This window comes from Empidonax traillii, unplaced genomic scaffold, assembly GCF_003031625.1.
Source record: "Empidonax traillii isolate 1590-97213 ecotype Southwest subspecies unplaced genomic scaffold, ASM303162v1 scaffold86:size2944007, whole genome shotgun sequence".
Lineage (NCBI taxonomy): Eukaryota > Metazoa > Chordata > Aves > Passeriformes > Tyrannidae > Empidonax > Empidonax traillii.
The window spans coordinates 1,642,460-1,714,548 of NW_020955279.1; the positions used below are offsets into that span (position 1 = coordinate 1,642,460).

Genomic DNA, 72,089 nt, shown 5'->3' on the forward strand with positions numbered 1-72,089 from the left:
CTTTAAAGTTAAGCCCATTTACCTTCCCTTATGACACTTAGTTGTGTAACACAGCCTTGTTGTTTCATGTTCTTCCACTTGCAAACTGCTACAGCCCCTCCATCCCTTCCAAAGGGCTGCTCTCTTGTTCCCCTTCCCATTAGGTATTTGGGTAGTCAGTTAAGCCTTGCTTAGAACCCCTTGTCCCAATTGAATTTCTTTGATTTATCCAGTTAATTCCATATTCTAATCTTGTGTTCCCATGTCTTTTCTTCCCATGTTCTGCAGTTTTAATAAGCACATTCTGCACTGCTCCATCCCACATTAACCCCAGCTGGGAGCAGACACTGGATACCCTAATCCAGCAGGAACACTGACGGCACCTCTGAGCACAGCTCACCATGGAAGCAGAGTTTGGAAATCTCCTTCTAGTCGTCATGTGGGTCATGATCAACACCACATCCTCCCAGTCTGATTTAAAACTTCATATTAAAAGCCAAGATATTGGTTATTTTCTCTCCAAGACCATTACCTCTGAGAAAATTAGCCTCTGCCAACTCATTCTCCACAAACATGAACAAATGAGGCTCATTCTCTACAAACCTACTCTGGCCCCTGTGCTCTTCTACTTCTCTTCTGTGATATCTGCTGAAAAATGAGCTGCTGACATTATACATGCCTGGATAAATGCAATTACCATTAGGTTTTTTGGTATCCCATATTTTAACAATTAAAAATATGCAGAGACCATACTCCCTCTTATTCTTTAAGTTTCTTAGATGAGCAGGAATGAGGGGGATAGAGATGATCAGGTCTTCTCACCCAGAGCTTGTTAACAAGCTGATTTACCTACACCTCAGTCATTCACTAACATTCAGGATAATCACAATTTTCTGTCCACAGCTGTTCTCCAATTCTGACCACTTGGCACAGTCAAATGTGCTATTTTTGAAATTCTCTTTGCTGTTAAATTGAGATGAAGCTATGAAAGCAGTGTCTGACATGGATGCTGTCACAAAACAGAAAAAAATCATTTTTCTGCCACAAAATGCTTGTGGCATTGTGAGATTCCTCTTGAATCTCCTACTCTGCTTCCCTAAAACTCCCAATAAGTGGCTGTGTGGCTTTGGATATCAAGGAAACTACTGTCCTTCCTTCTAGTGCCCTAATGGCTCCTCAAGAGCTGTTTGTAATACCACCAGTGATGACAAAAAGCACAGCACCACAAATTCATCGGGACTTTTTTATTTTAAACGTTTACAGAGATGGAAATAAATACAGGAAAGAGAAGATAGAGAGGGTGCTTTTAAAAGAAATCACTCATGTCTTTTCATCAGGCTTCAAACAGGAAAAATTGTATCCAAGAGCTGCTTAAAACTGGCCACCATTCCAAAGGGCAAAGATTAGGTTAACAATAATGTAAATAACTAAAGATAAGCATTGCCACAAACAAGGGTGACACAGCAGTGAACACACAGCTGTAAGAGACAAAATGGAACCACACTACCACAGGAGAGTCTCACATATTTACAACATACCTATCATACAAAATCATTCAGAAGGATTTAGGGAGTGGTTTCTTCTCTGTCCAACTGTAAGATATAAAAGATACATCAGAGGGATTTGTTGGGTTTGTTCCTCTCCCCAGTAATGGTTTCCGCTTTTGTCAAAGTTTAGAAAATCCTCTGTATTGCAAGAATCTTTCATCCAACCTGAACTTCTCCACATTTCCATCCTTATCATCGTCATCATCATCATCACTGTCATCCACTGGGGCAGTTGGTCAGAGGACAAGAGTTTGTGGAGTTCTTTACAGTCTTTTATCGATGGTCTGACCTGTAGGTTGGAAAAGTGTCCGTGCGATGAAGCTTCACTGGGCTGGAAACATCTTCACCAAGTCAGATGCAAAAAAAGAGAACAACCCTCAGTAAGACACAGGCACCTCAGTCATGTTTTACACAGGACTATGGAAACTTCACATCACAGAATTTTAATTAAACCTATCCCCTGCTTCATCTGCTGCTCCATCTCAGAAACATCTGCACTCAGATTTTCCTTACCGTTTCCTTCAGAACAGAAACTTGTACAAAGCAAATTAAGTTTTCTAAAGCTCTGAACTTGCATTTTAAATGCAATATTAATTTAATTTAAATAATATTGGGAGCACCAATGTTGGCTGCTCAACTGACTTATTCCACAAAGAGTTTTACCCCCTTCTCATGACAACAGCCTCTCCTAAGGCTCCATTTTTCCCAGTTTCACAAGCAAGTTATTTTTCTAAATATAAACCAAGTGGTTTGTGCCCATACAGTCTGTCTTGTGTCAGCTCTGAATTACTGTTTTAATAAAGGGCTTCACAGCAAGGCACAGCAAGCCCAGTGCACTGCCTGTGTCACAGAGTGGAGCAGCCCTGTCCCCGTGTGCCACAGGCTGCCACCAGCAGCTCATCTTCCCATGCCCTAATTTATTGAACAAATCTGAACAGGCACGTAAATCCTGCTTTTTTATTCATCCCTCCTCTGGTTAACTGGGGCTTTCCACGTGCTGCCTGCCCCCTCTAGTGTTGGAAAAAAGGAACAAGGAAAAGTATCCCCTTTTAGGCTTTTTTTTTTTTTTTTTTAAAGTTTTTTTTTTTTTTTTAGTATTTTTTCCTGCAAAATCAGAGGAGCAGACTAGAATATGGCTACATGGGTCAGGGCTGCCAGTGCCTGTAATTTTTAATCACAGCTGATGCTATTCTGTGTCCTGGAGGTGCTAAACTCCACTGGTTATATTAAAAACAAATGAAAAAAAATCTACCATCCATTATTCCTTGAGAAGCTCCTATTATATGAGAGGAGGGGGAGAAAAAAAATGGTTTCGGGCTTTTAATCCTGAAAACACACAGAACTACACAATGCTGACTTTGGTCTGAGCACCAGCAGCTCCTACTCCAGGTGCCTCTGGGGACACCAGCACAAAGCATCACTTACACACACAAGGTGCTGTGATTTCCACTCTCTCAGGAGACGGAAGTTCAGATTCTAAACGCTCTCTGAAACACTTGGAGGGCAGAAATGCTTCCCTGACAGCCTTCCTGCCTGCAGGGACAGTGGGGTCCCTCCCACCCCATCCAGGCACTCAGGAACCACTAGATGTCCCTTGGTGACCACAGAGGGACCAGTGGGAGCATCCCTCCCTCTCTGCAGACCTGAGAGGTGCTCAGGCATGAGGGGACTGAGCTGTGCTGCCCCTTGGATTGGCAGCAAGAAGATTTGGAGAAGACACCTGCCCACCCTTGGGCCACACTGCAGTGCACGGTGGCAGCACTGCAGCTGCTCAAGAAACAGTTTTCTAAAATGACTTATCACGGCCATTTCCTTTTACTTTCCCTAACCCAGTTGTTTTTGAGGATGTTATTGCTTTGTTTGAATGTTAGCAAGTACAAAAAATGAACAAGGAAGGCTGCATCACTCTTAGCACAAGGCAGCCACCCAAAGGGGAGGGGAGCCAAATGGGTTTAAGTCTGGCAAAAAATCAGGTGCTGCTAAGGGTTTGGCAGCAGAAAGGACTGGGCACATTTGGTAACTGGCCATCCTGTAGAAATGGCCAGAAAAACCTGTCAAATGGGAAGTAAGAAGAGGAGAACCTCCTGATGAGAACCCCTGTGCCAAGCTGTCCATCCCAACAAGGTTGAGTTTTCTGTATATGTAAAACTCTCACATCAGCCTGGCTGTTGGTACCACAGATATTCCACCTGCGACATTTCTCTGTTTGAGGGGAAAAGGGGAGCACTTGCAGGGGGTCAGGGTGGGGGGCACAGTGTGACTTCTCACAGCACAGAGCCTCGTGCCCCAGCTCAGAGCAGCATCACAGAGCCCCTGAACACAGTCCCTTGGGTTTACACCCCTCTGTCTGCCCTGTCCTGTCCTGCCCAGGCTTCAGCAGAGCCTTCCCGACCTAAAGCTGAGTGAAGGTGCCTCCTCTCCCTCAGCCCCACAGAGGTGGCTCAGCCTGGACATCACCCTCCAGTGGGATGGACAGACAGGGCAGTGCCCCAGCAGTGCCAGGAGCTGTGCCCTGACCCCCCCTTACCTTGCAGGCCGTAGAGCTGCCCCGTGCTGTGCTGCCGGGTGATGTGGTGCCAGTAGGCGCTGCGGGGCAGGGGCACCATGGCACTGAGGGATACAGCACGCTCGCTCAGCTTCAGCTGCAGCTGCAAAGGGACACGAAGGACACGGTCTGAGACGGCACAACCTCTGCCTGCAAGAAGTTCTAACACAACAACCAGCACAGCCTCTCCCTCCCTCCCTCTGCCCCCTGCACAGCAGCAAGGACTAACTGGGTTAGTCTCCACAGCAGCCAGGGCTAACTGGTTAGTCTCTGACACACCATGGGTTAGGAGGCCACGCTGCTGTTTCACACCACAGCTCACCTTGGTGCTCCCCTGGTCCTGGGCAAGCCCTGCTTCCCCCGAGGGGAGTCCTAACCCAAGCAGCTGAAATAGAAACCAGGGATCAGCAGAAGGCAGGACAGTGCTGGTGTGTTCCCCCTTTGGCAGCACAGCCAGCAGAGGGTCTTCCCAGCTACACAAGCAACTTCCCAAAGCTAACTACAGCCCCAGCACACGGAGAACCTGACTGGATATATTCCATGTGTGAGGATAAGTTTGTTTTGAGGCATTTTCTATTCATCTCCCCTCTCCTACAGCCGAGAAACTTGCCAGCTGGATGGCACAGGAGTCCAACAGGACATGGATAACTGCACCCTTCATCTAGATTACTCAAACGAACGGCACATCCAAGTGTGCTCAGGAGGGCACCTGGGCTGCAGTGCATTGCTGGGAGCCCCATCCCACACTTACCCCTCCATACATGGCCTTCAGCTACATTTTCTTACATAATCACAGCCCCTTGCTATTTATACTGGATTTAACACAAAAATACATGAGAACTTTAAGGCATTTTTTCTTATGTGAATTCAGTAAGATGTATGTGCAAGCTGATAAAAATATTTGGATTTTATCAGAAGCTTCAGAATAAACCTGAGATAAGCTTAGTTAAAGCCTGAGGCTAATAAAGCCAAGGTTGTGGGTTCAATCCCTTTGTGGGCCATTCATTTAAGAGTTGGACTTGATGATCCTTGTGGGCCCCTTCCAACTAAGAATAATCTGTGAACTCTCTGAGGATACAGGTGAAATTCTCCTCCCAAAGCTCAGGAAAACACCATTTGAACATTCCAAGGCTGAACTAGACTTTTCTAGTTTATGAAGACAGTTTTTTACTATCCTCATAAGTAAGTTTTACATTTTAGTTTTACAAAACCAGAGGTGACAGAACCCTTTAGAAGAAAATCTACATATTTTGGAGCACAAGCAAAGAGGCAAAACAAGGACAGAAAAGGGGTGAGGGCTGGGTGTATCCAAAGAGATTCACTTCTTAATTATTCAGAGGTGCCTTCTACCTTCAACCTCCTCTCCATGCAGTGGGCACCTGTGATAAGAAGGTAAAACTAAACCAAATCAAGCCCAGCTCAAATCCTGCTCTGAAAACACCCCCCTCCACATCAGCTGGATGTGAGTCACTGCACCAGGACCCACCTACACCGTGTTTATCACAGTTCCTTTGCAGTGTCACCACACACACACACACCTTGGCACCATGGAAACAAACAAGCAGGGATCTTGTACAGGGAATACCAATCAGGGATGGCATTTCTCAGCTGTAGATATCTCTTGTGGAGGTTTCATTTACTGGACAGCCAGCTAAGGCAGTTTGAGCAATAGTTCAGCCGTCAGCAGCAGTGCAAAAACCAACAGGCTGGCTTGGGGAAAAAAAAAAAAAACAACAGAGACACAGCCAGAGCAAGACTAAATAATGACACAGAGAAGGGCCTGAACTCAATCAGCAGGAGAAGAAATTAAAAACTCCAGAGCTGAAGATAAGAATTAGTATGTTCTGTGCTGAATACACAGCATCTCATCAAACCACCTCGGCCTGCAAGCACGGGCGGCTTTAATGGTGATTGATTCCATTCCCACAATTAACCTACTGCATCTCTGTGGCAACACAACGAGGAGGGATAAGTTGCTAATGCCCTGGCTCTGTGCCACAGGAGCACCCAGAGCTGGGAGCAGGCCCCACAGCCAGCATTGACATGCTGGAGCACGTCTGGGCACAGGTTGGAGCCAGGCGGGATGTGTGGCTCCACACATCATTAACACAACTAATAAACTGATAACCAGAGGGCACCAAATCTCCACCCTCACCCACTTCTGCTCAGAGGAGGAGGAGAATGAAGCTGAGCAGGTATCAGGATCCCTAGAGAGACTCAAACACAGCACCCCTGCACATAAAACAGGCAGCAGGTGATGCTCGGTCATGCTTAAACCCACACCACAAAGATGGGAGGAGCTGAGAGGGACAACCCAAAGCCACCCCACAGCTCTGGATGCTACAAGAGACCCATGGAGGAAGGGGATGGAGCACTCCCAGGCACTGTCAGGAGCAGCTGAGGAGCTGCTGCGCTACCTCTTGACTTCTTGTCACCTGGATGGTGACACCAGCTCTGGGCCAAACACAGGGTGTTGGGTCTTAGAAGTCCTGGGGCTCATGGAGGAAAGATTAAAGCATTTTCTTTCTTGGATCCCACCTTAACAAATCGGCAAAATTGCATTAAAAATTGCCAAAATTAAGAAAAAATACTGAAAAAAAAAACACCCACAAAAAATCCACAAAACAAACAAACAAAGAAAAAAACTAATAAAAAGCCCCTGCACACCAGTGTTCTCTCAGGTTAGCCATGAATGTGGCTCCACAAGGAAAGAAAAGAAAGATGATTTAAGATTTGTTAGGTTTGGTTGGTTTCCTCAGGCTGGACAATCTAATTTTCAAAGATTTTGCAGGACAACTTATACTTGAGGCAAATCTTCCTCTTGAGACCCCTCCCCCTCCCCCTTGGAGAAGATTGCACTCACTGTGGTTTTGCTGGGAAGAAAATCCCCCCAGATCGATCAAAATCAATTTGAACAATAATTGTTTAAGAAACATTTCCAAGTTCATTATAGGAAAACAATAAACCGCTCAAGTAATAGAAACAACTTCAGGGATTAAGAGGCATCAACATATTGCTGCTGTTTTGGCTTCTCTCTGTCTTGCACTAATGATAAATACTCTAGAAGTTAATTCTGAGTTAATTCTGAACGTCTGTGGAAGTGGCCAGAGCTAACAGAGGCTCCAGCCTGGTCAGGGGCACATCAGATGGAACAAGTGCAAAGTGCCCCCTTCAAGAGGGAAGAAGAGTCAGGGAAGGCTGCAGGAAACTGGCTGAAAAAACCTTTCCATAAAGCACAGATCTTTAGCTGCCAAGACTGTGAGGTTCACAGTTATTGTTCTCAGTGAGGTGTCAGGTTGTAACGTCTTTTTTTAAGCAACCTGAAGAGAGAGCAGTGAAATCACACCACTGCTCCCATCAGTTTTCATGGCAACCAAATCCTCAAGAAAATATAACCCGAAGACGTATTTTCTTTCCATTGTCTGGCAAGGCAAAAGTGAAAGGAAAGAAACACTTGGGATGGGATGGGTTACCAAATGACCAGAATGGCTTCATGCATCACTAAGCAAAGCCAGCTTTTCTTCTCTTTTAAAAGACAAAAAGGAGAGATCTGTGGATGAACCGATAAGGAAAACAAGCGACCCCCAGTTGTGGAGGGGTCCCCGACTGGTGAGCACGTGCTCAGACCTGGGCACGAAGCAGCAGCACGTGTGAGGGTGAGGTTCTATCCCAGGAGCTGCTTTGCACCCACTTCCCATCTCAGGACCCAGAGCCAGCTCCAGTCACGCTCTGAAGCACATACTGGATGTGAGGGAGTGACTGCCAGGGAGGTGACAGACACATCAGAGCCCACGTTCTCAGCAGAACTTGGCAGCTTTATTTCACTCTGTCAGCATGGGATATTCAACTCTCTTCTTTCCTTTTTCTTGCACAGGCTGCAGGAACCCTCAGGTAGCTTAATAAAACCTTCCCCTCAGCCTTGGATAATCACTCCAGTGATGTGGCAGTGGTCAGGATTCCAGGAGCAAACAGAAGACACTCAGTATAGACTTCATTTCTCACCACCACATCTCCTACTTTCTTCTTTTACTTACCCCTTCTGTAAATAACAACTCAAGCTTCACTAATACAAAGAATCCACACAGAGTAAGTAATTCTTGGAGAGAGAAACGATACAGAAAGCTGAGGATGAATTACAAGCTTCTGAAATGAACTCCTCATTGAGGTGTTCAAAGGCAGAAGAAAAACACAGGGGAAATCAATCAATTTGAATAAAGAGGTACTTGAGAAATATTTTGTAATCAGCAAAATAAGCCACAGGAATTCTACACTGATATAACAGTCCTCTGCCTAAACTTCTAAATCTGAATCCCAGATTTAGAATCTTGAACCCCAGAGGAGCCACCAAGCCTTAGTGAGTATTTTGGAACCAGGCAATATTCCTATGGCAGAGTTGGGAAATTCATATTGAGGGGCACATGGACTCCTCTGAAACAACTGTGTTCTGCTACTAAATTACAAGACTTTCAGTTCATCAGGAATATGTTGTTATTCCCTACTTAGCACTCTAGGGTCTATAAAATTAGATTTAGGGACTGTGGTCGTTCATTGAAAATGCTTTGAGAGGTTGTGCAGCTGCTGCCTATTGAAATCTACAGCATCTCTGCATCTGTGGAGCCTATTGGCATTTCTAAGACGGAAACTTTACAGTGCAGCATCAGACATCATCTAATAAAGATGCTATTTCGTAAATGCAAAGCCAACAAACATGAAATTGCCTGTAAACCTGTTCACTGTTGCTTCAGAACTGATCCCTGCTGTTTGAAAATGAAGATGTGCTCTCAGCAGGTGACTCGATCACTTCTGATCCTGGTGGATACAAATGTTAGTTATGCTGACCTAGCCTAGGTTAATTTTAATCTGCTTAATTTAGTCACTGTTGAGCACTTATATCATCTAACAATCTGTCTCAGTTTTGGATAATTTTGAACTAGAACTCCTTCCGTTAATTAGAACTAAAAGGTTCTTGGTTTTCAACAAAAGCCTAACCCAGCAAAGATGGTGGAAGAACAAAACAACACCAGGTACTTAAGACACTTTGTTCCCTTCTCCACCCCTTCAACATCCACTCTCATCTTTCCTAAAATTTTCACAGTAATAATGGCATTTTCTGTTTTATCCCAGCTGGTTCATCCACTTAATACTGGGATAACTCATTACTACAACTTATCCCTGAAACTAAGACAGTAGAATTACTGAAAGGATTAGACATGGATAACAGCAGTGCTTATGTTTACAGCAAGAGAAAGAAGAAAGGACTTGTTGCAGATTACTACAGCTTGGAATAGAGATGTTGTTTATAGCCAAGTTCTTTCACAGTTCTGGGCATTCTATACATTCCAGAAAACCTGTTATCTTCAGGCTGCTAATTTTGCTGCCAGAGTCACCCTGTGAGTCCTGGAGTGCAGAGACCAATTGAGAAACGAGATAAACAAAACATTCCTTCTCACTCTACAGGTTTCATAAGCAAACAAAAATTTAAATTAGAAGTTAATAAGATCCTGAAACACATTAGGTGCAAGTCATAAAACTGCCTCTCTTAGACATAAAGCTTTTGGAGATCTCTCACTATCTGTTTTGTTAGTTTTACATCTTCCACTTCTATATTTCCTACCAGTCATGTGTGTCATAAACCAAGTTTTACATACAAAAAGCACTTGTGGAAAACAGACATTGACTGAGAGATCAGGCAAACATCTAACCCTCCCCCATGGTTTAACGTGGACCATATGACTATTACCAAATCTTCTGTGTAGACACCAATTAGCAAATGGAAAACTGAGCAGGAGCCACAACATTTTGCAAATAGACTGATGAGAAATGCTTCCAATCAAACTCATGATGCTGATTCATCAAAGGAAACTAATGAGAATGTGCACTTATCTCTGTATCAATTCACACTTATTGACAGCTTTGCAAACACAAAGATCGAGGACTGTTAAGTTTCCCTCTTGTTTTGATTCTTGAAAAGGAACTGCAGTTATACATATTACCCTGAAGTTTAAAATCGAGCAGAATTTAATAAGAGCAACAATCAGAATCTGTAAATCAAAACTTAAAATCCCACTGAAGTCACATATGGGTGGTTGGATATTCCAGCCTGGAATACCAGGCCTAACAAGCAGCCGTACCATGGAATTTTTCACACTCTGCAGCAAACGCTCGTGTTGTTCTGCTATGGCCAAAGCAGCTGAGTGAACCTTCTGATAGATTGCTTCCCCATCCCTGGTCTGAAAGATGAACAGTCCTTCTCCTGTGTCACACATCCTGCCAAAGCAAGAGCAGAAAGGATCCAGGTGTGAGATGGAAGTTTACAGGTCACCATGAACAAGCAAAACTTTCCTGTGCTGCTCTAGAAGTGTCACTGCAGAGGCAGTGAGAAACAAAGCTGGCTGAAACAGAGAACACAGTTATTTGAAAGTCTTTGCCCTTGGTTCTTAGCAGCTCTGGTCCAATCTCAGACCATATTTGTGTTGTCCCAGCCAGGGACTCAGCTCAGCACTGCTGATCTATCACAAGCTCTGGAGAGTTCACACACCAGACCCAGATTTTTTATATTTAGACTCCATCTAGAATCTGTGCCAGGTAGGATTAATTTGTCTTTCCCCTTCAGACTTTTAACACTGCCAGTAATGAGTTTTGCACAGTTTTATCTTCCACTTGAAACAATAAATACAAATCCTCTGTGTCCCAATTGAATTGTCCTGATGCATTATCAGCTAAATGAAAATGTATTCCTTCTCCTCCCCAAGAGGGCTAAATCCTGCATAATATGGAGGATGGAAATCCAAATGCCTTTTCCCTGCCCAGATAAGTTAATTGTATGATCTGTTTCTCTTTAACTGTTGTAATTATTTAATGTGCTTATCTAAAATAAAGCATCTTATCCCCTGACAATTATTTGATAGTTTAGCTCAATAACCCCAGTGCTCCAACTCCAGCCAAAGTCTTCAGCTCATTACAACAAAGCTGCAGGAGCAATACAGAGCGTGTCTAAAACAAGGAAGTGCATTCAAATTTCTCATAAATCCATTTTTCAAAAAACAAACCAACAAAAATCGGTGGAAAACAAGAGTCCCTTCTCCTTTCGTTTGCTTTTGGGAAACAACTTGGCACTCACTGCCCTCAAGACAAAACTCCCCTTCTCTTGGTACAGACCCCATAACTCTGTGCCCAATGATCCACATTGTACAAATTCTGGAATGATGTTCCCCTCTTCTTCCCAGGTCTGTCCATCCAGTTCTCGGGCTCATATATTGCTTTATTCAAGTATAACTCTATACAGTAACATATACCACTGTCCCCCTCCACCCTGCCATCCCCTGGGATATCTCAGCTCTCCCACACCATCCTCAGACACATTTATTTTACTCTTTTAGGAGCAGGTCCAGACTGGCCTCTGGCTGAAGGTCAACACCCTTCAGAAGTGCTCCAGAGCACCACCCAGCAGCACCAGGAAATAAAAGCAATATATAATAATAAAATAAACCCCAACCTACCTCCCTGCTTCAAAGGTGAACCACGAGGGGTCCCGCCCGTAGCGCCGGAGGGCACTTAATGGCCAAGAGACGAGTTTAACTCTGGGATTCTGGATGTCCCAAAGACAGATATTCTCAAATGTTATCTGCAAGGTACATTCCCCATGCACATCTAAATTAGGGGATGGCATCAAATACACATTGAATCTCTCTGGGAGAAAAACAAAAGGTTAGTCTAAAATCCCTGCTCGTTACATGTGCAAGTCATTCAAGGAATTTCCTACTTTCCAGCTCTAATACATGATCTTATTTCCACTTAGAACAACTAATTCAAAAGAAAAGACTCAGTTCCTTCCAGTACTCAATGAACTCCAGGTCTGGGGCACTCAGAATGCTGCACCCAAACATTTGTGCTTTCAGAGCCTGAAGAGAACTGCACCAGCACAATCCTGGTACTTGCAAACAACTACTAAAATTGTGTGCAATGATAAATACATTGCTTGTGCAGCTAACGAATTAATTTGCATAGGAAAGTGAAGGAGCCATGGGTTCAGGTTTTGCATGCAATTACTATTATTTATTATTTGCTTTACAATGCTGCCAAAGTGGCTCTATCACTGACATCATACAAGAAAACACACAACAAAAGATAGTTCCCATCTCCAAGAGCAACTAACTTGTCTGAGAGAGACAAGTGCTGCTCCAAAACAATTCTAGTTACCTTACTTATTATCTCTGGCAGCAATTAAAAACAGAAGCCAAAAAGAACCCCTCAAACAAACAAAACCAACCCCCACAAAACAGAAAGGAGGGCTTGGAGAAGCAATTTGTTCCTATTTATTTCTAATATGCATATGTACAGTTCAAAAACTTTAAAATAATACCATTAGAAGGTTAAAAGGTCAACATTTATGTACCTACCACTCTGCTCCCTCTCTACTCCAGATGCCAACAAGTCAGGCTCTCCAAGGCTAATGTCATTAATCCGTGTTCCAAGACACTCCATCTGCAGCACCTTGCACCACTCATCTGCCTCAAGTTCTGTATAAATGCCCAAAAATCTGTGTGTAGGTATATAATAATTTATAATTCCACAATTAATGCTCTTATGTTTTCTAATGTGTGTTACCATTTCACCCACCTGACTCACAAGCAAAGGTTTTGGAGGTGTCATCACTGAAATAAATCCCCACAGCGTGTTTCTTTGTGCTTTTTGGCATCCTTAATATATTCTTCACATTGTTGAGCTCTGTGACCTGGAAAAGCACAATTTGGAATTTTAATTAGGAGCTTGAAAAGAGATATATCCATTACTGACTGGGCAAGGAGAGAAGAGAATTATATCACTATGCAAAGGAAAGACAAAAGGTGAGACAGCACGACCAGGTCTGTGATTGCTCTTAAAGAAAGGCAGCCTTGGCAGAAATCACCTCAGACATTCCTCCTGAAGACCCTGGAAGATGAAGCAGCCACGTCCTGCAGTTCTCTCCTGTCTGCACATGAGCTTCAGTGTGACACCACCCCAGAATTTTAGCCAAGAGGTGGAATCAAAGCTCACTCCAGTCAGATAAATATTTACATGAAGGGCATGAGAAAGGTCAACCTGATGCAGCAGAAGCAAAGAGAAGTGATGATGAAAATCTAAAGGAGTCACCCATCTGAAGGAGCAAGTTCTAGTACAGCTTTCATCGTGGAGGACAAAGTTGTAGAATGGTGAAAGCTGCTCTCTAAAATATTTTTGATGGAAAGTTGAGGATTTGTTAGAATGGTCCACTTAAAACAAACAAACAAACAAACAAAAAAACAGTTTCAGTTATTAGAAAGTGGTTTAGCTTTAAAGAACTGGACTTGTAAACAAAGATTCCTGTTGCCAAATACTGATTGGAAAAACAGCTTTTGTACCTCAAATAAATAAACATGGATCTGTTACCTTGTATACAGCTTTGGTAAATACCACAGTTGCTTTATTATTTGTAACATGCAACTTTTCACCCTCCCAACCCACAAACAATGCTGTCAAATTTGACTGAGGAGGAATTCCTCATTATTTAAATTAATTTTAATGTAAAGGTTAGCAACCAACAAGGGAATCAGGAAGTTTCATTTAAATATTCATTATCAGAAAATATTTCACTGATTCTTTTACACAGTAGGGGTTGGGGAGTGAGGGAAAGATTGATAATTTAGCAAAGCTGTGCAACACAACAACTTCACTCCCAACAGTTTCATATCCAGCTGTAACTCTAAACAAAAAAACCACAGCAATTGTCTTATACATAAGACTCAGGAATTATAAAGAGTTATCAGTGCTGAAGGTTTCAGCAACAGAAACTCCTCCTCTAGAGCATCCTGGGGTCACCAGTGTCCTCTCTCTGGCATTTCATCCTGAGCCACTTTCTTCTTGGAGTCAATTTATTACCCAGCCCCTTCCAGCAGCAGAGAACTGACAGCCAAAAATCCCACTTTCAGACAAGACCCCTGAAAAAGATGTTTTTAGTGGGAATGGAGGGAACAAAGAGCAGTTCATGAGCAACCCTTCTCCAAAATAAAAACAAATGACAAATCCAATGGTAGGAAACTCATTTTATGGGCAGAAGCAGCAGGACATAATGGAAGGAACAGCCCATGGGGAACACACCAAACCTTCTGCAGGGCTGCCAAATTTGGAACTTGGGGTTTTATAGCCTCCAGGTTGAAGATTTTTGAGAAGTGTCAAAACTGAGACTTCCTAATTGCACCTAATTTTCCAAGAGGATTTTTTTTTTTTCCGCTCATCCAGGAAATCCTGTGATGGGAGCACATCCCCCAGTGCTAACCAGACACTGACAAACTCCTTGCTAAATACGACAAATCTGTCATAACCTATTCCCACCGTGCTCAGTACATGACAGGTCAAGCACAAATTGCCAGCTGCCAAGCTCCAATATATTTTTCTCAGATGACAAGAGTGGATTCAAATGCAAGAGGAAATAAAGAGCCAGACTTTTTCATTCAGGACAGCAACTACCTTGACATTTAGACTGAGCACATTTACATTTCCTGCAAGGGAATGTGCTAATGAAGCTTTGTACCTTCCGACTACCCAAGTCAGCAGAATGTAGTCTTACATTTTGGAAATGAATCATTTACCTACTTTGGATTTTTGCTAATGGAAAGCTCCAATATGAAAATCAGGCACATCACACTCCTACTGCTGGATATCCCACTGTCTCCAGCACAATGAATCCCGAGGATGCTGAGAGGATCAGGAGTGTGATCAGGAAAGGATTGCACTGGTCAGGGAATAGGGAATTGCCTCTCTGTGCTGGCTCAGGAGCCAAAAGCACTTTCAGCAGTGTCCAAGGTACCAAGTGAACCCCATTAGCCCTGGGCTGGGGGACATCCCACATCCCCAGGGACTTAGGACAGTGCTTTAAGAACACATTAAACAAAATAATTCACAAAGAGGCTCCTGGCTCCTGCACAGGGATGGGAGAGGAAAATAACCCACCCTAACAGCACCACTCCTGCCCCTGTGTGCAGTCTGAGTCAGGCACCTCCAGGCCACATGGGAGCACACTCATCCTACTGGGAGCAGGAGAAGGACAAGATTAAAGCATTTGCTTTGTCTGCCTGCACTACAGACACTCCTGATCACTGTTTCTTTTGCTGTGACTCCAACCTTGTACATTTTGCCTTCACCACTCCCAGCATCCCTAAGATCACAACCCCCCAAGTTGTCATGTTTTATTCTCATTAGGGCTGCAAGCTGCAATTCCTGCCCTACCTCCCTACATGAGCCCTGGCACAGAACATCCACCACCCATTTCCTCTCATTTCTGTACCACTGGAGATATTCTGGACTTTCCAGGCTCTGCACTCCAATCTCCAGCTCACCCCTGCCCACCCAGAGGCTCCCAGCCTTGCACACTGTACGTGTCACATCCACCTTGCAGATCTCCCAGAACTGGGTCAGCTCTGAATCCAACCATGGGGAATGAGATTCGTTCTTGCCACCTCTCAGATACTGGGAGCTCCCTCCAGGAGAGCAAAAGTCCTGGCTTATACCCTGGTCAAAGGAAAGCATATGTGATTTCACCCCTTGGGTGATGTCTGAAATCAACAGTATTATGTCATTTATGTTACTGATCATCAAATTCTTTGCAGTTCATGTTTTAGCCGTGAACTGGGGGAGAAAAAGAAAGGGTATTTATATTTGGAGAAATCTAGCTACACCATTTGGCAGCTCCTCAGTTATTTTGTGCTGCACTGAGTGCCTGAGAGCTCTTTGTATAATGGCATTTCACAGGGCACAGCCTCAAAGTCTTCACATGCATCTCAAGGTTTCCTGGTGGCTTCTGTTGAGCTGCACAAGAGGCCACCAAAGCATGTCCCTTTGGAGGGTGACAGCCAGGCAGCCCCTGTTCTGACCCCTGACCCAGGTCCAAACATCTGCAGCAAAATGCACATACTCTGGGCTCTTCCCATAGAGTTCCAGATTAAGGTTCCCTTCAGCACCAGGCACAGAGGGACAAAATCTGGCATTCTGGGGCTCTCTCTGAGGCCAGTGGCACAAGTGGTACCCTGCACAAGGGTCCCTTGAATCCAGCTTTCAGACCTTCTGTCCTGGGCACAACCTTGTGGCACCTGACTTTTATGTCTGATAAAACAGCATTCAATAAGCACCTGCCCTCTCTTCCTTTGGGGGCTGGAGTTGCCTTCAACTTTCAGAGGCCCAGAGATTCTCTCCACTTCGGTAATGGCTTTTCTGGCAAGATCCAGCTTTAGCCCAGAAGCAATTCCTGCAGGAAGGCTCCACATCACGCCTGCACCTCTGAGGGACATGTCACCTATTTGACCTGCTGTGTCACCCACAAGGGGCTTCAAAACACTCCTGTTATCCCAGGTGACTAAACAACCTCCCTGTTGCTCACCCTTGAGCAACAGATGGCTCCAATTGTCTGGCACATTCGCACCCAGTTCACACCGAGGAAGTGACAGGCTGCAAACACCCCCTCACCAGCTCTTGGAAAAAGGAGTCAGGAGCAGGCATCTAACACCTGCAAATATCTCAGGCTCGAGTTTTCTTTTTTCTTTTTTTTTTGCATTTTTAAATAACTCTCCTCCTGCCAAGCTCTTGCAAAATAAGTGTTTTCATGATTAGTTCAATTCATGTAGGTTTTATTTATCTGAGATTAGCAAATAATGTACACTTATCAACATAATTCTAAAATTCTAAACCACAAATATCAGATCTAAGACAGTGTTAACAGAGAAATCACACGAAGGATGTTTTGTGAGGGGTTAAAGACCTCCCTTTGCATACTTGTCTCCTCCTCTTTACTCTCAAGCCTCCTTTACATTAGGGTGACAATCCATATAATTGAAATGCATTTCATTAGATTAAAAACTAAAACGCTGTCAGAGATGTGTGGTAATAGAATTCTGAACCAGGAACAGGGATTCATCATTCTTTTCCCGGCTGACAGAACAAGCAGACAGAGCTTCACCCTGACAGATGCACTCAGACAAAATTCTTCCATCTCTCCCATTCCCTTCAAAAACATGGCAAACACACAGTTTACTAAAAACAATCTTTGGCATTCCAGCCATTGTTTGAATTAGTGCACCATTCTCAGATATGGGGAGCCTTTCAGAACACAACACAAGGGAGTATTTATTGCCTACACAACTGCCACATTCACTGGTTCTCAATCTTAATTGAGAACTGGTTTTAATCTTAATTGAGGACTCTGGTTCTGTCTTGGCTTACTGAAAATTGCCCCCATGATGAGTATACATCTAACATTTCCCAGGACACCCCAGGGGAACATTTAATGCAAAATGCTACTACTCAGTTCTGCCTATAAGACTGGCCTGCACACATCTTACTTACTAAAATAAATAACATGCTAAAATTTTATATTGAATCATGCAATGGTTTGTGAAAATGATCTTAAAGATCATCTCATTCCACCCCCTGCCATGGGCAGGGACACCTTCCACTAGCCCAGGTTGCTCCAAGCCCCGTCCAACCTGGTCTTGGACACTTCCAGGGGTGGGGCAGCCACCGCTTCTCCGGGCAACCTGTGCCAGGGCCTCACAGGGAAGAATTTCTTCCTAATATCCCATCTACCACTGCTCTCTGTGAGTTAGAAGCCATTGGCCCTTGTCCTGTCACTCCAGACCCTTGGAAATAGTCTCTCTCCATCTTTCTTGTAGCCCTTTCAGGACCTAGAAGGCCACAATTAGGTCACCCTGGAGCCTTTTCCTCTCCAGGCTGAACAATCCAAAGTCCCTCAGCCTTTCCCCATAACAGAGCTGCTCCATCCCTCTGATCATCCTGGTGCCTCCTCTGGACTCGCTCCAACAGCTTCATGTCCTTCCTGTGCTTGGACCCCAGAGCTGGAGGCAGCTCTGCAGGAGGGGTCTCACCTGAGCGGGGCAGAGTGGCTGAATTACCTCCCTTGATCTGCTGGCTTTAACATATTTATTAAAACATATATATATATGTTTGTGTGTATCTGTATATATATAAATAAAATTAACAACCACACCTCTATCTCCATTTCTTCTGTGGGAAAAACCATCAGCTGCCAGTTCTGCCTTGCTCACATCCAGAGCTGCACACACTGCCCAACACTGGCTCAGAAGTGAAAGAAAACCCCAAGAAATCAGTGCCAGGAACAATCACCAGATTTAGAGATTCAGGTTTTCCATCACCCTCAGAGGCTGCTCCTTCCCTCAAAGGCACAAGGTTTGTCCTTCCATATGGAAGGACATGAACCTGCCCCACAGCCTTGTGGCATTGGAGTGAAGACATCAAAATATCCTGACAAGTTACTTTAATTCTTCTAAAGCCTTGAACTTGACACTTCATTCATAGCTAAGCTGTGGTATTCATTAAAAGAAATGTTTAACAGCCAGTTATTAGCAGAGTGGTCATACTTTAAGCACTTCATTTGCTACTGATACAGTTTTGCCTGGAAAACAATTACAAATTACAGAATTCAATTTTCCAAATGGATTACTCCATAACTAGACAGAAAGACTGGTTAAATTACTTCTGCTGTTTCAAGGCAAGATTAATACAATCGGATTAAAACTTAGATCCCCTCAAGGAACTGGTGTATTCCTGCCAGCACTATGCAATTAGTTGGGTTTGTACTGGAATATTAAAGATTCTTCCAGCACCTTGTAAAGTCAAAAAAAGTAACTCAGAGACATTAGAATTTCTTCCTTCCTCCAGTATTATTTTGTTAAAGCATATGGCAATTTGTGGTTGCTTATTTACATTTAACAAATGAAAACTAGACAGTTACCTGAAAGGCAATTCTCTGCCTAGATTTTGTAGCCTGGATTCTAATTATTTTCTCTCCCTTGTGGGACCAAATGAATTAAGTGGGCAATTTGCTTTGTGTATGCAAATTCCCAGTTCACCTCATAAGCTACAGATGACTGTTCTCAGACAACCTGTATTTTAGGACACTGTAACCTTTCCACTTAAAAAAAAAAAAAAAAAAAAAAAAAAAAAAAAAAAAAAAAAAAAAAAAAAAGGAAAAAGGAAAAAAAAATTAGAAAGTATTTAAAGGTCAATATTACACCAAAAAAAAAAATATAAAAAGTACTTTGCTTTTTTTCTATTTTTGTTTTAACCCTTCCAGTGGTGAGGATGTCCAAATTCACGCCCTGGTGCAGGGCTGCAGACAAAAATACATCCATCAGGCATTCAAATGCAAAGCAACTGGACTCTCCAAAATACCACTGAGACACCTCAGAAACACTTCTGGGGACCCAGAATTCAGATGAATAAAGGTGAGACCTTGATGGATTGAGGTGCCAAGGAAATGCTGGATGATCTCAGCCCAGGGCCTGGTACCACCACGGTGCCACCAGCCCCAGTGCTCCAGTCAGCCTCTTTCCACTGATAAATCAAAGGAACATTTGCTTTTTAATCCATCATAGGAAAAAAAAAAAAAAAAAAAAGAATAGTAACAGAATGAAACACTTCAGTGAAGGAGGCAGGTGCTACTGAAAAATTAGCTCCATTCATCATTTTCCTTTTTCTACCCTTTACAGTTTTATGATGGATTAAACCTCTCCTGAGATCGATGGGGTGAGTGGGGGCTCCTCAGTTTTCCAGGTTTGATGCTGCTTTCAACAGCATTTGAGAAGCACTTCAGAACCCAGGTAGGAAGTTAATGACTGTATTTCTGAAACACTGGTAATCTGTAGGTAAGGTTTTCCTCCCACAGCATCATCTTTCAGAACTGAGCCACGTTCGCCCTCAGATTCATTAGCACAAGTTTATGGCACAGTGACACTTGACACGTTAACAGGACTGGCTGGGCTTCTCATTTGTAGGATTAACTTCATTGTCACAGGCAGTGACAGCAGCCTCTGTGCAGGAGTGACAGAATGAGAGTTGTCACAGTAAAGCCTCTCCACGCCATGGAGCTGTTATCACAACAGCTGCTCTTGCTGCCCAAATGTGTATCAAAAGAGCAGTGATTATCCCAGACCTCTGGATGATGCCTTGATACCATCAAAAGCAGGTGACAAGTAGTGATAATTGAAGGTTCTGCAATATTCAGTTATTTGTTGGGGGTTTTGTTAATAATTAACTATGGTTTTTATTAGAATCAGTTCATCCAGAGAGTGGTATAGAGCAGCACTGACATGCTCTCTTTTTTCAGCAGCTCCTATTTAATACTGTTAGAACCTGCATCATTCACCACCTTAGAATTTCACACATTTACAAGACTTATTTAAAAAAGAAACTCATTTTTATCCACCTGTGCTCTTTGTAGGTGAACACATTTTGCCCAGAAAATGCTGTTTAATATTCATTAGCGCCTTTTCAGCGAGGTTTGTTAAAAATAAACAGAACCTGTCGGCTTGGAGAGCTGATGATTTTTCAACCAGAAAGCAGCCCTTCCATCACAGGGAACAAAAGGGAGCACTGCAGAGCCCCAGAGTCACTGCAGAATTGACACCCCACTGCCCTGGGCAATCTCATTTAAACCTCCCCACAGCACTGAGGCATCATTCCAGTGTGGCCAAGAGGGACAATAAACATGGAGAACAAATGCCAATGGCAGCATTCCCAGGGCAGAGATCGCTGTCCAGCCCCTCAGCAAGCACATCCTCAGCATTCAGGCCACCATGATGCTGGGAAGAGAGATCCCTCTGGATTACACAGAACGATTACAGGCTCCCCTGGCAGAAATCTCAGCAATTACCCAGTAATTTGGGTCTGTGTGCCTGGGCCCTGAAGCAGAGAGAGGTTCAGGGGAAGAGGTGATTGGAGTTGGCAGCTCAGCCAGACACCAAATGCCACCAAAGCTTAGACTGATCATCTAGGGTATACCCAGCTTTAGACTCAGACCCCAGTTGCCTTCCATGAATCCCCGAAGGAGATTTAGGATATAATCTATCAGTTCCCCCTGCTGGAACCAGTGCTGTCAGGAACACTCACTCCATGCTGTGCTTGACTCCTCCAAAAGGAAAACACTTCTCTGCCCATTTCCCCTCGAGACATTTGGGTTCAGACCTTCATCCTGCCTGAAATGAACCCTAGATTCTGGTGAGTCACTGCCACGGGTTTGCCCAGAGAAGCTGTGGCTGCCCCATCCCTGGAAGTGTCCAAGGCCAGGTCGGACAAGGCTTGGAGCAATTGGGATTGTGGAAGGTGTCCCTGCCCATGGCAGATGGGTTGAAATGGATGACCTGTAAGGTCCCCTCCAACCCAAACCATTCTATGATTCTATGACTGGCAAAATTCCTACAAAACCCAGACACAATATGCATGTTTCTCAAGACTTCAGCCAAGACTAGGGTCTGCTCTAATGTCTATAACTATTAATATCCCAACTCTGATTACACACAGTTACAACTTTCAGAAGCAGAAACCATGATCTGCGCGGCCACTAAGGCAAAGAGTCGATTCCCAGTGACTGACTGTGGAGTTTGACCATCATTTACTCCTGTCAAATAAGCTACTTGGGAAATCCAGAAACTAAATTCATAGAAAAAGCAATAGTCTCAAATTAACCAACTGTTAAGTACAGACTAAGCTTGACTTAAAACTGAAAATCCCTCTAAGCTAGTGAGACTTTCCATGGTGCTTTAGTCTGCAGCTCCAGGCTGCTGATGGGTTATATATGTGCAAATACGTGCTAACCTATAGAACTCCTTGAAAGGAGAGAAGAAAGTCCAGCCTCTTTTAGATCCATTACCCCGTGTGAACTCCAAGGCAGTGTGTGTTGCTATAATATTGCATTAACACAATGGAAGAAACACAGATTTGCAGCAATAATTGACGGAGACATATTAATATAAATGCTGGAAATTCTCTCACACACTGTGCAGCCCTCACACACATCAAATGGAAAATCACCATTCATTACTTCTGAAAGTGGCTTAATATAAATTTAAATGAACTATTTCTGGGCCTGACTTATTAGAAATAGCCACAGGTTTTATGACCAATCAATTAAACATTCCATGACACGTCAACAGACAAGTCTGAATTCAGATTCACTGTTCCCTCAAGATTTCCTCCTAAATGTATGTCAAAATGAAGGAGAGCAGATCACCCTCAAGCTGAGCTGGCACATAATTCCTAATCTTCCAATACATTAAACTTTTGCCAGCAATGATTATAAATTAAAGGCTTTCTTATTTTCATCTCCATGCCCAGGAGAATTACACATGTAAATTCTCAGGTGAATATGAAATATGAAAGGAGCACAAAATCCTGGAGAAGTAACTGGAGGGGAAAACTTCATTCTTTTAACACCAATTAATTTAACAAAGGTTTTCACACCACTATTATGAGGAAAATGTGCATTTTGTCCTTCATGTCTGTAGCTGGTACTGTCTTCCCACAGATGCAAAATCCTAGTAAAATGAGAACCCTAAAGCGCCCAGCTTTCTGAATTCACTTGTTCCCTTGGATGGTTGTTACTGCAAATATAAAGAGTAGCAGCCATTGCAAAGTATTTCAGATCTGGGTTTAAAGGCCTGAGGAAAGGACAGCTGCCTTAAAAATACAGGTATTTTCCACTTAGCAAGACGTTTGTACAAAGCAGGAAACAGTAAACTAGAGGCACAGTAAGTGTTCTGAGTGAAAGAACATACAAATGGGTTTAGGACCTTGAGAGTAAAAAGAGTTCCCATTTTAAGGCCAACTAATGCATGTAAACTTTATTCTTGACATTACATCAAATAACATAAATATGAGAAAAAACCCTGTGTCTTACCTTGTGGTAGCATCTGAAGTAAGCAGCTCGTTCATCTGAGAACTTCTCCAGCCTCTTTGGCCCTTTGCTTGAAGCTTTTTTGAATACTAACCAGCATCTCTGGTAAATCTGGAAACACAGGAGAGTAAACTTTGCATCTGCAATGGCTTGAATATCAAATATTGATACAGAAGACAAATTTATGAATCAGCTGTTTCTCTGGAGCTACAATTAATAACTCAATAGCTTGGAGCAAACATAAAACTAAGCTAATGGGGAGTCACATCCTATTTCTTTGGAATTCAGAAACCAGAAATTCTTAGGAAGGTGCTTGGAAGGAAGAGCAGTAATTGTGCTTGCAAATGAATGCAAGGCTTTCTAGGAAAGAGTGGTACACTTTTCCAAGTGGATTTGCTCCTGCTTCCTGTCTTGCATGCCTAAGGGAGATGTGAGAAAAGCTTGAGCAGACAGGTAGGAATGGACCTTCCATCACACAGGCATGAGAGGTGCCACTGTAAGTGTATATTCTGTTTATAAGGGGAACCGAAGATACAAAAGGGAGAAGGAACTGAATTACTGGTAATGAAGAAGCAGGTCATTTAACTTGCAGAATCAAGGACCATTCTGACAACTGGAATTTTGCTTCCAGGGTCTGGCTGAATTTATATTCAAGTCATTTGGGGCAGACTCTGTGCAGAGTGGTTGAAAAAAACACCTTTCCATCTACAGCATTAAGTCACTTCATCTCTCCAACTTCTGTCACCATTTCTTGCAATCTTCCCACCCATTCTTTAACTGGGGTGCACTTTCTACCATCCTCTTACATTCAAACCGTGGCTCTCAGCTCTGCTAACATGCTGCCTGTATAGAAGGAAAGAATCATAAGCCTTGCCAACTGTTCACAGCCCACACTTAATCAGTAATTCCAAAGTAACACCTGGTAAGTTAGAAATAAATCAAAACTGCCACCAAAAATCAGTGCGATTTCAAAGAAAAAAAAAAAATCAGTCCAGCCATTATCAAGTAGTTCGCAGCACAAATCCACTGCAGTGATAAGTGATGAAGACCCATCAACACATCTCACTGCCCCAGCTAAGCCAGCACAGGCAACTCACAGACAAGGCAACTCATCCTCTGAACTCCTGGTGGGTTCTCATCAACGTAATCAGCACAATTATGTTCACAAAAAGTAGCTATAACTTCATTTCTGTGCCCAAAAAGCTGATTAGCTGTGCTTCTCTCACCAGTTTTTAGCTGTTTTTCCCAGCTGGATCATTCTCCCCCAGCTTTTCCATCCTGCCTCACACGTGGGCACTCACACCCCTGGCCCAGTTGGCTGCATGAGCATTTAACATATGGGCAGGCTGCTCCCATGCCAGGCACCAGCTGAACCTATCAAGATTTTCTTCCAATTTTCCAGCTTATTGGCCACTCAACCTGTTCTGTTTAATGCAAGGGTCTGAATTGAATTGTTTAAACATTACTAGACACTGATCACAATGACAGCTTACACCAAAAGCACAAAGATATGCTCCTACTTCTCCTGAAGGAGTCTTTCTACATTTGCCTTCAGAGGATTTTGTTCTCCCACAGCTGGGGGGGGGGGGAAAAGGCAAAACAAAGCACACCCTCCCAAAAAAAAAGGATGCAAAAGTCAAATCAGTCCACAATATAACCAGTCTCTGAGTTTTGGTTCCAATCCCACCTTGCAACAATTCTCTAAGAGTCCCAGGGTTGAAATATTGTGTCAGAGCCTCAGGAAAACATCATCACAACCCAAGGAACTAAACCCATAGAGGACAAATGGCATTTGTGACGCCAATGAGCAAACTGGAGGAAAGGCAGGTCAGGAAGGTCCCTCTCCTGAGCTTCCTCCTTCATCTGTAGGAGCTGGTCAGCTCTCTCCTCTTGGGGAATCTCTGGGCAGAGAGATTCTACCACAGCAGCAGTTTAAAGCAGAAAAAAGAATCAAGATAATTAATGATTTTTTGTCTGAACACACAGTTAGGAATCCATTAATGTTTATGATGTGATGTTAACACTCCTCTCTGCTGAGCTTCTATAAACAAACTTAAAAGAATATAAACCCCCTCACTGGAAACTCACTTAACACCCTCAAAAATGAAGCAGTGGAGCCCTCAAGAAGGGCTGCTATTAGCACAGCCCCCTTTCTGTGCTCCCACAGGTGAACATCCAGCACCATCTCATCAGAGCATAAACTACAAGATACCTTAAACCTCCAGAAATAAAACAGTGAAAAAGGGGATTGGACAAAGTGGCCTCCAAAGGTCCCTTCCAACCCAAAGCAATCCACGATTCTGGGAATAACCAGCTTGGTAGGATTTACCCAGAAGCCCTGAAAGCCCTTCAGTCAATGCACAGAAGAGATGATGCTGTGCCCTGTTATGAGCTACAAAATAGAGTCAATAATTAGGTCTTCGATGCCACCATGGTCTAGCACGTGCCTCAGACTTGTCAGTGTTTCCTCAAGCTGAAGACAGCAGGTGAACTGTTTATGTTGCTAATGCTGTTTTGTCAGCAGCAGCAAGGACCAGCCCCAAATGCTCTTAGGTGCCTTTTCCATCATGAACACAGAGCTCACTTATCCCTCAAATCAACATTTTCACCACTACTGCATGAATAGGAATTAGTTGAAAGTACTGCTGTAATTGCTTCCACTGCAAACACTCAGGCTGACAGTGATTAGATAATCCAAACAGCAACTCAGGATCTGATGTGCTGAGAGAGAACAGTAATAGCTGTCATTTACATAACACCTAAAACTTACCAAGTTTTCCCCTTGAGATCTTCTGAAAAAGTCTCACTCAGGATTTGAGCATCAAAAATTAGCACCTACTCCCTGTGGTCCCTCCTGAAAGTTCCAGATTCTTACAGAGCAGGTGACAAAGTAAACCCCGAGGGAAATAATGTGACTGTTTATGAAGTGCATCACCCCAAGCCCAGGGAGGTGATCCAATATCCATGTCCGAGGTCAGGCCAAGACGGTTCTATTTTTGGCTCTGAAGATCATCTGCTATAAATCATTACCACAACTGAAGTCAAAGGAGTGACTTCAAAGGAATGATGCAATCCGAGTATCTGGATTCCTGTCCCTCATTCCCAGGTTCCTTCTGGTGCTGGAAAGACACTGTGCAGCAATAACCTCAGCTGGGACTGGTTAGCATGGATCATGGAATGGTTTGGGTTGGAAAGGGCCTTAAAGACCACCCAGTTCCACTCCCTGCCAAGGGCAGGAACACCTTCCACTAGCCCGGGTTGATCAGAGCTCTGTCCAGCCTGGCCTTGGACACTTCCAGGGGTGGCATCTGGCTGAGTTCAGTGGAAAAATTTCTTCTGGCTTTCTGGGCTTCATGGCTCAGTTGGGGTTTGAGAATATTCTCATGCAAAGAGGGAAACTGAAACCAAAGTCTTGCTGTCCTACGTGATGATCCACACCCTGGAGTGTCCTGGAAACTGGGGTGGGGAGGGAGACCTGTCAGTCCTCACCAGCTCCCAGCTGAGCAAGATCACCAAGAGCTGGATTTCTGAGTGCCTAAAATGTCCTTCTTTATACATAAAGCGCAAATTATTCCACCCAAGAAACAAAACATTTGAATTTTGAAACTAAAATCTGCACTTCAGTCCAAAGCAAGTCTACCCCACCCCTCAGTACTTTTGTTCAGGAACCAATCTTAAGAAGTATCTGGAAATAGCCAAATATTTAGAAATTGGATGGGGGGAGGCTATTTTTCAGATTTTGAGGCAGGGGGTTTAAAACTGGTTGTTTTTAAAAACTAAGATATGTGGCTTCCACCACATTAGGGCAAAGCAAACCTATTTTACTTCAGAACCAAACAATCCCTTTTATTTGTTTGTTATTTAAGAGGGATCTAGAGGTCAGAAACAGCAGCACAAAGTCTCATCTGGCAAATTTCTCCTCTGTGAACAAGTGAACCTTCAGGGAAAGCTGCCCTGTGTTATTCTTGTGTTGTGTTTTTCTGCACTTTGCCCTAAAACAAAGAATTCCAATGAGCTGCATTTACAGGGACACTGAACTAGCTGTCAAATAAACACAAACTTTGCTTTTTTGAAAGCAGTCGCTGCAAGTTCTCTCCTGCAGCTTGGGATGCCTTCCAGAAACACTGGGCTATTGCCAGGAACCTTTTTGTGACTCTGATGAGCTCTAGAAACAGATAATTCAGTAAAGGCACAGCACAAGAAATGTCTCAGTCTCTTCTGAACCTGGGTTGCACATGCAAAATTATTTGAATGTTTTGTTGGACTTTCAGGGAGCCTCCAGTGGGTTGGAGCTCCAGGTACAAGGTCCTTCCAACAGGGAGTTGTTCACACAGGCAATTAGCCAACATATGTCAAAGGTTTGGATCTTAATTCTACTTAAAAAAAACTGCCTTAATATCTCACTTCTGAGTCAAAAGTTAAAAGAGCCCTGAAATAAAACTTTCAATTCAAAGGAAATCTGTGAGGAGACTGGATCTAGAATTTTGATTTGCTTCTAGAGAAATGGAAGAGTGCCAACAAAGGCAGATTGCAGCTCATATATTTAATTATATCCCCCCCTCAGACACGTCTGAAGCAGCAGATCTCCATCAGGGAGCTGTTTCCTCACAAAAAGCTGAAATGCTGCTTTCTAGTAAAGAGGTCTAGGCATCAACAGGTATGATGCTGAACGGGACTGTGTGGCCCTAGTGAAGACTCCACAATCTTTCCATGAGTTCACAAACTGGAGCTACTTAATCCCAATCTACTTCTTCCATGAGATTGTGACTTGCCTCTGTTTTTCCAGCCCAGCTTGCCCCATATCCACTCCCCCCCCATACTGACAGCAGTGCGCAGCTCTATTTCATTCTGAAAAACCACAATGCAAGTCTAAAACTAAAACTATTACAAGTAGACAGATCAGCAGAAAGAATCACGTCCCTCACTTGTACTGAGCTGTGTTCAGCAGGACTTACACAATGCATGCAGACTGGGTCCCTGGCTTTGTAAAATCAGCAGCAAAGTTGTCCACATGTTGTCTGTAAAGATATCTCTGCACTTGGCAACAAGACAATTTCCCTTTCCCTGAATACCCATTTAATGTGTGTTATGAGTAAGCAATACTGCATTATTCATTGTGATCAGGTTATAATGACTACATAAATCAAGGTTGGTTTACATCAAGCTATTCTCTTCTCCAGGGCACTAAAGAAAATCATCTAGATTTCTCCCTCCCCCGAGAAACACATTTGTGGAGAGATAAAGCTCACTCCTTCCCCTCATTCAGTCTTCACAAACAATATTTTCCACTAGGAAGTCATCCACAGCTGCTAATAGGGAGGGAGGATGTAATCTTGCCTCTCTGATTACATTCAGAATGTTCACAATGCACAATATTGCTCAGTATTGCAAAGTTTTCTCATCAAGTTATAAAATCCAGCTTTGGGACTGGATAGAACTTGCTGTAAGGCCAGTACATTTAAAAAAAAAAAAAAAAGCCTGGCAGATTTTTATGAATCTATACACCTTTCACTCTTGCTAATGCAAGTCACAACAGATGCCTGCTGCTCACTAATATGAGGTATTTTAATCATCCTTTCTTCTTCAAAAACTCTTCCCTCCCACCTGGAATTGCATCAACCAGAAGTGGGATTTTTGTTAAAGGTTAAGGCTTAGAACTCAAAGCCATTCCATCGACCTTGGTTTGAAACACCAAACAGCTGGATGTGAGCCTACAGATGCATTCCCACTTGGCACACTACTAAGAAGACAACTTTGTTCTAAATCTTCACTTATTTGTTGGGGTTTGGTTTTTTTTTGGTCCTTCATGATTACATGAGATTCACTCCACAGACAAGAGTCACTGCCAAAATATCCTCAAGAGAGGAAAGTCTGTGTGCTGGGATCTGAGGCACATTGTCCAAGCCACGCAGGGTGCTGAGGAGCAGCATCTCAGCACAGGCAGCAGAACAGCTCACCCAGGATTATCTGACAGCTCAGTAATGGAGCCTTGGCTTTATTTCATGTCCATGCTGTGCCCTGTGACAATGGACAGTGACAGGGAAACACAAGCAGCATTTTACAGGTTTTGCTTGTATCTGGTACAGATTAGTCACTGGTTCAGACAAAAAGGGGGAAAAATGCTCAACAAAACTGCTGCTGGCACCTTAGGCAGATTTGAGGATGGAAAAGAAAGACAAGTAGGAATTTGCTGATATATTCCTATATTCCAGCCTGTTGGAAGATTATTCTTAAAAAAAAAAAAAAAAAAAAAAAAAAAAAAAAAGGGGAGCTTATGAGTATGAGAGCCCTTTACAGTGAATCAGTGCAACTGTCAATACTGCAGTTTAGAAGCAATGCACCCCTTCAAATTGCTGATGCACTCAGCAGCTGGAGGGCTGGAGTTCAGAGACATCTTAATTACAGATCCTGGCCAGGTGATGAAGCACTTTACCAGTGACATCTCTCTGATATGCAATCTTTTTTTGAGTGCTTTGGAAGGACTTGATGGTTCAGTCCAGACAGGGCAGGGGAGACAACTGAAACAGCCCTGTGGACTTCAAGGGGCAGGGAAAGGGCTCCAGGAACTCAGGACATCTGCGAGGTTGGTACCTGAAACTGGGCACTGCGAGCTGCTAAAGAAACATGTCTTTAGGACAACAGGGCTTGGATTTAGACCTGGCTTATCCCACAAGCACCACAAGTGTTCTGAACAGGAGTATTTCTTTCCCTTCTCTGCTCAGTGCCCTGAATCTGCACTGGCAGGTGCTCCTTACATGATGCAACTCACTTGTTGATAAACTGATGTGTAAATAAATGACTCTGTGTAATAAACTAGACAGGAGATGAAAAGGATAAACAGTTGTGCTGTTTGATGTGGGCAATACAGAACCTGACTCCATTTCTGTTTCTCTAATGACTGCCTAGAATTTCAGGACCTAAAAGACATTAAAAGTGAAACTTCAACCTCCATCTGCTCTCCCTGCAAAAATGATGAGTTGGATGTGGTATCATTAGAGAAACCATTCTCTGACATATCCTTCCACCTCCAGGCCCTTTTTTATGGACCTTTAGCCTTCAAAGTATAGGATTGCCAGTTCGGTGGGGGGTTTTTTTTATATCATACACAGAAAAGGTTATAATTCTGGGCTGTGTAAGGCCATTAGAGAAGAGCCATTCCAAAAGAAGAGCCAAGAAGCATTTAGAGCAGAAACCTCCTCTTGCCAGTGACAGCTTAAAAAAAAAGCCAGGCTGCAGCTAAGTATCCGATTTGGTTCCTTGAACATCTGCTAAGCTTTATATGGGCACAGTTAATTCTAGGCATGAAACTGGATAGGAGAAAATCAGCTAGGACTGTAACTAGGAAGAAAAAATAGTAAAGGCTTCACTGCAGACTAAAGGCTGACTCTGTGCAGCCAGCTCATGCTGGCAGCAGCTGGATGTGCAGCTGGATGTGTCCTGCTGGGCCAGGCCATCAGCACAAATCCTGGGAATTAACACCATTAATATCCTATCCAAATTAGGGAACTGCAGAATAACTTGCAATGACCAGGATGAATTATGGTTTGGGATTCTTCTTTTTTTGTCATTAACATCTGACTTGGTTACTTTAATTACACGGGCTATAGGGGGAAAATGGCATTGATACAGCTCATTAACACTTCCAGAGCTGACTAATTAGTCCATCAGATGGAAGAGGCTGCAGAGCACACACGGTAACCCTGGGTAACAGCAGCTCACAGCTCTGACAAGGACAAAGCTCACCTGCTAAGGCCATGGCAGTGGGATGTCTCCTCAGAAGGCACAGATGGGACTTGGAGATGAACTGTGCTTCCTCACAAACTCCCAGCAACAGGCTGTCACTCCACCCCAGAGCATACACTCATCTGTGGGAGCTGTATTTCAGACTTGGACTTGTATTTCAGAGTGGGACTTGTAACTTTTAGATTCCATATAAGCAGACCAAAAAAAGGTAGAAAATGCACATGAATTAAGCCTTTATCTCTGCAGAGTAATTCCTTCAGCAGTAAGCTGCCAACATCCAAAACCAGACATGGGAAAAGGGCTTTAGTTTCTCCATCCTTGAACAGCTCAGCTGTACCTGTTGCCATTTGCCCACCTGCAAAGTCGGGTTAATGATGCCTGTTATGTGCTGCTTGGAGAGCCAAGGGTAACAAATGTCCTGCAAGCCCCTGACCGACAGATGGGGAGAACTGCTCAGTTCTGGCCTGCTGTCACTTTTTGCCGCTCACCAATTAATTCACCTGCAAGCTTCAGAAAGCAGCACAGGTTTTTCTGTAACAAACACAGTATCTGCCATCCCTCCAGACACCTCAAGTCTCGAGGTATTGTCTCAGCACAAGGTAAACTTATCTCATTCCTTCCACACTTTCCTTTCAGCCCTGACATCCAAGCCAGGCAGTCGCAGGTCATTCCCCCAGCTCCTTCGGAGCTTGGATCAGCTTTAAAATCAAAGTGAATCTGCATGAAAGAGCAAATAATGCTCCCGTGTGAGTCACTTCGAGCTGGACTTACCGAAACACGGCTCTTTGTTAGGAGTGACAGATTTACAGCCCATTAAATCATGGTAACAAGCACTTCAGTGCTGCCTTACAGGATTGCAGCGAATGATTGAAGTCATTTGCCTAAACTGCTCAACGGGCTGATCCTGCGACAAAGCTGCTCCGGGGACAAGTTCCCGGCACTCAAAGTGTATTTTCTTTTACAAGCACTTCAGTGCTCCGGCTGCCAGCAGGTCAGCAGATCCTGACCCTCTGCTCGGTCCTGTGAGCCACATCTGGAGTGCTGTGTCCAGTCCGGGGCTCCTCAGGGTGAGAGACATGGATTCAGCAGCAAAGATGATGAAGGGACTGGAGCATCTCTGTGAGCAGGAAAGGCTGAGGAGCTGGGGCTGTGCAGCCTCCAGAAAAGACACTGAGAGGGATCCCCATCCCTGTCTGTCAGTGCCTGCAGGGAGGGGCAGAGCATGGACCGGGCTATGCTCAGGGGGGCCCAGCAGTGGGACACGAGGAACGGGCAGGAACTGATGCCCAGGAAGGTCCACTTGGACATGAGGAAGAACTTCTTTGCTGTGCAGTGATCCAGCACTGAACAGAGACCAGAGAGGGTGTGGGGTCGCCCAGCTTGGGATATTCCAGAAGCATCTGGACACAATCCTGTGCTGTGTGCTCTGGGATGGCCCTGCTGGAGCAGGAGGTGGGACCAGATGAGCCCTTCCAACCTGACCCATCCTGGGATTCTGTATCCTGAATTCCTGCAGGCAGGTGCAGAGAGGGATCTAAAAGCAGATCCCACAGGGCCTGGCATCAGCAGCTGGAGTCCATCCTGGGCATGAACTGATGATCCTGCAGGATCTGCCACAACTTTTAAAGCTACCGACCAGATGAACCATGTAACCAGTTTGTCCAATATTTTAAAAGCAAAATACAGTCAGTTCTCTAGGAAAGGTGCAGCTGAGTCTGGGGGGAGGGGGTTGTTTGTTTATTGGAGGTTTTTTCCCTTTGTTTTGAGTTTGGGAGGGACAGAATAATATTGACTTAAAAAACCCTACAAATTAAAACGAGGATTCCAGAGAGCCAATATTTCCCTGTAGACTTCAGCTTTCCACTGGCTCTTGCAGTCCCTCTTGCATTTGCTCAGGCCAATCTCCACAGTAGTTCAAATGGACAAACCCAACTCGAATTAATTTCTCATGTCCCAGCTGTGCAGCACAAATTAAAGGAAGAGTTCAAGAGTTCACTCACATTTAGGCAGACACCATCCTCAAGAAAGCTACATTAAAAGTGCCTATAAAAGCACTGTCTTAATCTGCACTACTTCATTTAACAGAGAATAGCCACTTATATTTGACCATAAGCACCGTGCCAAGAGTCTGCCACTCAACGGGATGCATTAATTCAGAACAATCAGTTAACATCCATCCTCACCGTGTGGAGACATTAGTGAGAGCATTAAGAGGACATTTTCCTTTGCCAACCACAGGGCATTGATAGTTCCCCAGACAAACATTACTTGGTAAGTAAAGGGGCAATTTAACCTCCTACATTATCTTTACTGGGGAAAAATACCACTGATTTTACCCTATTGATCCTCTGAATTGAAATAAGTTACATTACTTTCAGTAAAGGAAAGAAAAGCACTATTCATTCCAGTAGCTTGAACTTCCACTGGTATTTCTGACAGCACTTGATGAAGTCAGACAAAAAGATAATAGGAACAGTCCATCATTTTCCATGGTATACCTAAAACTACACAAACATCAAATTAAGATGTCAGTCTCAGGAGCAGACCTTGCATCTGTTACTTTCTTTCAAGTGTTTCCACAAACACTGCAAAATGTTAATTTCTCACTGATGCAACTTCAGGGCAATGCCCACATGCACCAGCAGGAGAATTACCTTCACACTATGAAGTGAATTGATGATGAAAAGGCATCCAAATCACCAAAGACTAAATTTCACCTGTTTATAATTGAGTTTTCTTTTTCTTTCTCTGCCTTTACAATCATTCTTGACATACCCTTCTCTATGCAGAGCTGGTGCAGTCACCCCCAGGAACCACTGAGACTTTCATCTACCAAAGGAACAGTAGACAGGGAAAAGAGAACTGGGACCCACAACTGGCAGATCAGGGAAGAGTTTGAGATAAAAGCAGAAGGAAAAGGGTGTTCTGGTCAGGTTTCCATTCAACTTGTTAAAACATCTTTAGAACAAGACGGCAAATGGACAAGAACCATTAGCTTACTAGTTAATTCAGTTTATGAAAAAAAGGCAAATTTGGAACGTCACTGTTTTGCTTCACAAATTAAGCCCATCTCCCAAAGAAGAATGTGGAAGGCAATTTATCGGAATACACATGCTGGAAAGCACAAGAAAAGCTGCTCCTGCTCCTAAAATGGGCCACCATCAAACCAGGAATTTCATACTCCAAATCATAATCTGCATAATCTCTTGGAGAAAAACAGGAATAGTTCTTAGGTTTGTTGGTTTTAGATTTTGGGGGGGCGGGGAGGGGGGTTGGAACCAAATTAGAACTCTTGCTTCTCCATCCTTGTTTCCACAAGGCAAAAATTAGGATACCTTAGGAGAAGAAAAAAAAAAAACGTAATTGCCCCATGTGAGTTGCAAAACCTCCCTGTAACTCATCCAGAACAGTGCTGAGCACCCTGGTCCTGCAGCATGCCCAAATGACAACCACTTCTCACCTTTCTCCAACCCAACCTCTTTGCTTCAATTCCAGAGGTAACCCCATAAGTACCCCTGCTGCCTTGGACTCAAATCCCATTAACAGAGGGAATCCAAAGGGGACTTGCCCACAGACCCAATGGCAGTAACCAGATGGAGCTGCATTAGGCTTAAGTAACATTTACTGCTTATTCCTCCCTTTATCAGCTCAAGGATAAAGCTCAAACTTTCTAAGCAATGTTCTGGATCCTATCCCTGCTGCCTCTGACAAGTTCCAAGCAGTAAGAAATCTTAATATCTGTGAATATGTTTTAACACCTTATTTAACAGTTTGCTAAAACCATGAATTTCCAGTGGGCTTAATATCTTACAGGTTCAAGTTGGTGCATGAGAAATCTGTTCAGTTTTTCCCTGTCTCGAGGCTTCCAGATTGAAAGGAGCTGCATAGGTGTTAATAAAACACCAGAGTTTTATTAATAAAGCTGCTTCAAGTGGAGATGCAGGCAGACAAGTTTTCCTTCTCCTCACCCCCTCCCCCAGCCTTACATCATTCTTCTTTCCAGTTTTCACAGCTCATGCTCCAAAATCCCCATATTAACTTCCTGGCACGCTTATTCAAGCACCAATCTCTCCAACCATATGGTTCTAGTCCTGCAGATTGTCTCTCCCCCACTTTACCTCTCCTCCCACAGGGTTTCACAGCAACAGTGCTATGCAGAACTTGTAAAAGTGTATGTCATTTGGAACGTTCCACACCAATCTTCTCAATGAAGTTTCCACAGAACTCAGTTTAATTAAAACCAGGAACAGAAAACCATGAAAGCTTCATCTCTTTTCAGCTTTCGACAATCGTGAGTTTCTGCTGAAGTGGACAAGTCCTAAACTTTACCCAGAAGTTTTTCCAAACTTCTAAGCATGAAGCAGAGGTTTTTCCCCATCTAGTCCTGAAACAGATATATGCAATAGGATTAAATTTTATGCTTCCCGAGGAACAGTCCATGGCACAAAACTCTAGGATTTTCCCACTTCAATCTTTCATATGGCCACTGTCCAACATGTAATTTCTCACCCCATACACAAATACATTAAGATTACATCCCCTCATTTCAGGTGAAGTTTAATATTACCAGTAAAGTATTAATCAAAGTAAGAAGCAGGCAGCTCAGAAACCTAAGATTTTTTTTTTTCCACCAAGTTTTTTAATTAATCCAGAAATATTTGAGCACTGCTCACGTTACTCCACTTAAACGTTTATTTCCTAGGAGCAATCAAAGGGCTGCAAAGCTGTGACAGTGTCAGCTCCCTCCTGTTACAAGCTGAAGACTAAACCCCTACAAATTCCTACAAGGGGTTGGCCACAGTGCCCTAGTTCTGTGTTGGAGGACATCCCTAACACCACATTCCTTCCCCCTGATGTGATTAAGACATTTTGGGCCAGTCAGACCCATCGAGCAAAGAAACTGGACACGCACAGATCCAGTTTCTGTCCTCACCAAGGTTCATCCTAAAGAGGGAACAATTCCACTGCCACACTTCCAGCAGCCACATCTTTCACCAGACACCCAATTGCTATTAATTTTGGCTTCCCAAATTTCACTAGGATCAGGACTTACCCGAATTTGGTTCAGGTGGTTCAGATCAGTGTTAAACTGTGTCCAGAACACAGGCACCCACACAAACTGTTTCTACTGTGTGTTAAAATGATCCTTGTACTAGTAAGATCAACACCACCAATGTAGTTTTTTCCAGAAGCACAACTGCTGATTTCTCTTCTTCCCTCCACTAAGAGATTGACTGGAGAGGTGCAAAAAACCAACTGATCCTGCCTCACCAGTGAGGGACAGGCTGAATCCTTGCCCCACGTGGCGCCAGCACAGGCAGGAAAGGGCCCTGCAGAAGGAGCAGTTGGAAGGATGAGGATCTGGACTGAGCTCAGCTGATCTTCAGCTCTTTAAACAGCCCTCTTGCCAGATGTATGGGCAGAATTTTCTCTATCTTTAGCAAAGGTGGTGAAAGCCATCACTTAAAACTCTCTTCTACATATTTGATCCCAGGAAATCTGGTCCCATCAGAGGATTATGACAGAATCCCCCCCAGGCAGGACTGCATGGACACACCAGAGGCTGGACAACCTGGTGTGTGCCATGACTGAAACGCTGGGGGACAATGGCTGATCTCCATGTCCTCAGGAAACACCCATGGACAAACACCAGCCGTGTCAGAACTGCACTTTTGAGCTTCAGCTGCTCAAACCCCACTAACCCTCACGTGGGGTGCTCAGATCCCTTTTCCTGGATCCAGCCCAAATTCCCGAGGAGGACCCTCTCTAACAGACAGACGAGGCTGATCATTCCTTGCATAACAAGGAGGTGCCTCCAGCAGATGGGGTTCCAGCCAACCCCAGCACAGGCTGTGGATTTAATTAGAAGTGTTGTTAAACAGATACGGCTGCGAGAACAGCTCTGTGCCTCATCCCCCAAGAGCAGAGTGGAAGGTGCCCCACGGGACAGGATTCTGCAAAAATCTGTTACAGCACTTCCTTCTCCAGACAGAGGTACAAGAAGCAGATTGCTAGGTATAAAAAAAAAAAAAAAAAAATCCCACTTTACCTCTCTGTCCCTCTTTATTCTCTGACAAACAGATCAAGGAGTCTCTGCAGACCTGAGTTTTTAAGAACAGACATTTAGCTCTTTGCACAGCTCCATAAAAGTCAATGGATCCTCCCAAATGAGTCGTTTTAATAGCCTGCAATAACTTCATAGTAATACAAACTTGTGGAGCAGATTCCCAGAACTCCACATACAGGAAATACCTTCATAAATTCATGGCAGTAATAAAATAAATCAGGCTGCCTGTTAATAATGTCCAATTTTGAGAGTTCTGCACATTAGTCTTAGTGTTCAGATTGTTTCTCTGGGTTGCAAACATCCAGTGTGTCTAGTTAGTGACAGAATATGTTTTAGAGAGATAAATATTTTGTAAGACTTTTCTAACCAACAACAAATTGCCAGGACTGTTTGTTTTAAGTGCTTCTGTTAGGCAGCAGCACTAATCTATGTATATTGATTCAGCAGCACAGGTTGTCCTATACTTTTCTAATTTTAATAAACCTGCTTTTTATAAAGAGAAGAACTTTTGTCCCCTTCCAGAATACAGGTCACCTTAAATTTCAAATTATTTCAGCATTTCCTATTCTGGTTTTATGGACCTGTGAGGCTTGGGAAGGCTCCCGCTACATCTGCGAGAGCCAAAGTTGTTTTACAGCCCCAATTCGTGTAATTTCACCGGGAAATGAAGAGAAAAGTAAGCTGAAGTAACGCGTTGAAAATAGCCAGGGATCAGAAATTGTTTCAGTGTTAAAGAGAAGGGCAGAAAGCATCACAACTGTTGCACTTGTTTTGTTTTATAATGAAATAAATATACAAACAACTGCACATTCAAATGTTTGACCATAATTCATTCCTTACTTCAACTAGGATTTATATTGGATCATGGCAGAGATCTCTTATATGAAAAGCCTTCCAGAATAAAGATATTTCAGGAGTTATTAGACAGATGAAGATTGCTTCAGCACTGAGAAGTTTGGGACAAGAGGGAAGAGCACAAGAGCATAAACTACTGTAGATGGCTCCACAACTATTTTTAAACCTCAAAAATTTAAAAGATGCTGCCCATCCTTGCAGTGGGATTTCTTTTGGCAGATTATCCAGTAACACGGTGCACACACAGAGCTTTGAGCCACCTTGTACCACGTCAGCTCAAACACCCCAGCACACAGAACAAAGATCACATTCTGATAAACTCGTTATACTGATGAGTTTAAAAGTGATGCTCTCTGAGAAATGGGGACACAATGGAAATACTTGCACACAAGTTTAGGAGACAAAAGTTTGGGAGGAAAAAAAAATACTGTCACATTGGTCTCATCTTAAGGAATGCTCAGAAAGGTGCTCTTCCCACCTAGAAAGCAGCAACACGTAATCCACCGTAGCCAAACTCAGTAAAGACACCCATTTTCCAAGCAAGCCAGAGAGAATGTTTCTGGAAGCCAATATTTTCTAGTCAATTGAGAATTGTGCAGAGCCAAACCAGACTCTACAAGGCTTGGCATAGCTGTGAACATGCACAAGTCCTTAACAGAGACATCTCTGCTGGCCACCAGCCCATCTCAGCTGGTTCTGAGGCCCTTCTGTTTGATCAGCACTATTTTGCTCTCAGCTGCAGACACAGCTCAGGGCAGTTGCTGCTCATCCAGGAGATTGTTTCCCTCTGACACCAGCAGAACCTCATCACTTAACGCAACGAGACACTCGGGGTGTGCTGCTGGCATTCCAGAAACTCGGAGCTGACAGCCAAGCCCACGGCATCTTGCTCCAGCAGTGCCCCATACATCAAGAGGCAGGGACAGGCCAAATGCCTGCAAACTCCACAGTCTTCCAAGGGGAATGGCACCATCTTCAAATGCACACAGAACAACCAGCACCGTCCTGGTGCTGCCTGCATCCCAAGGAACGGGCTTTGGGAATGTCACCTGCCGTCCCTTGGAGCCTCCAGCACTTCCCCCTGCCCACACCTTGACAACAGCAGCAGAGGGTCCCCTCAGAGCAGTTTCTGTGCTCCACAGTCTTACCCCAATTGGCAGGTGTCTTCCAGCAAAGCTGGGTTTAGGTGTGGACACAGCAAGTAAAGCTAAGCCTTAACAACAGGGAGTTCAGTGAAAGTGTGGGACTGGAACCAGCACACACCAGTGGGACCCTCCCAGCCCATGAGGGAGGTGGGCTGGTGGCATCTCAATGAAGACTATCAAGTGTATTTTTCCTTATAAAGCTCTTCAGGCTCACCAGTGTTACCAAGAACCTCTATTTCACAGATTTGTTCCTCTTTTGATTTTTTGTTATTTGAACACTTTGTTAAGCCAGTCCAACCTAAAATGAAAGCTCAAGCGTGTTAACAAGCACTGCACATCCACCCACCCTAAAAACAGAAAGACAAGAACTACTTTTTTCATTAAGGAAACATCTCCATAACTTATTCCCTCTCTGAAAGGTCACATCTGTACCACAGAGCGAGACATGATTTGAAAATCATAAGCTAAAAAAAAAAGCCTTTTTAGATCCAGAAGCCATAAAACAAAGCACCTGCTTCATATACAGATAGAAAGCACTTAATCAGCTCAGATGTGACTGCAAAAGCACAAGTGTCTTCTTTCCCAAAACACAGGTCCAGTGGCTGCTGGTCACTGAGAGAAACACTTCTCACAAAGCAAAGCTGATTTTTTCTGTTTTAAAGAACTCTGGAAGGTTGTGCTTTTCCACTGTCAGCAGTTTTCCAGCACACAACCTCCTCTGTGTCACTGCTAATGACATAACACACACAGAGACCATTGGCTGAGGGAATTATTTTTCTCCCTATAAGGATGGAAAGAATCAGGAAGAGTGAGCTTTCTCCTGAATATATTTGGCTCTGCAGAAGACACATGTGATACAAATGTTGCTATGGAAACTATTCTATTAAATAATATTAAATCACATTTACATATTTAAAGTGTGTAGAAAGAGTTCAGGTACAAAACTAATTAGCCTAATTTCAATCTTGAAATTACAAAGCAGGGCCTACCACAACTGTCACGTTTCTTTCAAAAGAGCTTGAGCTTTGAACAAGCTGCTTCTCGGCACCCCTTCCTTTCCAAATGGAGCACCTGCACTCCAGTTATTCAGAAAAGTCGTTTCTTGAGATAATTTCCAGACACAAGCTCTGCTCCCAGTTCCCTTGGTGATGGAATTACAGAGTATTACAGAGACTAACCCAGAGCTGGATTCAGTCTGAACAGACAATGCACTGATTACAGCTCTGCCACCACAAAATGGGAATGTATTTTAACAACTCCCACTTACACCTCACCGCACATGGAGCACTGAAATCCTTCTCAATTAAACAAGTCCTGCATGAGGCTGGAGTAGATTGTCCTTCCCTGATGTTTTCCCAGCATGGGGAACTTTTTGAAAGTTAGTATTTTAATGTCTGAACTATTTTTCTTGGGTTCATAGTAATTCCTCATTTCTAACTGGGCATTGTAAATCAGGGCACTGGGCTTTCAAGCAGCTCACAGAAAATGCTACAGGAAGAAATCTGCACCCACATTTCAACCGTCTGTTCTTGAGTCATGGGCCAACACTCCAGGCTGGAAACCACCAGGAGAGAAAAGCATTATCCAACTATTTATTTCCAAAGAAATGGAGCAAGATTTGAACAGGTCACCTCTCCCTCCTAGCACAGGCATCTGGTACCAGATCTAAAGCAGTGACAGCACCAACCACCCTCCCTCCTAAGGTTCTCCACAGCATGGGAAAACTGTCAGGACACAACACTCGGAGCCAAGGGCAGCAGCTCAGGGCTCTTCGTTTTAACACACCCATAGTCAAAGGAACCCTGTGAGATTTCTCTTGGATTCCTTCACAAAACCACTCTTTATCACACCGTTTGCACTTTCCAGCCACTGATAATGACACAGACCTTTGGAATTAGAAGGAACGAGATGAAATAAAGAAATCTGTCTTTTCAAAGAAAACACTTAACATTTGTTCCATTTGTTCCAGACAGACTCTGTGTCATTATCCATTTCTTCCCCTATTTTTGTGTTCAGCTGTCACATGCACATCTACTGAGAGGGCACTGAACCACCTCCACTCTCAGAATGGTCTGAAAAGCTTTAAAAAAGGAAAGGCAGAGGCATCAACAGAATTTATGGAGTTCAATGCACCTTATTCACATGTCCATTGAGTTTCTCTGTTACAGAATGGAAATATGTATCATAGTTTAATCCTACTCATAGTTTATGCTGGAGCAAACTGAACACTGATATATATCCAGTAATGAAAAGGTAGTCATGATACACTAATTCTGCCAGATTTACTACAAGTCCTCTCCTAATGACGTGTCCTCCATCTGCCACAGAATCACACAGTTCCTACAGAATGAACTGTGCCTGCAAGTATACGTATGAGAAAACCAGCCTGATGGGATACTTTTAATGCCTTCCCGTTCCAAATAGAGCCAAGAAGACACAAGTTATCAAAAGTGTAGAGAAGTCACTGACCGTGGATACAGCAAGAGACAGGAACAATAATTGCAGTGAGCCAGCAAGAGCTTTCAGAGGATCACACACTTCTGCCTAACAAACCCTGATGCAAAACTCACACTATGGACAATTCAGAATTTCCAACCCATCAGTTCTCAGTAAACACAAGAAATTAATTCCTTTCCAGTTCTCGAAGGCAGATATACTAATTAAAAGATTTTGTATACACAAAACCTCCTCCAGGTGTATCCCCTTAAGCCCCGCTGGCTCCCGAAGGGAGGCAGGAGGTGTGGAGCCAGTTCCATCACCTGAGCGGCTCCGGTAGCTCGCTCAGGGAGCAGCAGCTCATGGACCGCAGGAACAGAGCTGGATTTCAGAGCACATCCCATCCCAGACACAGCGGGGAATTGCCCTGCCACTACCGACATACAACCCAAACTAGAGACACGCCATGGTAGTCAAAGAACAACCTTAAAATAAGTTTAAAATTAAATGCGAAGCTAAAGCGGGCTTTGTGGATTTCCATTTTGTGCAACTCGAACGAACTTAAAAGCCCTGAACACATCGCAGGGTCTTCACCTGTCTCACGCAAGACCTTAAAGCCCTAATTTGCAGCAGGAACAGCGGCACCTGAGCAGCTCTGAGCCCTCACCCCCGGCCAGAACTGCCCCGCAGCCCCAGTGCCAGTGGCACAGCCACCCCCAGCCCCGTGTGCCCCCCGGACACCCCCAGCCCCGCACGGCCCCCGCAGCCCGGGGCGCTCGGAGCGAAGGGCAGCGCCGGGAGGCGGAGGCAGCGCAGCCCAGCCTTGCGGGCAGGCAGCATCCCCGACTCCCGACGGGAGAGATGGGGAAAAAAAATATATATACATATAAATAATGTACATTATATGTTGTGATACATTTAGGTGCTTTTATTCTTCCCCTCCCCCTTCCCCCCCGATCTTTTTGTTTCCTCTCTCCGCGCTGAGCTCAGTTTGCAAAAGGAGGACAAAGGAGTGGCATGGGATAAAAAAATAAATAAATAAATAAATAAATAAAAGAACCACACGCAAAGCCCCGAGGCAGGTGGCGGCACTCACCCCGAGCCGCCGGCTCCGGATGCGGACATAGCCCTGCTTCACGATGTCGTTGAAATTGGAGGCCATCCTTCCCCGGGACAGCGGCGGTGCCGCTCAGCCCCTCAGCCCGCCCGCATGGCGAGAGCAGCCGCCGGAGCCGCGCCCCGCACCGCCCCCCGAGCACCGCACCGCCTCCCGGACAGCTTCGCACCGCCCCGCACCGCCCCCGGAGTGACCCACACCAGCCAGCACCTCTTCCTAGAGAACCCCGCACGCCCCTCGGAGCGCTCCGCACCGCTATACCCTGCACCACCCCCGGAGCGATCGCACCGCTCCACCCGCACCACCCCCGGAGCGATCGCAGCGCTTCACGCCGCTCGGTGGAGCGCTCCGCACAGCCTCCCGCACCGCCCCTGGAGCGCACCGCACCGCACCACCCCTGGGCATCCGCCTCGCACCGCCCAGGAGCGCCCCGGGCTGCGGGAAGCGCGGTGCCAGCGCCCCCCATGCCCTCCTGCACCCACACTCCATCACCCCGTGATGTCCCCTCCAGGTGCAGGTGGCTCAGCACAGAATGACCTCACCTGCCCACCGTGCTGGGACACATCACTCAGACCTGTAGTTTTCCCCAGGAAAGCGGGTTTCCCAGAAAGTCTCTCAGATGCTTGAAATTCTGCCAAGGCTCTCCAGAATCCACTTCTAAAGACAGGCAACCTGAGCTGCTGCCCTGTGGCCGTGCCTCCTGCCATGGGAATGTCACACCAGCCTGTTTTCTAGGCAATGTGCAGTTGCAGTGAGGGCTGACTTTGCCTGGCATTAGGCCCTGGGGTTGCCTTCAGCAGCTCCCAAGTTGTCCTTTTCCAGGAACGTGCAAACATTGCAGAGAGGGGCTCTGGTGACTCTACATGGGTTACCTGTTAGTGGCACGCTATAAATAAACGTGTCCTGGACAGAGGGACTGCTCATCTCTTCGTAACATCTTTTAATAGCATCACAAATATAGGCCTGAGGAGGAGGTCAGCCAGATGGATGACTTTGACTTTGGGAATTATCCTGCCGTGGAAATTACAAACAGGGCAGTGAGGAGGGAAGCAGAGCAGAGAAGCACCATGGAGCACACAAGGAGCACAGGGCCATGGGGAAGTGATGCCCATGTTTATTTAGTTGTTCAGGGACAGGGACCACAAAAGTCACCTCTGATAAAACTGCCCTCTTTCTGGTTTAAATATGTAGCTCCTTCAATTTAAGAGCAGCCAGAAATGATGGTGGTTGCTCTGCTGCAGTAATAGCGTGGTGCTCTCAGTTCTTGCTTGAAGAGGTGATTATTTTGCAAGGCTTTGCGAAATATTAATTGATGGAGTGGATTACGGAGTGTAGGACTCTCCAGATGAAGGGCTGATTCACTCAGGATAAAGGAGACAAGCCTGCAGTCCTTACTTTGGTGTTTTACACTTCCTGTTTCTTTTCACTGAGCTGTTTTACAGAATGCATAAAATGGAGCAGCTTCAGCCATGTGGAACCTTCTACACCCATGAACCAAAATACACCAGAAATTAGAATATTCTGAGGCAAATCTATCTGTTGGGTAACATGTCCTTAAGGCCACCAAGATGATCAGAGGGATGGAGCAGCTCTGCTGGGAGGAAAGCCTGAGGGAATTGGGTTTGATCAACCTGGAGAAAGAACTTTCAGGGTGACCTAATTGTGGCCTTCCAGGACCTGAAGGAGCTACAAGAAAGATGGGGAGAGACTATTTCCAAGGGCTTGGAGTGACAGGACAAGAGGGAATGGCTTCAAACTGACAGAGGGTAGGGTTAGGTGGGATATTGGGAAGGAATTCTTGGCTGGGAGGGTGGTGAGGCCCTGGCACAGGTTGCCCAGAGAAGCTGTGGCTGCCCCATCCCTGGAAGTGTCCAAGGCCAGGTTGGAAAGAGCTTGGAGCAACCTGGGCTAGTGGAAGATGTCCCTGCTAGTGGAAGATGGCAGGGGCTGGAATGAGATGATCTTTAAGGTCCCTTCCAACCCAAACCATTCCATGATTCTGTGAAATCAACACACAATTTGCATAGGACAAAACCACCAGTAACAAAAATGTACTTTTGTTGAATATATTGTAGATCCCCAAAACCAGTGGCAGTGCCAGTTCCACAGTGCCACGTGTTAGATTTCAGTGCTGGTCCAAAGCTAAAAAAGTTCAGCCCCCCCAGCCTGCTTCATCTTGTATGGAAGTGTGTGTTCAGTGCAGAGGCATGTTTCACTGTCTCAAGCACCATAAAAATACTAATGCTGGAAGCATCAAGTATGTTCAAAACTCAGGATTATTAAAAAAAAAAAAAAAAAAGAAAAGAAAAACAGAGAGGTTTATTTTGGTTTCAAAGACATTTGTAGCAGGAAAGAAATTACAGAGCCACTTTAGATGTCTTTTCAACAAGTTTAGACGGTTCTTCTAATCCTTTCCAATTCCTAAACACACGCTGCTGGTTTCATTAGTCACTGGCATATTCCTGCAGGTAAACACATTCCTAAGAGCTTTGCTAAGTAAAGGTGGATTTAAGCCTGTGCTTATTCTTTGATGAATTAGGATATTAGTGTCCACTTACATTTTCACTTTGAACAACATAAATCCCTCACATATGCCGGGGTTCAAAGACAAAATGCATTTTAATTCCCACGTGTGCAATATGTTCCAAGAACGTGCCAGAAAATCTCATTGTTCGGGTTTTCAACTCAATGCTGTCGCTAGAAAAAAACTTGTTTACCACTTTTTTAATATGCAAATGTGTGCCCTGGTTGTTTTGACAGAGTCCTTTCAGCTCATTTCTATTGACCATTAGCCCTCACTACCAGGATATGCTTTATTATATCCACCTTTATCTATATTCAAAACTGTCTACAACCTTTTTAATAAGATTTAATTGAAATTCTTTTCCTTTTTAATGACAATGGCAGTGCCATTATTTCTTAGGAAGATAAGAGTCAAAGGTCACTTTGAAGTACCAGCCTGCTGTTAATAATTTAAGTGGATCATTGTTATATTCTAATCTCATAACAACTATCATTGTGCTGCCCTACAATGAGCTCGTTTCCTTCTAGCCCTGTGCAAACAGAAATCACTGTTACAGATTTTAACTGGAAATGAAGGGAGAGCTCAGTTTTTCCCAAAATGCCATCCTGACATTTTAAAAACAACTTACATTCACCTTATTGTATTTGCAGCACATCGTCCCCTGTGTCCGTGGTATTATTTCGTCACAGTCCACAGGTGGAATTTGACAAACACCCCTGAGACTTCCCAAGTTAAGGGATAAGAAACTGCAGAGGCCATTTTGAGGAAGCAATATTTTCTGTGGAAGTTATTTCCTTGAACAGATGGAGCTGGGACTAGTCAGGCATACACACATACACAAAAAAAAGAAGTTTCTTATTTGATCACCCTGAAATGATTTGCTGGAAATCTATAACACACATCAATATTTTTTTATGAAAAGCTCCCACAGTATTTTGTCTTCATAAGGTCAAGATGCCAACATTTTTCCACTATAGTTTGGATTTTTCAGAGTAGTTTAGAGATGATAACATCACCAGGAATTGTTCCTGACCTTTTCAAGTGCTTTGAGGTTACTGGAATGCAATATTTCAAACATAGTATCTCCATGAAAAGCTTTTGGGCATTCCTATGTCTAATTTTGTTTGGGTGTGAGATACATTTTCAACATTTCCTTCTGATTTTTTTCAGTGGGAATTCTGAATTTGGATTAGTTCTATCTGCAAGGGAATGCAACAGTAAGTGGAATTCTTTTTAAAAATTGATGATTTTTCCTGTGTTAACTGTTTCCTGTTTGGAAATTCCTTATTCTCGTTTTTGCAGAGGCAGACCTGCAGTGCTGCCTTGGATCAGTTAACTTTGGAAAAAGAAAACCTGAAGCTTATTCTGAATTTATTTCTTTCACAATGTAGAGATTTGATTCGTTTTGCCTTATAACGGTGGCTTCTTCTGCCACTGGTGAAAACACAAACCACACACCAGACACACAGTACAGAAGTGCTCAGAAATTCACCCTTTATTGTGCTACTTAATTTTGAGAGAGTGAATTTTGATGAAATGAAGATTTTCTACGCTGTTACATCTTCTTTTGTACATCTGTGTTTGTACATCACCTAAGTCTTTGTTCCTAAGGTGCCAGTCAGGCAGCTCATGCAATGTCCAGCTCTCAGGCTGAGGAATAGCTTGTTGGGTCACAGAATTTAGGAAACCTCCATAAAATCTGTGCTTTTTGAGGCAGCCTCGCTGGTGAAGTGAGGGCAGGACCCCGGGTTAAAACATCTTCATTCGCTCCAGGGATTTTTGAATATATTAGTTCTAAAACTGCATTAGTGAAATGCACACATAACTCACTGGCAGAATTACTATGCAGATGTCAGTCAGTGCCAAAACATGAAAATTCATAAGACTGAACAGTTAACTTAAAAAAACCCTCTCTCATAATAGAATGGAGGCATTGAGCTGCTTGTGCAGTAAACAGGAAAGTGCCTGCCAGCATAAGCCACTGATAATCAATATTTAATGAAAATAAATAATCTATTAACCAGGCTAACATGCCATTTTGCACAGTGCTATCCCAGTATCAGGCACTGAAATTACCTTCCCTCTGCATGATTCATTCAAATCATTCTGCTTCATGTAGAACAAGGTGGTGAAAGGCAAAGATAGTGCAGGGGGGTTGGGCAGCAAACAAAATACATCCTTTTCCTGGAAACTCTGGTTCTGATTGTAATATTTTGTCCCTAACAAAATTACTGTCAACACAGTGAATGTCAAGATAGGAATAAATATCTGCTGACTGAGTTTGCCAGCCAAGTGAATCCAGGGGAACATGAGCTATTGAAAACCCAACATTCATTTTGCTTGCTTTGTATTTCTGTGACAGTTACAAGCATTTAAGCACTTTTTTAGCCTCACTCTCCCCGAGACACACATCAAGGGACCTTCCTGCATCTGCACAGCATGGCTGGGGGGATTACACAGGACTGAGTGGTGGGTCACAAGGTCACCATCCATCCTCCCTGTTCCTACAGGTGATTTATCAGAGCCTGCAGTGTCTCTGGGACCGGCAGCTTGCTCTGATCTGTGGCTGTGGCAGAACTGGAGTGACACAGCCTGTACTGATACAGGCTGTGCTGGTACAGCCTGTGCTGATATAGCCTGTATTGACACAGCCTGTACTGATACCCCTGTGCTGATACAGCCTGTGCAATTGCATTTTCCCTGCCTGCCTCTCTGCTTTTTCCTGTCTGAGCCAGCATAGGAACATTAATCCCAGGACAGGTCCCCACACAAGTGCCTGTGGTCTTTACGAAATCATGAGTAGGCAAAGCAGTGGTGCCAAAAACTCAGACTTCGGCAAGGGTTGAATTTGGATTGCAGGTGAAAGACTCAGCCACGTTTGTCTGAGGGGGTTGGGTTTAACTGGGCTCTCTGCTTGTGGAGGAGGATTTCACTCCACAGCACACATGGTTGTCGCTGGGGCTGGTCCAGCTACACCCCACAGCACATGGAATAATTCCTCCAAGAGATCCTTCCAAACATGATCTACCACCACTGATGGCAGCATCAATATCTCTGCAACGAGGCAGCATTTTTCAAGATGTGAAGATTTCTGCTGAAGAGCATCTCAGGACTCGAATTGCCAATTCCAGCCTGTGAGATTTAGCAGCCAAAGGTGTGGAAATCATACCATAAATTAGCGTTTTGTCAGTGGTATGTTCACAAGGGAACTTGATTGGGAAACTATTAATGCTACCCAGGGAAATATTTAACCCAGGGCCTGTATTTAATGATATCTGACATTTTTAAGGACAATCTGTAAGAATCTAAACCTTCTAGAGAAAGGGTTTGGGGTTGCTGCCAGCACAGGCTGTGGTTTGCCTTGTCAGTGCTGGAACAGATGCTGGTTGTTATTACACTGGATTTAAATAAAGAATTTACTATTATCACACTACAAGAAAAGCATCAGTTAAGTTTCAGTTGAAATCCAAATGTTACGGATTTTGCTTGAAAATTCAAATAGAAACTTCTTTGTGTTACATCACAATTTTAAATGTGAGAAACTGCTTCTAAATCAGACTTCAATGTATACATTTATAAATATTCCAGTACCCACTGACTTCTGTGAAATTTATTTTCTATTGCTTTGTCCTAAATACTCATTCCCAAGCCAATGTCAAGCTAATCTGAAGTCTATGTTAACAATAATGGCTACAAGGCAAATTCTTATCTCAATTCAATGCAGCTTTCAGCATTTACTGCTGTGTGTCTACTGAAAATTTATGCCTAGAAGTTTTTTTGTTGCTGTTAAATGAGTTAGGAAAAAAGTTTACATTCTAATTATAGTCTTTGCAGATGGCTTTTTGGAAAAGATATCAAATAGTGTCACTTTACAATGCAGTTTGTCATTATGTGCTGCCTTAGAAGCAGTAGATTTGAGGGCTGGATTTTACCATTTCCTTGTACATTTTCGAGGCTAAATTTCCATGAGCATTTACCAGAACTGGGCACCTGAATAAAATAAATGAATATGAAAACAAAACCACCCTGGAGCAGGACCTGCAGGTAGGAAAAGCCAAAGCTCTCCCAGTGTCCTGGAGCTGTTGAACAGGGAAGGTGGGAAGGGTAGATTTTGTACTCCGTGTCATTCTCCCAATGCACCCTTTGCATGGAGGTGGTTCAGGAAGAGCTGTGCTTTGTAGTGCACTAAAATGCTAAAGCAAGTTATTTCCCTTTAGAAAAAAAGAGAAATTGCCAGGAAAGAATGATGACTGATCTCAGTCCCTTCCCATCAAAGTATTAGGAAAGATATCTGAATAAGAAGATGTAATTTCTGACTGTCCTGAACTAAAGCTGAGACAAACAAATGCACTAATCACCCTCCTGAACACTGTAAATGTGTGGTTCATGTGTGGAGACCTGCATGACCCTTTTTTTTTTTTTTTTGAAAAGGCATCCCAAATTCACAGACGTCTCTGATAACTTTGAAGGTGGAAATTCAAAATAATCATTGTAAAACAAAAACTAACTCAAATAAGGTAGTCACCAGCAAGTCATTCTTTTTATGGCATGCAAGCAAACCTAGAATTTGTATTTCAGTATGAAACTAAAAATATGAAGAGTTTCAAAGTGTTAAAGGCAAATAACAGGCTCTCTGCTCAAGAATCATCAGAGCTACTGGAAGGACACTGTAACCTCTGTAGTAAAAGCTCTGTGTAGAACAGAGGTTGTGTAAACTCCTGTTAAGTGCCCAGCAATGTCATGTTCTTTAAACTGAGTCACCTGTAACCTTTCTTTGTGAGATGCTGTTTATTAATTGCATCTGCACTGATGAGGAACTTAAAAGTCTTACTGAAGGTTTCAGGGGACCTGTCAGGGTTCAGTCATGGTGCTCCCTCATCTCTTGCTAAACTGAACCAGCAAGTCTGGCACAAAATGGGAAAGGGTTCTCAAAGACTAAAAGATTTCTCAGGGAAATAGCATGAGAATTCACCTCCTCAGGGCTGGGAATATTGTTGCTGTTCAATATTTTGAGGAGCAGAGTCCAGCATAGGTATAGGTTTGTCTAAAATAGGAAAAGTTTGCCAAAGGGCTGATGAATGTCAGATCACTCAGAAGCAATGCAAAAAAGCCAGAGGTGTTGACTGTGGAATACCCCAGTAAAAGTATTTGTTTACTGTTACCCACCGTTTAACAAGTTTTCTAAGGAAGCCGCCACAAACTGAACGTCTGGCTGTCATTGGGTGGAACTTACAGACCTTCCTCATGCAGCTCCTTCCCTCAGGAACGGAGGAGAATGACCTAACTCCCAATTATCCTGCAATTCACACAGAAAAATATTGTAAATTGCATCTCTCATGTAAATTATTTCAAAATGGGGATTCATTAACACAGGTGACTTTGCTTGCCGAGGCTCAGCTGGCTCTGGGGACTCATCAGTTGTCCTGAATGGGGGATGCACACACTGATCGGCAGGAACAGAGAGGAGGAGAAAGGCACAGCCATAAATATACAAAGAGCACTCATTCATAAACTAAAACAGCAAAGACAACCTGAGAAACTTGCACTGCCCAACATTAACAAGTCCTGTCAGCAGTGCCTCTGCTTCCTCACTGATATTTAAATGTTAGATTAATTCAAATTTCACTTTGTCGCTGTTCGTGCCCAGACACATCTATCTCGCTTTGTGTTCACATCCTTTCAATAAGTAATTTACAACACACTAAAAATGTTAAATGTATATTAATAATATGAATTTGGGTGGCAAAAAGCACCGAGCTAAAAGGCAAGAAGTAATTCTAAAATGCAGTGCTGCAGAATCACTAACACACTGCACAACCTGTGTGCTCTGTACGCCATAAAGCATTTGCTGTAACTTCCAGCACTGTGTTAAAACGTCAGAATATCTTTATTATGGGACTCTGCAGGGTTATTTCAGCTAAGTCAGCTCGTTCTGAGCCACACTTCCAGCTCCCACCTGTCAGGACAGGAACCTTTGGCAGAGGGAAGGTGAGGAGCAGCAGCCCAGACTGAATCCAACCCAGCTCTTTGCAAAACAAGTATCTGAAGGCTGAGGATGAGCCTTTCCTCTGTGCACCCTGCACTGTTTTATAGTTTTGCTCACTCTTTGACACAGGTACAAATCAAAACCGCAGCTCATTTTCCTTTCAATAGATAATTCTGATTTTCCCTTTGAATGATGAACTGATGTGAATTGATGACCAGCACAGGCCAGTGGGGTGTGGGCAGTTCTCTGCTATTTCCTACCTCAGCCCATCCTGATGATTATCTGCTCAGCTTTGCATTGATCTTTTTCCATACATTCGAGTTAACAATAGGAAATTGGGTAGAAGAATTCCATGTACAGTTTACAAACAATTTAAATCTGCCATCTGTCCTAAAGTATTGAAATTCAAATTGTGGTCATCCAGGGTGAGTCCTGGTGAATTTATATACTCAAGGAGCTTTTGCTCTCAAAACAAACCACGGCTAAAAAAAAGGGGAGAAGTAGTTTTTTTTAATTGTAACTAATTTCACTGTAAGAATATTCCTGTTCCTTTTGGTTGCCAGAGCTTGAAACAGGAGTGAAACACTGGCAGCATATCTGCTCTTGGCACTGTTGCAGGACTTCTGGGCATCGCTTTCCTGCTTCAGAAATCACCTGTGTGCATTGGGCTTTTCAGAAGAGCTTAAGGAAGCCCAACTCAATGAATTTTCAGTGGGGCTTGGATGCCTACCCTCTGTGAGAGTCCTTGGAGAGATGTTTTATTACATTTTGAAGGAGCCTTTGCAACAGGCAGGAGGAGCATCCGAGTTTATCATTTTGCTGTGAACTGTGAAGGTTTTAGGCAGGGGCAGAAGGTGCAGGGAACAGGGCAAAGAGCAAAGCTGCTGCAGGGCTTTGGGGCCCCTGGCAGCAGGGAAAGCAGATGCTTGCCCAGGGGCGTTTCACTGTCCTTAAAGCAGGTGTCACACTCCCCTCACCCTTCCCCTGCCTCCAGTCGGGTCAGATTAGGAGAAGGATTTGTTCCTTTCCCGCAATTCTTGGTAATTTTTGATCATGAGCACTAAAAGGCTACAGCCCTGACTCATCAGAGCCTTAACTATGAACCTAAATTAGAGCACTTCCATAATGATGTTATAAATTAATGGTCTTACTCATGCAATAATGTTTCTGAAGTGCTCAGGCAATGGCTGTTCCAGGGCCTCCTTCCTTGAATGATGGATGAGTAATTCCAAGGCCCCAGTTTTACTCTCTTTCAATAACAGTGGTTATAAGGTGTTTTTTTTTTTTCCTGGAGAAACTGGTGTCTGCTCATTGTAACTTTATTATGAGCCTTTGGTTGGAGTCTCAGTAAATCTAAACTGGCAGGATTTGATTGCCTTCAGCTGAATGATGCCAATTTGCACAGCAGACACATCAGTCTACCCTCTGTCTTGGGAATTTTCCTCATGGTCTCCAAAGCCAACACATCCTGCAAACTTCAGATGTCATAGAATCATAGAGTCAGGGAATGGCTGAGATTGGAAGGGACCTGAAAGATCATCTACTTCCAACTTCCTGCCATGGGCAGGGACATCTTCCACTATCCCAAGTTGCTCTAAGCCCCATCCAACCTGGCCTTGGATGCCTCCAGGGCTGGAATACCCAGCTTCTCTGGGTGCCAGGGCCTCACCACCCTCACAGGGAACAATTTCTTCCCAATATCCCATCTAACCCTGCTCTCTATCAGTTTGAAGCCATTCCCCCTTGTCCTGTCACTCCAAGCCCTTGGAAATTGTTTCTCTCCATCTTATCTGTAGCTCCTCGAGGTCACAGAAGGTCACCATTAGGTCATCCTGGAGCTTTCTCTTCTCCAGACTGAACAATCCCAATTGCCTCAGCCTTTCCTCCCAGCAGAGCTGCTCAATCTCTTTCATCATCTTGGTGCCTCCTCTGGACTCACTCCAGCAGTTCCATATCCTTCCTGTGCTGAGACCCTGGAGCTGGAGGGGCCTCACCATGTCAGGTACTTGTTCACAATTAATCTTTTACTGCAGGAATTCACTTAGGATCTAAAACATCCACACAGAAGGTGGGGGCAGCAATAATGACATCCAGGCTGTCAGGGCAACTCATTTGGCCATCAGCAGCTTTTCTGGCAGCTTTCTTGTCAAGCAATCCCTTAATCTGGATAGATGCCACCAACTAATACATTCTTTTCTGGCAGCTTGTTCCCTCTTTTCTGAACATCCTGCACCTACACATGAGGCCAGCAAGTAAATTTGTCACTTGGTGAAAATATAGGCAATTTATCTCACATAGAACACATGGACCTGTTTGGGGCTCCTGGGAGCAGTTCGTGTCCCCAGGGCATGGCTGGGCTGAGCAGCTCAAACAGAGCTCCTTAGTTAATAGGAAAAACCTACCTGTGAGATTGGTGGATCCCTGAGATTGATGAGCTTAACTGAAAGAAAACTCTAATTCCCAGCTGCAGTTCAGTTCGGGATAGCAAAAGGAATGCTTATATTTAGTCCTGGAAATAAATAATGGATGAGTGTTACCATGGCAGTTCAGCAGCATTTGGGTCTGAAACAGGCGTTGCTGTCACCCCTTCTCAGTCTGCTCAGTCCTTACCCTTTGTGACAGTTCATTTCCTCAACATTCAACTTGAACCAAATGTTATTTCCTCTCACGAAAATCAGCACTTTCTACTGGGCTGACTTTGGGGAGATTTGCTAAAAAGCATTTCTGTGTCATATTTAGTGTCACCTGAAAGCTGCTCGTCACATTTTCTTCTCTGTTTCCAACTGGAGAAGTTTGCCAATAAACAAAGTGTATAGTTGCAAATCTAATTGTCTTTATAAATGTGCTTCACAATTGGGTATTTTCACAAGCAAAACACACAACTACTAGTTTTAAAGGTCCAGTTGTGAGATCTCTACCTTTAAAAATGTAAGCAACTGGTGATTTTGATTAAGAAAGTTCTTCAGTGGCTTTCCACCAGAAGCTTTTTTTCTTGTATGTATCCAACTTAAATTAAGGAACTTGACTACACTGCATTGTTAACAGATAAAATAATATATTTATCTAGTGAAATCTTTAAGTCCATTTTAGATATGCTCAGGTGATGGTGCCACCTCTCAAAACTAGATTGCAAATGTGAAAATTTGAAGCTTTTTAAAGGCCCAGCCCCTTGTTTAATATCACTACTAATTTTGTTTGGTTTTTTGTGGATTTTTTTTTTTAATTTTTTTAATTTTAATGTCATGGTAATAACAAGATCCTGGTTTGATTTGAACCATCTTTTAGTTCCCAGAGTTGGAATCTGTATGACTGGAGTTTTGATTTAGTTCTGCACATTTATTAATGGATATCTCAGCCCAGACAAGCTCAAGAATCCCAGAAAAACTTTTGTAACTGAGTCACTGTCATCCCTGGGCAATTTTTTGCTTCTACCTTCAATTTTAGAAGAAAGGCAGAAAACTAATTTATTATATTTATTTATGTTGACTTCACTTACTGACTTTAAGGCCTTGGAGTTAATGCTGCCAGCTAAGCAGGATGAAAAACTGATCCAGGCTGTACTTAGTACTCTCAGTGAACTTCAGCAGAAACACCACAAGCAACAATAAAATGTGGACTTTCTGGTCTAAAATTCCTAAACTAATCCAAAAAGGAAGATTATCCTTTCATTCAACAAGTTGCAGTGGGGAAGATAAGCAATCATGCAAGAAGATTAGAAAGACTCCAAAATATCCTTGTAAAATAAACTATTAAGGCTTTGATGTTCCCTTATCTTCCGGTGAAAGATTCCCCAAACATTACAGAACATAAACAATTGCACTTCAGAAGTGAGAGGCACTTTTTAAAATGCCTGTGTGCACTTTTTTAGCCTTTAATAACTGAGCCAGTGTAAAGTACAGTCCAGTTTTGAAGGAAGCACAAACCATAGAGTTGCATTCGAACTGCATCTATGTTAAAAGAAATAAATCAATATTAAACAAAAAATTTGTCCCTGAGAATGCTTGTTGGAAGCAAGAGGGATTTTTTACACTTAACAAAAACAACGACCATGTACATTAAATCAGCCCATGGGAACTTTGCAACATTTCCAAGGATATTTGGCCAAAAAGGTTGCTCAAAATTAATGAACTGGAACCCAAAATCCAGTGTGATGAGACTCAAAGGCAGGTCTTGAAACTATGAATAAGATCAAAAGAGGGTTTCAGGTTTATTAAAAAGATCTGTTTAAATGACATGGAATAACTGCAAATGGCCACATTGGCAGTGCACTTCTTTTAGAGAAGATTTCATATGGGTAATGGTAATTACAAATATGTGACAAATTAACTCAAAGCAAGTGAAAATATATATGACAGATAAGAGCAAATATTACACTACTGCTTCCAACTCCTAAGTCTTCCAGTGACAAGAATTTTACAATCAGTCAGAAATTACTTTTTTTAAAAGGAAGTGAGATAAAAGCAGTATTTTGGAAGATGAAGCCACTGTAGCTTCAAAGGAACCATCCGGTTTGATGTCCCTTGGCGTTATGGATCTGATCAGTCTTCGTGGCTTTTGGTAAAATTAAGAATTATTTAAAAAGCCCAACAAGTCAAAAAATCATATTTGTGCTTCACGTTCCTTCCCTGTAACTCCTGTCACTGTCACACCTCTCAGGTGTTGGGAAGAGCTGGGAGAAGGCCCATCACCATCTCCAGTATTCCAGAGACAACAGGATTTGCAGGAGCTGAACTGTGTGTGGCTCCATGTCCTTTCTTGACAGATAAAACCTACTGCCTTTCCTTAAAACAGTCACTTTGCACCAGTTTTATCATTACAGCTGTGGAATCTTGGCTCTTGTCCTGAGACAAGACGTGTTAAAACCGGCACGAATTCCAACCAAAGTTGCTGCCCCTTTTGTGGGCTGCAAAAGGCAGTTCTGGTCTCAGCACAGCACATCATTTGAGAGCAAGAGCCAGAAAGGGGCAACGTTTGGGATCTGCCATCACAAACCCACAGTGCAAACAGGCTTCTTGGTGACCCAGAGCTTGCACGGGGCAGAAAAGAACCTGCGCTCCCTTCCTACAGCACACTGAGAGGTGCTGGTGGCAACATCTCCCGAGGAAGACGTGCCTGTTTTATGCTTCAGAGCATGTTTGATTTCAAGAAACATGTTACCTGAATCATTGCCAAAATAAGGAGCACAAGACAGCTAAACCCACCATTTGCCTAAGCCTTATAATTGCATTAAGCCCCATCACTCCTCTGCCATGTAGGTAAATTCCTGGGGGGTTGGGGGTTGATTTAATTTGAGGCTTTTTTTTTTTTTTTTTTTGTCTTCTCATTTACAGGTTCTGAAATGCAGGCAAAATATTAAATTACTTTTTTTTTTAAGCACAATTTTACTCTTTTGGCATTATCTCAGCTCTGCAAATGATGTTGGTGAGCAGATCAGGAGCATTAGGAGCATGACACCCAGTCCAGACAACAGCTGGTGGAGGCTCTCACCTCTCCCTAACAGCCAACAGAAGGAAAAGCAGAGCAGCTTTGCAATAGGAAAATGATCCAGCACACCCTGGGAGTTTAATGGGACTTGCATCAAACCTGTAATTCGTTGAATAAAAGAGAAAACAATAAGACAAAGAGCTCCATTTGTCTCCTGGCTGGTAACACTGGAAGTCAGAAAAAGCCCCATTCCCCGGAGGAATTATCAAGATTCCAGTGATCAACATCCCTAGTACTGAAGAGCAGGTTATGAACGAGGGATCAGGAGGAAAAGATGTGGAGCAATCACAAAGGGGGCCATATTTTATTTAGCTAAAAGGATATTTGCATTTCCCCTATGGGGAAGTAAAAGCTGAGCGTGGCAGACAATTTTTCCTATGTAAATGGAAGTAAACACACAAATGCATCAAGTGGATAAATCTGGCCTCTCACACCAGCCCTCTCTTACCATCACTCTTTCAAATGAGGCCATTACTGAATAAAAATCTTTCTTAAGTTTTGCTTCCGTTTTTCACCTGTGCCTGCAAAGACATTTCCAGCACCACAGTCTGAGCTGATACAGAACCAGGAAAGTGCCTCATGCAGCATCTGCTCTTCTGCACCCCTGTCAGTCCACACTTTATACTGAAAACTTGGACATCACTGAGGGTGGGTGACGTGCAAGGGCATGATTTAACCCCAAAAGCTGGATTTTGCACAGGTATTTTAATGGCAAAACTATGGCCTGTCACAAAGTGATTAAAGCCACAAGGTATCCACCATTTCTTCTACTCACACCAGAGCAACCCTTTAATTTGAAATCTGCATGGTCACAAGTGTCACTTGTTCCCACATGGGGACCATGAAAATGAGTGACATGAAGGGGAGGGGCATTTCATTAAAATTAACAAATTATTGGTGTGGCAGGATGTTAAGCAGATGTTACAGTGCAGACAGCTCATGTTTTAAAAAATACTCATTACATTTTGCCCTGGAGTGATGATTTATGCAATTAAGATGTTTTCTTCATCTATCCTCTCTCCCTGTTTTCAGCTTTTCTAACCATCTTCATTATACCAGAGCTCTCTCAATGCAAAATTTATAGCAATGGCCAGATCTCCAGGAAGTTTGTATTCAGTACTTTTTTTTAAAAAAAAGTACTTCAAGGAATAAAGACAACAGAATTATATCACCGCTCAGCCTTAAAAATGTTGGAAGGAATAATTTTTAATCTCTCTATGCCAGCCCCCTGATCTATCACACTGACACTGTAGTAAAGCTGAGTCTCTGTAATGCTGTGTCTGAGCTACATTCCTTAAGGACCACTAATGTATATTTTTTAGTTGACTTAAAGAAATTTTTCTTGAGCCAAATCTATTTCTTCTCATCCCACTCATTCTCAGTCCAGGGCACGTTACAAGGATGGTGCTGCAGGGAACTGGAACTGAATCACAATGGTTTGAAACCACAGTCTGCTGCCACCTTCCTTTGATGGATGTGTTCATGAATATGGACCAGAAACCCAGCACTTGCCTGATGGGCCAAAGATGATCATCATGTGGTTGTCACACCAGCATCCTATACCAGTTCCCAAGGAGAACTGTACAGCAGCATCTGCCATCACATCCTGAAGAGTTTCAGAGAATAGAGAGACTGTATAATTAACAAGTCAGCACCCTGCAACTACCCTGAGGCAATGTGAGAGCTAAAAATGACTGCAGAAATGCAAGGAGTGGCAGAAGGACTTGTTATGTTCATTCCAATAATGAATTTGCTTCAAAGAATTGAGTGGAGCTGTTGTCTTAGTAACCCAGTTCGAGAAAGAAAATATTTCAGGAAGTTGGCATGAAGTCACATTAACATCTGCACACCCAGGCAGGCTGGCAGATCCAGGTTCTCTGGAAACACCTGGCATGAATTGTGTTAGGATTTAGCTGCTGCTGAACTAAACAGAACAAAAGAAGTTGCTTTCCCCCTCCATACTCCCTTTCCCAAGGAGAGAGAGAAAAAAAGTAAAACTAGCAGTTCAGTTCAGAACACACCTCACTGGTGTTTAAAGAAATGCAAACACACAGCCCACATAAGAACAAGACCCTCCTCATGCTCAAAGTCCCCATTCAATCAATAGAACTCACTGGTGACCAAGTCAGGCATCACAAGGGAGGGAATATTTGCTGGTACCCTGTCTGAAGGGATTTTCAGTGTTACCACTTGGAGCTGCAAAAGATAGTTATCAAAATATTAACTAAAATAAGAAAGTGTGCTGAGGCAATGAACTGTGCAGGAGCTCTCTGTCATGGAAATGTGTGTTGCAATTACAATTTGTTAAAAATACATAGTTTCCCTCAGGCTGAACCATCTGCAGTAAGTTAACTTCCTGGACAAGCCAGGATGCCATGAGCCTAAAAAAGGATTTGTGTCAAGAAGAGTGTGTCCAGCAGGACCAGGGAAGGGATTGTCCCTCTGTGCTGGTGGCTCTGGTGGGGTCACACCTCCAGGGTTGTGTCCAGTTTTGGGTACCTCAGGGCAGGAAAGACATTGAGGAGCTGGAGTGTGTCCAGAGAAGGGAATGGAGCTGGGGGAGGGTCAGGAGCAGCTGAGGGAGCTGGGGGGCTCAGCCTGGAGAAAAGGAGGCTCAGGAGGGACCTTCTGGCTCTGCAACTCCCTGACAGGAGGAGGGAGCCAGTGGGGGCAAGGGGTGTTGGGCTCTGCTCCCAAGGAACAAGGGACAGGACAAGAGGAATTGAATGGCCTTAAGTTGTGCCAGGGGAGGTTCAGGTTGGACATCAGGAGGAATTTCTCCATGGAAAGGGTGGTCAGACATTGGAAGGAGCTGCCCAGGGAGGTTGGAGTCCCCATCCCTGGAGGTGGCACTCAGTGCTCTGGGCTGGGGGACAAGGAGGGGATCAGGCACAGGTTGGATTCCATGGGCTGAGAGGGCTTTTCCAACATAAATGATTCTGTGATTTTGGGATTTACAGAAGAGAAGAGGAAAAAAAAAAAAAAGAAAAAGACTCCAATTTGAAAATCAATCCTCAGTGACAAAAGTATTCTTTTACGACCCCCACTGTTATTGTAAAAGAACAATTACTGTAGTAAACAGAAACATTTAACTGGAGTGCTTGAAATTATCTCTGATGAACAATATTTCATAAATATGTCCATATTTCATCGGTTTGCTCTGCAAACAGCAGAGAGCTCTCAAAGTGACTGCACAACAAATAATGTTTGCAGCACCACTTGGCTCTTCTAGCGGTCTGAAATGATGGTGCAACAGCTAATAATGCATTTTAGATCATCTGGGATCCCTTGCTAGAATTTCAAATGTGGTCCCCAGTGCTCGTGAGCCTGCAGTTCCATTGGGGTTTGTGGTTTAAATGCAAAAGGAAGTTAATTAGTCATAAAAAAATGATACATGATGAACATGGCACCCCAATTTGTATTCAAATATGACTTCTCCTGGTCCAAAATAGAAAGCAAAGCAATTAGCCAGCAAAGGCATTAACTGCTGGGGTTATTCAGTATATAATGAGCAAATGCATCCACCCTCCACTTTACTTTGCAGTGCTGTTTTTCATTTAATGCATTCACAACATTAGGGTTTGTTTACCATTATGGTGATTAACAACAGGGAAACCAGATCAAACTCTGCTCTCAGTTGCTTTACAAGACCAGAAAATTTATTGCAGGAACAGCACTTGGCCCACTGCAATTTCTGAATTTAAACCACAAACAATTTAGCAAAGAAGCAACTTGAAACATTGAAAACCCTCTTCAAAGTGTGCAGACAGTGCTGCGTGCTTGACTTTGTGTCTTCTGAAATGTAAATAAGAGACTATCAAATACCTTCAGCTCATAGAATCTGTGGAAATAAACAATATTTCCATGGAGGGAAATGCAGAAATTAGGAATTCAGCAGTGAATGACATCCACCAGGAAACAAGGAGCTTCGTGGCCTAAGGCAGAGCCACTGAGTGGCAAGGCAGGGGCACAGACAAGGACACTGAAAATAACCCCCCTGAACCAGTCACTTCTTTCTAGAGGCACAGAGTCAAGGATCAAGCAGGCACTGTTTCACTGCAGCTGGACATCACATGAGCAGAATAACACCTTAAGGAGCCAACTAAGACACTCGAAAGGGAGAACTTCCAAATCCTAACTCGAGTGCTTTATCCTAATTTGAATTGCATTACTTTTCTTCTCCCTCTCTGAATATTAATTGGGATTTTTGACAGATAAGTTTACTGTCAGAGAGATGAAAGATATGCCTGTCAGCTAATGTTTACAAGGCAGTCTTCAAGCTGGGAGATAAAATTAAAACCATTACCATACCGCCAGTTACAAGCCAAACTTAATATCACACCAAATACTTTGCAATTAAGCTGAATTTGAAGAAATTAAGCAAAGAATCTTTCCCCTTAGCTAGAATAAGAGCTTTTAAGCCTCAGCACATTGTCCAGCCACACTTCCACCACAGACTTGGGGAGAGGGAAAGCGAGTTCAACAGAACATTAACATTTTAAGTTCACATGTTCAGAGCCAGGTTTTTGCTCCAAACATATCAGGGTGTTCTGCACAGATCAGACAGAGCAGAGTGTGACTTCCTCATCCTCTGGATGTTATGGATTGCTCTAGGCAAGTGCTGCCAATGGGAATTGTTCTCTCTGCTGTTTTTGCCCAGATTTTCACCCAGCTTTATTCTGGCAGAAGTAGCCAGGCAATTTAATTGTCACTTCTTAAAAAGGGTCCCTGTTCTCCAGTGAGGGACAACAGCAACCACAGACAGCCATTATATCCTTCAGCTTCCTCACCCTCTGCATCTTCCACTCCTGGGAAAGGTTGAGTGGGAACTCCTGAGCTACAGATGGCACCTCTGCCCACCCCACCACCCACCAAGGAGGGTTTTCCTGCTGTCTCTCAGCAGATTCCCCAGTGTCCAGTTGGCACCTTCAGCCCCTGTTCCTGGGAGAAGGCACAGCTCATGGCCACGGGATCTCAGTTCACCTCAAGAGCAAGGAACGCTCAGTAAATTATTTTGAGACAACGTGGCCGGTGCTGGTGAATAACTGGATGAGACAGGAGGAGCCTGAGGCACTTCCCCAGGCCCATCTGAAGTACTCAGACAAAAATAAAGCAGGGTGATTTGCAACACTGATTTATCTTGCAAGTGGCGCACATCAGCCTCAAACATTTGTCAGCAGTGACTCACTTCGTGGTGACAGGTAGAAAGGTCAATGTTTTCCTCTTCTTGAGCAGAGTAAACTGAGGCCACTGACACCAAATCAGATTTCCAATTACTGGCTTCACAAATAATCCTCAGTTTTAGCGCACCTTTAGTGTGAAGGACCCGAGGCTGTTGGGGATGGTGAATTGGATTTTCAAACGCTGAGGGAAAGTTCACTATTTAGGATCTATTTAAAAGCATCCAGAATTAAGTGGGAAAGGCAGGTAGGTGGGGTCAGTGGGGAATACTGAGGGTAAAGGTAGTAGGAAGAGACACCTGGAGTTTTAGCTTAGAAAAATCATAGAATGGTTTGGATTGGAAGGGATCTTAAAGATCATCTCATTCCAGCCTCCTGCACTGGGTGGAGACACCTTCCACTGGAATATTTTCTATTTGAGTATTGGCTGTAATTACATCCCAATTCAACAAGCTCCAGTTACTTTTGCTCCCATAGAGAATAAACCTTATTGACATTAATAGATTGCATTGCCATATATTTTAGTGGATTCCTGTTTTGATTTTCACAAGACTCCTAAAACTAAAAAAAGATCAAATAAAATCCCTCTTATAAGAATTCAAGGCATTTAAAGTCAAAGTTGAGCACTAAATACCTGATAGAAAAAGATTTCATCAAAACAGTTTGGGGAAAAAAGGAGCAGCAACAGTGCCAATATTTTTATCTAATTTTGGCAGTTCTATGAGAGGAGCAGGGGGACATTTTGTTGGTTTTGGGGTTTTTTTTGTTGTTGTTTTGTTTTTTTTTAAGAGGCAGAACATGTCAACCTTCCACCCCAGACTCTGGTATGGAACATTATTTTCCTAGTACCTTTTTTGCAGCCCTCTGGATGGATTAAGAGTTCAGACAACAGGCCAGAGAATACCATGGGCCAACACTGGAACAGGTGTTAATTTTAGTCTAAAACCTGTTTGTTTTGAAATATTTCAGTGTGGAGGTTTTCTGTGGGCAGACAGGCAGAAGAAGGTGGAATCCAAGTTGCTTCTGCCAGTACAATGCCTGGCTCATGCATTTTCAGCAGCCAGCATAGGAATGAGTTCATTTGGAATTGAAATTAGCTTATTATAATTTTTTTATTACTGGCTTCTGACCAAGAGTGGAAGTTCTTTCTAATATGCAGAACACGCTGTACAATTTACTACTTTACAAACAATTGTAGAAGAAAATATTATGATCAGAAAATTATACTCTGGGTTTGATTCATTTAGACTGGTAACAGAAGTTGGGAAAGATACAGAAACTCACAAATTTTGGTGAAATTATTCCACAACACTTGTGCTCACTATGCTACCTGCAATATTTCAGGAGTCACTAATAAAGTAATGCTTTATGTACCTGTTTGCTTTCTTCTAGTTAAGATTTAAAAAAAAAAGAAAAAAGCTATAAAAGCATTTATGAGCACTGAAAAAACTCCAGCATAAAATTTTGCTTTGCACTGTAACATAGCCCATCTGAGATTCTGACTAAAGAAATCCAAATTTAAGTTTTTGGGGGAACTTTCAATAATAAAATGGCAAAACCAGCAATAAAAGTGTTAGCACTGGAGGGACAGGATGGTGAATAGATGGGGAAGGCTCTTGTAAGTCATGGGAAGCTCAGTAGTGTCCCTTGGAATGATTTAGGAGCTGAACATCTGGCATTGAGCGGCATCAGGGAATGCTCTAGATCAGCATCATTTCAGAACCACCAGTTTTGCGTGGTTTTGGACACCACAGAGAGTGAACACAAGCCAGAGGAGCTTTAGTTCCCTGCACCAAAAAGGGGGAGTGTGATTCCAAGCAGATTTCCCACAAACCTGACAAACTCATGGACAAAATCCAGCTGTGCAGCAGCCAACTGCCAGAGAAGGTGAAAGTTCCTGCTGTTCCCAGACTGAACATAAGCAGGAACAGTAGGAATTCTGCTCCAGTCTCATTTCCACGCTGCTGCTCAGCCTGAAAATCAGCCTCATTTTTAAAGGAGGTGGGGTTTGATCTGCTCTTGTCTTTGCTCAGTAAGAAGTCCTTCAGAGGCAGCTCCTGAGACTGCAAATAATGTTGTGTTTGGTTGTTTTGGATAAGCTTCCCAAAAGGAACTGCCTACCTGCTCGGGTTATTGGCAGCCCATGGGATGAAGTGGAACTAATTTTTTTAATGAAGGAGCAACTCTGCCAAGAGAGTAAATACAGAGAAGTGCTGGTTACTCACAGGCTGGCTCCTCGTGGTGGCAAAGGAGGAGCTGAATTTCTAAGCAACTTCACAATTTCTTAGAAATGAAGCTGGAAGAGGCGAGACCTCATATTTGCTGGGTGGTGAGAACATGCCAAGGCTGTTTACTTCACACCTTCAGGCACTGCCTTTTCATTTCCTACTATTTTGTATTCAAATATGTTGCTTCCTTAGCTTTCTGGCCACATGAATATAGAAACAGGCCAACAAGTGTCCTGCATTTCCCCATGTGCGTTCCCTGCCTCCCAAGAAGCCAAGATCCAAACTGGAGATGGAGATGTGCTCAAACAAAAAAAAATGTCTTTCCATTTTTTTTCTGCAGGCCCAGAAATTCCCTGATGTTTTGTAAACCCTGGCACAGCTTATGCCAAAACTGGGGCCCTCCAGAGCTGTTTCAAAGCCGCATCAAAGTCAGAGGTTAAAGAAATGCAAAAAATTTCTTGTGGCTGGATCAGAGCCATGAGATAATGAGGTAAATTCTTTCAAGGGACAACTGAAAGAATATTTAATTAGATAAAAACAAATTGTAGTTGTATTGAATGATTTTAATGAAAGCCATCTGAAACATTCATTTCAGAAGCAAATAGGCAACATGAAGCTATCAGAAATGTAAATGGCTGAAAGCACAATAGGACATTTGGGGAAAAAAAAGGCATATTATCTTAGTATCATGTATCTTCTTGGGAAGTGCAACCAGCTTTAAGAGGAAAATAGATCCTCCCACTAAATTTACACTGAAATTGTCAGAATTAATGAAGATCTATGAAAGGTAGTGCACTATGTCACTATTTTTCTAGTCAGGATTTGACAGAAAGGTCTTTTCTTTCCATGTTTGCGATGCTTGGATGAAAGAGGCAAATTTGTAATTTTGGAAAGCCAGGTTGTGTGAGTCCCAGAGGAGCTCATGTAGCTCTTGTCATGCTTTGATATTTATACAATACATACATTGACATAATAACAACTGGATGGGGCACTCAGTGCTCTGGTTCAGTTGACATGGTGGTGTTTGGTCACAGATTGAACTTGATGATCTGGGAGGTCTTTTGCAACCTTAATGATTCGATATTTATCTCATAATTATGGACTAATAAGGAGGAAAGCTCCCATGTGCACGATGCACTTGAGAAGTGCACAAATTCTCCTCAGCCCAAAGGAAAAATGAATTTCTGCCTTACTCCTGAGCTCTGTAACACTGCCTGATTTCCTCCCAGTTGTCACATTCCTCCGTGACACCCCAGGTTTGTGACAGATAAGGCCAATATCCAGCCTATACCTGACACAGATGTGATTCCAGGGCCCTTTATCACATTCAGTGCAGGGAAGTGATAGAAGTCTCACCCCTAATATTGCGACTGTTATAACCAATCCAAAAACGTTTTCTCGGTGAACTCAGACACCATATTCTCCCTGTTCTGTTGTTTTCCAGTCCAGATGAGGCCTCTGAACACCAGGAGTGAGGAATTTGATAAACTGATAATAAACGACCAACCTTCCCCTGCCTTTATAAGGGATATTACCTTGTGCAATATTGCAGACAGGTTTGATATTGTTAGAGAACTGGACCATGACAAAAAAACCCCACACAGTACCTTACACAGTAAATCTGTTTCCTCTCTATTTTTGATTCATATATTTGGGCTTCACTAAGGAAATGCATTTTCTCCTTTAGCACTGGCAGAGCTGGGATTTCTTAGGGAGCAATGGATGACAGGAGCCACATGAGCTGTTCTGGGGCTCAGGCAACCCGACCTCCTGAAGTTAAAAAGTTGCCTCTTTCATCCAGGTATGACAAACAGTTCTGAAGAGCCTGAAAGAAGAATTTAGCTGACAATGTAACTACAGGAACCTTTTTTCTTCCCCCCCAACAGCCTGACTTTCGATCCCAGCTGTGTTTACTGCTATGGCAGAAAGCATTCTTTAACTTGTAAGCTGATTAAATTTGACCTAAAAGTTAGAGGAAAATGAATGTGGCATTCTGTTAATCCAATTTTTTTGCTAACCAGACAGCATTTTATAAACAGCCTAACACACAGGGCAAGTTGAGGAAGTTGGAATAGTTTAATAAAATATTACAGCTTTCATTTGCTCCTTGCTGAATCTAGGGAAATGCTATCAAAACTGCCACTCCGAACTCACAATGGGATCAAACCACAGCACATCTCAGAGCTGTGGGGACAGGGACAAAGTATTTAACTCTCTCTTTTCATGCATTGATAGTGAGGGCCAGACTGAATTCCAAACACCAGTAACAAAACTCAACAGGATTTCTGGGATTGTAAGTGATTTTTTCAAACTAAGGGCGTCACGCAGGCTGGAAATTGTATCTTCTCACAGCAGCACAGTGGGCAACCTTGAGGTGACCCCTCTGGATAATTTCCATACAGTGTTGTAGGATTTTGCCTGATCCACAGAGTCATGAAGTCTCTAAAGGGATCCACCAACAGGCTGAGATAGAATAATAGAATTGTAGAATATCCTGAGCTAGAATGGACCCACAGGGACCATCCAGGCCAACCCCTGGCCGTGCAGAGACACCCCAAAAACCCCACCCTGCCCCAGAGAGCATTGTCCTTAGTTATAATTCTCCTCCCTTTCCCACTGTGGCACCAAATGATGAAAAACCTTTAACACACACAGGTATGGAAAAGAATTTGTAAAACAAATACCCAAGAAAATAGCTTTAAAATAGGTCAAGATGTTCTGCAGTGACATTCACGAGGAAAAAGCCTGTGTTTCATTGGAATAATAATCAAACACCCCATTGGCTTCCAAGCAAATACTCAGCCAAAAGAAAATAAACTTTACTATGTTAGTCCTTCTGTCAATCCATCTGTCCCCTTCTTATACCCAGCTTCCCAGTCTCATTCCCATTCCTGATATGCCCTTGAGCAACAGTGGTTTCCTGTACTTGCAAAAAGGAGAATGTTCCAAAATATTCCATTTCTTAACTTCTAGGGTTATTCTTCTGGGTTTCAGAATCCAAAGGATGTTTATAATTAAAACTTAAGTTGATAAATATCCAACTGTCAGCATAACTGGGGAAGAGTTTCTATCCTGGTGGCCACAGCAAATGAAATGCATCTACATGGACTTGAATTTGCAAATCCAGACTGACTAAAATGCACCTTTTCCTGCCCCTTTCACACACACTTCTTCAGCCCTATAATCAAATTTAAACTCTAGATTTTTTTTCACTTAGAAAATGAAGTAATATTACTTCAGAATCCTTCCTGCAGTCTTATTTTCCTCATTATGCAAGGTTTACTTATCATCATCACCTTAAGTTCCCTGTCTAGATTTGTTTGAGCTTCTGAAAATCCTAAATCACAGGAAAATAAATCAAAAGACCCAAAAGCTTACATATGAATAAGAAAAATCCATGACTGATTGTTTTGAATGCTTTAAAAGCAAACTGAAGTTGTTTATTTTTTCAAAGTTAAGTCATTCTGAAATATTATTTATTACATCTGTTAAGAAAAATCAATCATACATTCCATGGAGTACTGTGCTTTTTGACATTTATTTTCATTCTGTATCAGAACAAAGTGAACATTTGGATGCTCTTCACAGACTAAAAATTCCATACTGGTTCACGAAGGGAATGTTTAGAATATTAAAGGTCAAAATTGATTATGACACATCCTATTCAATATGCAATTATTAATTATTGTAATATTACAATAATTATTGTAATTATTGCATAATTACATTTAAATCTGAAACTAAACAAAATAAGGAATTAAAGATTATCAGAACTAAACAAAAAAAGCCTAAACACTGTATTTTCATGAATTCCTATCAAAAACATTGGCAGAATTAACAGATCCCACAAAATGCTTTAATTCTGACAACACAAGTTTTCTGCTGGACAATTTGTGATGCATAAAAACCAGAGCTTCAGTTATGGCTTTTGTACTGTTCAATTTATGGGATAAAACCATCACTGCTCTATTTTCCAGGGAGGTAAGAGGTCAAAACACTCCAGTGAGGTGACACCCAAGGGCTCAGTGCTTGTCCATGTTCCAGCTGTGCCATCCTTGTTCCCACCCAAACCCTCCCCACCTCTCTGCACACGGATAAGGTCAGAGGCAGTTCTGTAAGAGGTAAATCACCCCCAGCCCAGCCCTGTGTGTAAACTTGCCAAAATTGAGAGGAGAAACAAAACCCTGCTCATAATAACAGCAAGAAAATGAGTCAGGGAAGGAACGAACATGTGCAGTTGGACCCAGCAGGAACTTCCCTCCTAATGAAGTGTCTGTGCCTTTCCCACAGAACTCACTCCTCCCTGCACTCCTCAGGTGAGGGAAAATTACTGCCAGGGCTTCTGTTCCTCTGCCTCGTGGCAATTAGGCTTTACTCAATTTAAAGACCATTTTTCTTTCTAGTTCTGGGGAAGAAGGGAAGGAAATGCTGCCAACCCCTCCACAGAGCTCTGAAACTGCATTTGAAAAAAGCCGAGCAGAGAAAGTCCCAATTTAATCGACTGCAGGACTCATTTTGAGCCAATCTTGCCCTTCCCAATTTCCTCCTCTTTTTATAACAGGCACCCAGCTATGAAAGCCCTAAATTGAGAAGAATGAATCAAGTAGCCTTTGTTGTCTAATTCAGCTGAAATCTCCTCTCAACACAGCTCCCCTGATCCTATTAAACCTTGGGTGTGTCCCTGCCCTACTCCACAAGTGAGCTGTGCCGTCCAAGGGGGTGGGATACAAAGGGATTCAATTAATGACATTGGAGAAAGCACAGCATTATTGACTCTTCTTTTGAAGGAGTTTGTCTCCCTTAACAGAACTATTGACAGCTGAATAATCATTTATCATAGATTCATGGAATGGTTTGCAGTGGAAGGGACCTTAAAGACCTTCTAATTCCACCTCCTGCCATGGGCAGGGACATCTTCCACTAGCCCAGGTTGCTCCAAGCCCCGTCCAACCTAGGCTTGGACACTCCCAGGGATGGGGCAGCCACAGCTTCTCTGGGCAACCTGTGCCAGGGCCTCCCCACCCTCACAGGGAGGAATTCCTTCCCAATATCCCATCTAACCCTGCTCTCTTCATATCCTTGTAAATAGTCTTTCCAGCTCGTAGTTCCCTTCTCATCCTCAAACCTTGTGCTGTTCTCTAGGAGCAGGATATCAATTGTACACCATCATAAGCTTTGTGTGGCCTTCCTGGGGGGCTTTCAGTGAACAAAACTGGTGAACAGATGCATCTGGAATTCACTGCAGGATGTTTTTATTTGCCTGATCAAACAAAATAAGACTCTGTTCAGAAATTGCCAAGCTATGTCACTTCACATCTAAGCCCTGGGTACTGTGCAGTCACAGCAGAGCAGGTCTGTGAGGTTGTTGGAGCCAAAGAAGTTGGATTCATCAACTCAAGGTCTTGAGGTTCATGGTGTGTTCAATGTTCAGCCAGTGCATTATGCCCTGTCCACCCCAGATTGCTTAATGAGGTTCCACCTAACAGTATGATCACAACAAATATTGCAGCTGAAGTTGCAACTGAATCACTTGAGTGATAAGACACTTTTGTTCAGAACCTGGCTGCTAGTTGGGTAAAACCTTCCCATTTTTTCAAAGCTACAAACAATTTAATATATCTTCTAAGCCTCAAGTTTTTGCTGCAAACCCAAGTTCCCAAATGTTTAAACTGAGTATTTTCATTGCTTCCTTCTCCTAGTTTTGAGGAAGTGGTCATTTTACAGACTTCATAATATGACATAACTTGAGGCTGGAAGTACTCCAGCCTGAAGGAGCTAAAACTCCCTGACTTGGAGCTGGAATGCCTGCATCCCTTTAAACCCTGCTGTATTCTGAAGGGTGTGTAACAGTTATTCCAATCCTCACCTCTGATTTTCCATTTATTTATCAGCAGCTGGTTCAGAGAATTAAACCATCTGTTCCTTGAAAAATGAATATTGCTGAAAAGTAGTTTAGCCTTGGCAGTAAATTCATCCAGACTGCAACTTGTCCTACCATTGCTGCTTCTACTAATCAGATTACAGCTAGAATATTACATATGTCAAGAACCTTCATAATTGCCTTTAAAAGTGAAGGATAGTTCAGTTCAAAATTGTTAGCCAGTTGAGTAATCTCTGTGTTTAGTTTTTCAAGTGTCTGAAAGTGATTTCCCTGTAAGACAAGCAATGGGCAGAGCTGTTCATCAGTTTAATTATGTTATTTGAAGATAAATACTAATGGAACTGATGATAAACAAGCTTTTGTATTCTGCTTGTCCTCTATGGAAAGAAAATTCTCTGCAATTTAGGGAATGTAAATTCTGAAGTTTTTAATTGGATGTGGAAACCAAATGTCACTTTTAACCCCAGGCAGGGACTCAGCCCCACCAGCTACTCACTCTGCCCTGGTGGGATGGGGGAATCAGAGGAGTAAAAGGGAGAAAACTCAAGGGTTCAGGTAAATACAGCTTAAGAGGTAACAGAAAAGCCACAAGCAAAGCAAACAAGGAATTCATTCCTCACTACCCATGGGGAGGCAGCGGTTCAGCATCCCCAGGGTAGACACACAGACTGGTGACTTGGGAAAAGCAAACACCATCACTCTATACGTCCCCCCCCTTCCTCCTTTTGCCCCCCAGCTTTGCATGGTGAGCACCATGCTGTAAGGTCTGGGATATCCCCTGGCTCAGTTAGGACCAGCAATCCCAGATGTGCCCCCTCCAAATTCCTTGTGCTCCCCCAGCCCCTCCTTGGTGGGGTGGACCAGGAGCAGAAAAGGCCTCAAAGAGCTTGTGCAAACTCTGCTCAGCAAGAACAAAACCATCCCTGGGTTATCCCAGGGGTTCCAGCTAATACCCAAAACACAGCCCCACATCAGCTAGTGTGAAGAAAATTAACTGCATCCCAGCCAAAAGCAGCATACCAAGCAATGGAAAGAAGAAACACTGGACTTCAATGGCGTGGAATAAAATCCTGCCTACATAAAGAGCTCTGACTGGAAATCTGAGGACAATCTGCTTTTCACTTCATTATTGTTTCCAGTTAAAACCCTTGAAGCAAGTCACTTGCCATTACCTTCTAGGTCTGGAAAAGGGAATAATTATGCCTTTGAAATCAGAGTCACAGAGAAGTTTAGTCAGTATATTGCAGCTGAAATACATTCAAAGTTTATAAGAGAATGTGCAGGTGTTTGTACACATAACATTGTCTTGCTCCCCTATATTCTAAGCTCCCAAACTTCTGGTTTATGATGCAGCTGGCTCCCTAGAATGGGATTTGACCCTGTAAGCAAACAAGGACACTGAAGGCTGCATTGGAACAACACTGCTGCTGTTCTTATTGCTCCCTCCCAAAACCTCTCAGGGATTTCAAAAGGCATTAGGAACACAGTAATCTTCACAAATTCCTCCTGAGGTAAAGTCTCTGGTGAGGTAAAAGGCTAGGATTTTCAAATGTGGGTGCCTGGTGTTATCTTCTTAAATGTCTCAGGATGTAATGAAGATGTCAGTGGGATCTTCGTCACTTCTGAAGAAATAGGCCAATTATTTCAGTGCCAACTCATTGCACGGCTCAGAAACCTGCCCTGGAAAATGTCAGCCCAGCGCTGGGCTCACTGACTCACTGATAAACACCTTTAAAGCCCTGGGAGCTGCACAGACATTTCCAGGGCCTGCAGACAAGAGCAGAGACAGACTTTTCTCTCAAGCCCCGGGAAGTGATAAAGCTGCATCTCCTCTCGCTTTTCAAAACTACAAGGTCCAGAGCAAGGCCCCCTTTGACCCAAACCAGGCAGTTTCAGCTGAGAATCCCATTTCCCTGCCTCCTGCTCCAGTGCCTGGAAGCTTCTCACATCATTAACCTCTTTCTTACACAAAAGGCAGCATAAAAGCAGCCCTTCCCGTTATTTTCACAAGACAGCACATCTCAGGCACAGTGGTTAGAGCTCAATTGTAGCCTGGCCAGTTTTGATGGACTCTCAGCAAGAAAAACTGGAACAAAAGCATCAGATTGCCTGCACACACCAGGTGTAGGACTTTCCAGAAACCATAACATTATATTATATAATACATAAAACATCTTTTTTTTTCTGCTCTGCTTCCTGTCTCCAAGGAGTAAAAGCTGACAGCACTATTAGTTTTGGGGCAAAACAGCAGAGGATAGGAACAAGTATTTCATGGAGTGGACACCATTTTGCCTCAAGGGATGAATAAATATCTCACATTTCTTTCAGGCAGCAAACAAAATCAAATTACTTAAAAAAAGGACAAAGTACAAATCAATCTGCTGAATTAAAAATATGTTAATATTTTAATTGACATATCACACATCAGCAGGAGTAAAATGAAGCGATCTTTGTGAACACATGATCATTTGTGTTGCTGGAAAACTGTTTTTAAGGAGAGAACCTCTATCCTCCCCTGCATATGGAATATGCCATCCCTTAATGATATAACTATATATAACTACACCAGAGAGAATAGGACTTATATTCATGAGGTACAGACGGCTTCATAAGTCACCAGCAATGGAGGCCTGAGTGAGGAATTAGGTCTCCCC

The 72,089-nt window shown here is 43.3% G+C and overlaps 1 protein-coding gene across 3 annotated transcripts; it reads right to left on the reverse strand.

Annotated features, from left to right (window-relative positions):
- Positions 1-1,486: 1,486 nt before the first annotated feature.
- DOK5 (docking protein 5) lies at positions 1,487-42,254 on the reverse strand. Of its 3 annotated transcripts, none has more exons than XM_027881274.1 (9): positions 42,132-42,254; positions 22,793-22,900; positions 12,691-12,805; positions 12,471-12,590; positions 11,571-11,721; positions 10,203-10,338; positions 4,394-4,456; positions 4,054-4,174; positions 1,487-1,867 (listed from the first exon to the last, which is right to left on the reverse strand). In XM_027881274.1, exons 1-9 carry the CDS (start codon positions 42,195-42,197, stop codon positions 1,800-1,802), a joined length of 948 nt encoding a protein of 315 aa, XP_027737075.1. In that variant the 5' UTR covers positions 42,198-42,254; the 3' UTR covers positions 1,487-1,799. The 3 variants fall into 3 exon arrangements, with proteins under 3 accessions (XP_027737075.1, XP_027737074.1, XP_027737076.1); XM_027881273.1 differs by having other exon boundaries at positions 11,571-11,760; XM_027881275.1 differs by lacking the exon at positions 4,394-4,456 and having other exon boundaries at positions 11,571-11,760.
- Between the last annotated feature and the right edge of the window lie 29,835 nt (positions 42,255-72,089).

What these genes read in the sequence shown, in the direction of transcription:
- DOK5 (XM_027881273.1), bottom strand. Translation starts at nt 42,197, where the DNA reads ATGGCCTCCAATTTCAACGACATCGTGAAGCAGGGCTATGTCCGCATC. An exon ending in AACCTTTGCTTGTGAGTCAG is followed by an intron (nt 12,591 to 12,690) that starts GTGGGTGAAATG and finishes GCATTTATACAG; the next exon opens with AACTTGAGGCAGATGAGTGG. An exon ending in AGAGTGTGAAAAATTCCATG is followed by an intron (nt 4,457 to 10,202) that starts GTACGGCTGCTT and finishes TTTCTATTTCAG; the next exon opens with CTGCTTGGGTTAGGACTCCC.